The following is a 72,089-nucleotide window of genomic DNA, read 5'->3' as shown; positions in this document are numbered from 1 at the left end:
TGTAACCTCACTTTTGAGAAAATGGCCTTTGGATGTTTTGGTACCTAGTGAAGAGTTCTTCTTTGTCTACACCCATTCAGCATCATTCACACCCTCTTAAACCTTAGCCCCACCCATCTCTTTAAGGGTTGATCCGAGTGTTCTGTCATAACAACAGCAGTCAAGCACCCAATCTAACTGGCTAAAGTTGGCTAGCTTGCTAGCTACTTCCAGACACAAACGAGAGAACAGCTCACTGACCATTTTATTCGCCCTAGCAGAGCTGGTAAGGCCGTTTTTATGTTTTCCAGAGCGTTGGTGACTGCAACTTTGCACTGTAAAAAAAATAATCCTGTTCATTTACAGTAAAAGTCTGGAAGCAGGGTGCCAGAAATAGACTAAATGTATATAAATAATCTGTATAAAAACTGTGATTTACTTTCAATCAAATAAAGTATATTACTGCAATTTGACAATATTTTACAATATGAACTCCTATTTTTACCTGGAATCCTCTTTTTTTTGCTGGCATTGGTTGTGAAAATAAAGTATTGGCCAGTTAAAAAAACCTAAAGAACTCCTTAATTGATGACAAAATATAGCTAGAACACAGATTATAATCATATTATAAAAACGACTCTCAATTCAACTGAAATCAGTTGTGAAAATAGAGAATAGGTCAGCTAAAAAACAGACAACTCCTTAATTGATGACAAAATAAAGCTAGAAAACAGATAATTATCATAATATTACAAAAACCTACTCTCAATGGAACTATTATTGGTTGTGAAAATAAAGGATTATCCAGAAAAACAAACAAAATAAGACATTAAACAGGGATTTCCTTATATATATATTTTTTTTACAAGATTTATCATGTATATTAAGTTATTCGATACAAGTTCAGACCTGTGAGTGCAGTGGCATGGCAGAGAGGTTTAGGGGTAGAAAGGGAGGGATGGGAGGGGTGTGTTAAGATTTCTGGAGCTATACTCTTGATAGTTACGGATAGAAAATTCAATTAAAGCATTTTCTTTATTTTTTTTATAGCAGTATTTTGACATTTTGGTAAAACAATGTAATTAAGTTATTATTATGTCGTCCTAACCCACAACAATATGGGGGGGTGGGGTATGTCGATCCTAGTGCAAAAACATTTTCTTGAACTCAAACTAAACATATACTATGTCAAACATTCACTTAAAAGCAACTTACAACATGCTAATGTAAAAACATGAAGTTCTAACATTTGTCAAGTGTTTTTATCATCTGCCTGCTTCCTGACTGTGTGCTGCAGTCGGTGGATTTAAGTGCCTGTATGTGTGCGTACGCAAGGCTACTCATAGTTTGCAATCTTTGAGATCAGATAAATAACTTTTGGATTGATTGCATGCTGCTTTCTTGAGTTCTTCTCCACTTTGGACCCCTTATCTGGGTGGATCTTGAATAGGCACCTGGGTTGGATGAAATAATTCAATTCTTCAGATCCAATAACTTGATTTGTTGTCTAACAAAAATTCACCTGCAAAAATCAATGTATCTAATTTAAGGGGCTACATGTAGGATGTTTGCGATGTAATATTAGAAAATGTCTATGATACAGTTCAAGTAACAGTGGAACAAAAATGTTTCAATGTCTTTTCACCAGAAAGTATATTGGGTGCATAGAAAGTGTATCCTGAAATGCTACATTTCTCTTGGCCAATAAGGGATTGGTGTGGTTCTGTTTTGAAATTGAAAGTTGTAGTTAACAGGAAGGCATCCTAGATGACAACACCAGACTAGAGTTAGTTATAACGTGCGCAAAAGAAAGTAATGTCTATTGCAAATGGTGCGCAATATAACGTTACACGCCACTTTCCCAAGTGCTGCAAAGAAATCCTGGAAGAACTATACAGTCAGTCCACTTCAAATGAAATTGTAGTGGGCAATAAGGGATGAATTCATACCTCTGCAGGAACTCCAATGATGCTGCCAGGTCAGAGGGTTAATTTATGTTAAAGCAATAATACACCACAAACATCATCACCAGGGCATCGTTGAAGGTAAGAATGCCATTCAGGACGATCTGGTCCACAGAAACCATGACGTTTTCAGCAGTCAGAGGAGAACTCCCTATGGCAATGACAGACAAGGGGTGAAATGTTCTACCACTGTTTATCTTCCATGCAAACTCTTCCTCTCTTTACCCATCTCTCTCATTACCTCCTGCAACCTCACCCACTTCATCTCCCTCTTTTGTTCCTGCTCCATCCCTCTCCCTCAAAACTCCCATTCTATCACCCTCACACACATCCACACAGGTCTGACACATTGATACCCAAGCAGGAACAAAAGCTGCATTCTTGTATTATTGTGGAACCACTTAAATTGTACATTAGAACACTAAATATTATTAAACAAGTATGTAAATGCTATTTAAATAGTAATAAGTAGTGATGGGTAGAATAAAAGAAAACAAGCTCTGACGTCCAGTTCAGTTTTCAAAGAGCTACCGATTCAATGCATTAAACCAGAAGCTTGTTGTCAACGTTACAACACCACATGTCTAATGTCGTTCGAAGCTTCGGACCTCACACAGCAAGCTGACAGGAGTCGGACTCCTCTCCTCCTATTCATCAGTATAGCTTCAATTAAGTCTCCTTTTTGTTTCCTTGGAGTGGATATTGGTTTACTGTTTATTTTATTTCCCTTAATGGGCAGAGAGATAAGTCGCCGTGTTTATTTGGAAATTAAACACCTTGTTTATTTAATTTTTAAAACACTTTAAAATGGCTCTTAGTTCTTCATGTCTCGTTCATTTCCCACTCGTCCTGCTTTATTGTTATGCAGGACCAGTCACAATGCTTTTAATACAGGATTACAAATAGCATTTCGGTACAAATAAAATAAGCTATTAGTTTAAATTAGAATATATTTAATGTATTTAAATGCTATGTCCAATCCTGCATTATAAGCATACGAGAGTAAATAAAAAAAATGTATTTTTTAACACACTTAAATATAATGATTACTATTAATACTATTCAGTGTAAAACCTCTGTGGTTCCAAAATAATACACTTTAGGAAAACCGCTGATTTCGCTTGGGTATGTAAAGTGAAAACGTAGAAAATGTCTTGCCACAAACAACGATGCATGGTGTGCTTGGCAGCTTAATTTCCGATGGAAGACAAGTTTCATCAACGTTGAGGAACATCTTGTTCTCTTCTTCATTGAAGAAGTTAAGTAACAGAAAAACAGACCCAGGTAGGTTGGCTTCTGGCAGTTTCTATCTCTGACAGTGTCTTGGCAATCTTGCTCCTCTACTCACGAGGGAGAGATTTGAAGTAGGACACAATTCTCACACATTTGCTAGCCATTGCTTTCTCATGCTCTTCATTGAGATCAACACCAGTAAGTTCTCTAAAATGAGTCTTGATGCCAGGGGTCTTGTGTAGATATGGCCATTATTTGGCAATGTCAGAGGTCTCCATACGACACATAATGTCTTTCCTCTGGGAGTAGAAGGTTTTCTTTGCAAATACAATATTTTCTTTGCAATAGTCTTGTTGTCTTTGCTTCTGTTTTTATACATCTTCTTGTGTATTTTTCTGTGTTTCTGTAGTTTCATTGGCTGGTAGCTGTCCTGGTCGCCAGTTGATACAGTCATAAGAATCTAGGCATATCCTCTTGGATGGTGGATCCTCAGACTCTCTTGACTGTCTTCTTAGGGAAAGGGTAGTGTTCCCTCGCTTCAAGTTATCAACTTGGCTCTGCAGCTGCTTAGTCAGGGAGTCGTGTCCACTACCAACAATTTCACCTTCGATAACATCTTGGAATGCCTTAGGATAAGTCAGCACCATTTTTCTGGCTACTTCACTCAAGTGCTTCTTTCCTGGTATTGGACAAACAGTCCAAGGATTTCACCAACAATCAGGCAAATAATTTCATGCTACTCTCTCTTCCAGTTGGGTGCTCCTGGATCTCCAGCTTTCTTGTAACCTCAGATGGCATTCGATTCCAAGGAATCGAATGGAGCCGGTGCATGCGCTTGAACTTGAGCTAGCCGGTGGTGAGCTTGTGCTTTCAGTGTTGTATCTACCACCTGTGAAAGTACACAGGAAACACATTTGGGGTTCTCTTAAATCCGCATTTTACTCCCTGACACCACATACATTATCATCACTGAGTTTCTAATCCAAACTTAACTCCCATTGTAACATATACATCTTGCTATCAATTGTCTGCTTGTTAAATAATATGATTATTATGACATAAAACATTTGATAAAAGCCATAAAACTACATTTGACACACCAGGAATAGGAAGGCTACACTAGGCTTAATCAGTCTGAGAAACTGAGCCTAGATGAGACCCTTCCAATATCTGTGTAGACTGAAATCATTGGTAGTATAATGAGTAGGTGAAGTGTTTCCAATACCAATTTAGGCCAATTGCACATTAATAAATTGATGACAGCGTGTATGCCCTCTGTTTCATGTCTCAGTTAGCCCACAAAAGCCAGCATGGATAGAATGCAAGAATTGACTCATTATTTAAAATCATATGAGAAAAAAAATATTTCATTTTATTTGGAATGCTAAGTCAGACAAAATTAAACGTGCCTATTTATACAATGAATATATGTTTGGGGGGTAAAAATGATTAAAGCTTTAAACCTCACTAAAACCCTAGACAAGTCAAAAACACACATATCACCCTCGTCACACCCTGACCTAACCAAAATAATAAAGAAAACAAAGATAACTAAGGTCAGGGCGTGACAGCTGGTTACAATTTCAGTTTTATCCTCCAGAAAAGATTGAACAAATATTACAACAATCATTATCAGTATAATCAAATATACTGAATAATAATTAAAAAAACATTATTTATGGATTAAAAAATAAATGGTATTATATTTTTAAATGATATTATTAATAGAAGTCGTATAGTGGATATTTTTCGATTAGAAAAGTTTAAAAAATGATGTAGAACATCACTGCACAACTGAAAAATATATGGCACATGGAAACCAAACAAGGGTTGTCTATGGTGATAGGTGGGATGGGCTGAGAGTGGCAGAGGGGTGGGATTAAAGAGCTTATGTTTGGTCATTTATTATTGTTATGTGACTGTTTTATATAAAAGTACCATGTATGTAAAATGTGCATGCAAAATGTGTTTGCAAAATGTATGTGTAAAATGTAGCAAAAAAGCTGTAAGAAAAACTAAAAGATATTTGACCTCCGAAGGGGGGGTTAAGTAAAAAAATGACTAATATTTGTCATATTTGAATAATTCTCATGTGCCAACTTATCGCCACAGTATGTGCCACGGTGTAATGTGCAGTCCTGTAGATCTGAAATAATTGGATGGTCAAACCAGAAAAGCAAGGCGAAACAATTCAGCCATTCTTGAAAATCAGGACAAGAATCCCGCAAAGAAACATTGTTTTTATAGTTTAATGTTGTTTTTTTGTTGCATTCAGTCAGCATTTAGAATTAAGAGTGGAGGCTGTTATAGCAGCAAAGGGGGGACACGCTCCATATTAATGCCCATGATTTTGGAAGGAGATATTCAACGAGCAGGTGTCCACATACTGTTGGTCATGTAGCGGATATATTTTTTACACATATTTAACCCCTTATTTTTGTTAGCACAAAACTACCTCCATCCTTCCTTTAATTTGTCTGGTTTACCTTTAGATGAGTCCAGTGACACGTGTGGGGGTCATAGAGCAACACCAACGTGTTCGTGAGAGTCTCCCCTTTCTACAGTGGGGTCATATTCATTTGTAGCCCAAACGGTACAGCCAGAAATGGGCAGATTGGCGGTATCGACTTCAGACAAGTCCCCAGACACTTGTGGGCGTCGTAGAGCAAACGCCATCGTGTTCGTGAGAGTCTCCCCTCTGTTCGGATGCTACAGACGTTTACATAATAAGACAGATTTTTGGGATGCCTCCTGGTCTAACAAACAACGCTTTAGGCTTTAGGCTTTAGGCCCAGGACCGAGTTTGGGAAACCCTGCTCTCTAATCACATAAGAAGACATTTAGAGTTCCAGAAGGCTAACCTCAAAAGTAGCCATGGATGTGTTACTTATTTTAAGGTTGAGTAAATACTGGTATATAAGTATTAGAGAAGTCTTATTGAATTGTGTTTGGTTGTCAACACAATAAAATATCAACATTTGAAGGAGATGTATCTTTTGTGCCACTAATTTACTGTAGTCTTAGTCTAATTCCAGTTTGTTTACAAATTATTAATTGATATGTGCGATTCGCATCTCTATCTCAACCATTATTCAAAGTTAAAGAATAGTACTAAATCAAATCAAACTATTAAGCTATTAAGTGCATTTAATGTTTGATTTGATTTAGTCCTATTCTTTAACTTTTTTGGTTGAGATTGAGACATTAATCCAACATATACAATATTTATTTGTAGACAAACTAGAATTAAAGCCAGACTAAATTAGTGGCACAGAAAGAACTACCCAAGCAAAAGATACATCTACTTCATATTTTTATATTTGGTTATGTTGACAACCAAACACAATTCGATATTCAGTTTTTCTCCATCTCAACCAAAAATCTAAATTAAGGAATAGGATTAAATCTAATCTAATTGAACTTTAAATGCGCTTATAAATAAAGTTATATTTGATTTAGTTATATTATTTATCTTTGATTATTGGTTGAGCTGGAGATGTGAATCCAATATATTAATGATTAACTTAAAGATTCAATTTAAATCAACCAAAACTTGGAACCCTGTATTGTCTATGTTTACTTGAACCATGGGTGGCCTTAAAACAGTAGCTTTTGATGACTTTGCAAATACTATATAGGAGTAAATAGTATCATTGATGATATATGAGTGATAAAGAATGGTTACATTTAATTTGCTCTGTCACACCCTTTGGAATGATTTCGGTAGGTACAGTGAATCTATTTCATTATTAAGAGATCTCTCAAAAATAATTGTCATGATAGCACATTGGTAGAAAGTAGTCAGTGACAAATATCAAATCTGGGCTTAGTTAAAACCCTAGATGGGAGACCAAATTAATATATTTGGATAGATCAACTCTCCAGTAGGAGATGCTGCCCAGCCTATTTATATATATTTTTATGATAGTGGATATAATGTTGAATATCTGACATTGTTTCAAAGGTACAAATTCAACATATTTTAAACAAGGTTTGTCTATGTTGAAAATGGTTTACAATGATGACATAATCCTGTGGTTGAACATCCACAACAATTTATGTTGAATATTTTCTTTCAAATCCAGTGTATTTCCCATGTAGATTCCACATCCCAATATGCTGACAAACTACATTGAAACAACATAGCTAGCAGCATAGCACCCTGCATACCACCCTGCATCCCACTGCTGGCTTGCTTCTGAAGCTAAGCAGGGTTGGTCCTGGTCAGATCCTGGATGGGTGACCAGATGCTGCTGGAGGTGGTGTTGGAGGGCCAGTAGGAGGCACTCTTTCCTCTGGTCTAATTGTTTTTATCCCAATGCCCCAGTGCAGTGATTGGGGACACTGCCCTGTGTAGGGTGCTGTCTTTCAGATGGGACGTTAAATGGGTGTCCTGAGGTCATTAAAGATCCCATGGCGCTTATCGTAAGAGTAGGGGTGTTAACCCCAGTGTCCTGGCTAAATTCCCAATCTGGCCCTCAAACCATCACGGTCATAGTCTCACTTTATTTAGATAGTCCCTGATGAACATCCTCATCAGTTGATACATATTTGAATGTAAAGTAGATCGTCTGTAGACCATCAACTAATCTCAACTTGTGTTTCACTTGCTTTGGATAGCAGTAAATACACACAGTGTATGTATGTGTGTGTGTGTGTAAGATTGAAGGGAGAAAGAGGTTGGATTATGGTCCCCTATTGTGTTCATTAGAAAGTCAGTGGGGGGAAAGTGACATTCTCCATGGCAACAATCACACACAATAATATAGCGATGAAATGAATTACTTTGGGTTTTATGTTCATTTAATAGATGTTTCCTCTGCCTCCCAAGCCCCATGAGTCACACATTGTATTTTATAGGATAACATGTACAACAATCTTTACAATAGCAAATGACTAATTATAAGGAGCTGCCCATCAATGCCTGCACTTCCTGTCAATATTGTCCATTACTCACCCACTCAATTATTAATACCTGATGGATTTCTCCTTGGCATGAAAATGCTTGAGGGAGAACACTCTACTGAAACAGCTTGGAATTAATAATTGTGATGTTATTATGTTCTATTCTGGGCTGCATATGTGTGACAAATACTGGACAATTACAGGACTAGAGCAATTCCAGGAATTGATTCCAAACTTTAGTGTTAGCATTTCCTAGAGCTATCCCCATACGGAAACAAAGTCATTGTATCAAGGCACAAGGCGAGACCCAGATGCAGACACAGGATGCAGATGGCTGGAGTCTTACAATGTTTAATAATCCAAAGGGCTAGGCAAGAGAATGGTTGTGGACAGGCAAAAAGGTCAAAACCAGATCAGAGTCCATGAGGTACAGAGCTGCAGACACAGAGACAGGAAACACAGGGCTAAATACACTGGGGAAAATAAGCGACACCTGGAGGGGGTGGAGACAATCACTGGAACAGGTGAAAAAGATCAGGGTGTGACAGTACCATACAAATGTAAAATTGCAGTGCATGATTGGTTAGTGTTTCAGTCCCAACAATGTATTTATTTACATTATCAGATTTTAGTGGGATATGATTATATATTATTTTTGTCTGTTTTTCCTCTATCTTATGTAATGAAAAGCTATGCCTATAGAGCCAGGTGTGGGAATTTTTTAAAACCAAATGTCTTCGTTCTCACAACACAATGCGCAGACTGAAGGCCATCAATGTAGGTGGAGGAAGCATTTGACACGCACATTGAAAGCCATTTCTTACATAGCCTTGGGAGAGAGGAAAGGGCCATATAATCATGGTGCTAATTTCTATTTCCCGTTACCTGTCTTGTGTATGGAGAAATAATGTAGAATGTTGTGAGAGTCTTGCGGGGTCAGCCAGCTGCACAACTAGTTTGCATACCAGAACATCAAACTAAAGACGGAAGCCTTCCAGCACATGGCAAGTGAACAAACCACAATAGGGCTTAGATGTGAGGCCCAGTTCCCTTTCTTCATGACAGTTTTAAAGAATAAGGGATGAATACAAAGTACTTCACCACAAAAAACACAAACACTCAGGGCTGCACTTTCTACTCAGCTACAAGCCCCTTGGCCAACCAAACCTATGCCACAGCAAATCCAGGAGAACGTTCAGAGACAGACCAGGTCCTGAGCCTAATGTATAATAATATACAGTGCCTTGCGAAAGTATTTGGCCCCCTTGAACTTTGCGACCTTTTGCCACATTTCAGGCTTCAAACATAAAGATATAAAACTGTATTTTTTTGTGAAGAATCAACAACAAGTGGGACACAATCATGAAGTGGAACGACATTTATTGGATATTTCAAACTTTTTAACAAATCAAAAACTGAAAAATTGGGCGTGCAAAATTATTCAGCCCCTTTACTTTCAGTGCAGCAAACTCTCTCCAGAAGTTCAGTGAGGATCTCTGAATGATCCAATGTTGACCTAAATGACTAATGATGATAAATACAATCCACCTGTGTGTAATCAAGTCTCCGTATAAATGCACCTGCACTGTGATAGTCTCAGAGGTCCGTCAAAAGCGCAGAGAGCATCATGAAGAACAAGGAACACACCAGGCAGGTCCGAGATACTGTTGTGAAGAAGTTTAAAGCCGGATTTGGATACAAAAAGATTTCCCAAGCTTTAAACATCCCAAGGAGCACTGTGCAAGCGATAATATTGAAATGGAAGGAGTATCAGACCACTGCAAATCTACCAAGACCTGGCCGTCCCTCTAAACTTTCAGCTCATACAAGGAGAAGACTGATCAGAGATGCAGCCAAGAGGCCCATGATCACTCTGGATGAACTGCAGAGATCTACAGCTGAGGTGGGAGACTCTGTCCATAGGACAACAATCAGTCGTATATTGCACAAATCTGGCCTTTATGGAAGAGTGGCAAGAAGAAAGCCATTTCTTAAAGATATCCATAAAAAGTGTCGTTTAAAGTTTGCCACAAGCCACCTGGGAGACACACCAAACATGTGGAAGAAGGTGCTCTGGTCAGATGAAACCAAAATTGAACTTTTTGGCAACAATGCAAAACGTTATGTTTGGCGTAAAAGCAACACAGCTGAACACACCATCCCCACTGTCAAACATGGTGGTGGCAGCATCATGGTTTGGGCCTGCTTTTCTTCAGCAGGGACAGGGAAGATGGTTAAAATTGATGGGAAGATGGATGGAGCCAAATACAGGACCATTCTGGAAGAAAACCTGATGGAGTCTGCAAAAGACCTGAGACTGGGACGGAGATTTGTCTTCCAACAAGACAATGATCCAAAACATAAAGCAAAATCTACAATGGAATGGTTCAAAAATAAACATATCCAGGTGTTAGAATGGCCAAGTCAAAGTCCAGACCTGAATCCAATCGAGAATCTGTGGAAAGAACTGAAAACTGCTGTTCACAAATGCTCTCCATCCAACCTCACTGAGCTCGAGCTGTTTTGCAAGGAGGAATGGGAAAAAATGTCAGTCTCTCGATGTGCAAAACTGATAGAGACATACCCCAAGCGACTTACAGCTGTAATCGCAGCAAAAGGTGGTGCTACAAAGTATTAACTTAAGGGGGCTGAATAATTTTGCACACACAATTTTTCAGTTTTTGATTTGTTAAAAAAGTTTGAAATATCCAATAAATGTCGTTCCACTTCATGATTGTGTCTCACTTGTTGTTGATTCTTCACAAAAAAATACAGTTTTATATATTTATGTTTGAAGCCTGAAATGTGGCAAAAGGTCGCAAAGTTCAAGGGGGGCGAATACTTTCGCAAGGCACTGTATATATGCCATTTAGCAGACGAAAGCAACATACTGTCACACGTGCATACATTTTAAGTAGGGGTGGTCCCGGGAATTGAACCCACTACTTCTTGCCGTGGATCATCACTGGAGGCTTCTTGCCGTGGATCATCACTGGAGGCTTCCGTTCCCTCGTAACGATGGGCCCCTTTATTTGCTGCCTCCGCCTTCCTCGATGCTTCCACCTGCTCCCACGGCAGGTGATCCTTTCCGGCCAGGATCTCCTCCCATGTCCATGATCCTTTGCCGTCCAGGATGTCCTCCCATGTCCAGTCCTGTCACGGCCGTCGTCGGAATGAGACCAAGGTGCAGTGTGGTGAGCGTACATTTTCTTTTATTTGTTAAAATGTTGCCAACACAAGAAATTACAAAAACGACTGTGCCGCTTACAAAGGTTATAGTGCCCCTAACAAAGACAACTTCCCACAATGACAAAAGGGGAAAAGGCTGCCTAAGTATGATTCACAATCATAGACAACGATAGACAGCTGTCCCTGATTGAGAACCATACCCGGACAAAACATAGAAACACAAAAAACATAGAAATCAGAACATAGAATGCCCACCCAAATCACCCCCTGACCAAACCAAATAGAGACATAAAAAGGCTCTCTAAGGTCAGGGCGTGATAGTATGCTGTTAGAGATAAAGTCATGCGGTGGTTTTAATTGAGTTAATTGCTTCTGCATTGTCATTTCTAGCTAATAATCAGATATGTGACTGCTAGCTACCTTTCTATGTGTCATGCCCCAGGTCTAGGGTGAAGGGGGGCTAGAAGTTGGAGAATTTAGCATTTTTCAAACATTTCAGTCATTATGCCTAATTCTACATAAAATAAATATGTAGATTATGTCTGCATAGGTTATCTAAGCATATCTCTTTACCTGTTCAATTGTCCTTGAACGTTATGGCAAAATGGGAAGCAGGTAGCCTAGCGCTTAAGTGTATTGGGCCAGTAATTGGAAGGTCGCTGGTTGGAATCCCCAAACCAACTAGGTGACATTTCTGTCAATGTGCCCTTGAGAAAGGCAGTTAACCCTAGCTGCTCTGGATAAGAGTGTCATGACTGGCCTGTTCGGGTCAGGTTATCATGGATCACAGTCCTACAGAGACGTCTCTTACTCCCACCAGAGAGGGAGAGTTATAGAGGATTGTTGGGCGGGGTTAATGAACGTCACGCTCATTGTAAATCTTAAGGCAGCAGACACAATCCTTTGTCCTCTCAGTGTGGAGTGTTGAAATGTTTATGTGGGCCCTATGGAGAATCTACCTCAGAACAGTGACATGCAATACACGTCGTTCCCACAGTGACCGTACGTACATATCCCTACCAGAAGCCATGGATTACAGGCAACATCGGCATCGAGCTAAAGGCTAGAGCTGCGGCTTTCAAGGAGCAGGAGATTAATCCAGAGGAAATCCCGCTAAGACCTCCGACGAACTATCAAATAGGCAAAGCATCAATACAAGATTGAATCCTACTACACCGGCACTGACGCTTGTCGGATGTGGCAGGGCTTGAAAACTATTACGGACTACAAAGGGAAACCCAGACGCGAGCTGACCAGTGACGCGAGTCTACCAGACGGGCTAAATGCTTTTTATGCTCGCTTTGAGGCAAGCAACACTGAAGCATACACGAGAGCACCAGCTGTTCTGGATGGCTGTGCGATAACGCTCTCGGTAGCCGATGTGAACAAAACCTTTAAACAGGTCAACATTCACAAGGCCGCAGGGCCAGACAGAATACCAGGATGAGTATTCCGAGCATGCGCTGACCAACTGGCAAGTGTCGTCTCTGACATTTTCAACCTGTCCCTGACAAAGTCTGTATTACCAACATGTTTCAAGCAGACCACCATAGTCCCTGTGCCCAAGAACCTCAAGGTAACCTGCCTAAATTACTTCCGACCCATAGCACGCACGTCTGAAGAGCCATGAAGAGCTTTGAAATACTGGTCATGGCTCACATCAACATCGTCATCCCAAAAACCCTAGACACACTCCAATTTGCATACCGCCCCAACAGATCCACAGATGATGCAATCTCTATTGCACTCTACACTTGGATGAAAGGAACACCTGTGTGAGAATGTTATTCATTGACTACAGCTCAGCGTTCAACACCATGGTGCCCACAAAGCTCATCACTAAACTAACGACCCTGGGACTAAACACCTCCCTCTGCAACTGGATCCTGGACTTCCTGACGGGATGCACCCCAGGTGGTAAGGGTAAGTAACAACACAACAACCACGCTGATCCTTGCCAGGGGGCCCTTAGGGGTGCGTGCTCAGTCCCCTCCTGTACTCCCTGTTCACCCACGACTGCATGGCCAAGCACGACTCCAACACCATCATTAAGTTTGCAGACGACACAACAGTGGTCACCAACAATAATGAGACAGCCTATAGGGAGGAGATCAGAGACCTAGCAGTGTGGTGCCAGGAAAACAACCTCTATCTCAATGTGATCAAGCTAAAGGAGATTATTCTCACCAATGGGGCTGTAGTGGAGCAGGTTCAGACTTCAAGTTCCTTGCTCCCCCCCTTCAGATACTCAAAAAGTGATACAGCTGCACCATCGAGAGCATGGTTGCATCACCGCCTGGTATTGCAACTGCTCGGCCTCCAACCACAAGGCACTACAGAGAGTAGTGTGTACTGCCCAGTACATCACTGGGGCCAAGCTTCCTGCCATCTAGGACCTCTATGCCAGGCGTTGCCCTAAAATTGCCAAAGAGTCCAGCCACTTTAGTCAGACATAGACTATTCTCTCTGCTTCCACACAGCAAGTGGTACTGGAGTGCCAAGTCAAAGTCCAAAAGGCTCCTTAACAGCTTCTACACCCAAGCCATAAGACTCCTGAACAGCTAATCAAATGGCTACCAGGACTATTTGCATTGTCCCACCCTCCCCCACTGCTTCTACTCTCTGTTTATTATCTATGCAGTCACTTTACCTCTACCTACATGTACACATTAACTCAATTACCTTGACTAACTCCTGCTCCCGCATATTGACTCTGTACCAGTACCCTTGTATATAGCCTCACTAGTGTTATTTTACTGTTGCTCTTTAATTATTTGTTATTTTTCTATTTTGTTATTTTTTATTGATTTGAGTAAATACACTTTTTTCTCCACAATTTCATGGTATCAAATTGGTAGTAGTTACAGTCTTGTCTCATTGCTGCAACTCCTGTACCGACTCGGGAGAGGCAAAGGTTGAGAGCCATGCGTCCTCCGAAACACAACCCAACCAAGCCGCACTGCTTCTTGACACAATACCAATCCAACCCAGAAGCCAGCCGCACCAATGTGTCGGAGGAAACACAGTACACCTGGTCAGCGTGCACTGTGCCCGGCACACCACAAGAGTCGCTAGTGCGCGATGATTCAAGGATATCCCTGCCGGACAAACCCTCCCTAACCCGGACAATGCTGGGCCAATTGTGCACCGCCCCGTGGGCCTCCCGGTCGCGGCAGGCTGCAACAGACCCAGACTCAGAATCTCTGGTGGCACAGCTAGCACTACGATGCAGTTCCTTAGACCACTGCGCCACCCGGGAGGCCCTAGTAAGTACTTTCGGAACACTTATTTTTCTTTAAACTGCATTGTTTGTTAAGGGCTTGTAAGTAAGCATTTCACTGTAAGGTCAACACCTGTTTAATTTGGCGCATGTGACAAATAAAATTGGATTTGATTTGATTTTGAAACAACACTCATCACAACGCATAGGTTATAGAGAAAAAATAAAACAATTATCACAACACATGTTATATAGAAAATAACACAATTATCACAACACATACAATACCAGTCAAAAGTTTGGACACACCTACTCATTCAAGGGTTATTCTTCTATGTTGTAGAATAATAGTGAAGACATCAAAACTATGAAATAACACATTTGGTATCATGTAGTAACCAAAAAAGTGTTAAACAAATCAAAATACATATTATTCAAAGGAACCACCCTTTGCATTGATGACAGCTTTGCACACTCTTGGCATTATCTCAACCAGCTTCACCTGGAATGCTTTTCCAACGGTCTTGAAGGAGTTCCCACTTATGCTGAGCACTTGTTGGCTGCTTTTCCTTCACTCTTGGGTCCAACTCATCCTAAAGCATCTCAATTGGGTTGAGGTTGGATGATTGTAGAGGCCAGGTCATCTGATGCAGCACTCCATCGCTCTCCTTCTTGGTCAAATAGCCTTTAAACAGCCTGGATGTGTGTTGGGTTATTGCCCTGTTGAAAAGCAAATGATAGTCCCACTTAGTGCAAACCAGATTGGATGCCGCATCGCTGCGGAGTGCTGTGGTAGCCATGCTGGTTAAGTGTTCCTTGAATTCTAAATCAATCACAGACAGTATTACCAGCAAAGCACCCCCACACCATCATAACTCCTCCTCCATGCTTCACGTGGGAACCACACATGCAGAGATCATCCATTCAGCTACTCTGTGTCTCACAAAGACACACCGGTTGGAACCAAAAATCTCAAATTTGGACTCCAAAATTAGACTCCACCAGTCTAATATCCATTGCTCGTGTTTCTTGGACCAAGCAAATCTCTTATTATTATTGGTGTCCTTTAGTCATGGTTTCTTTGTAACAATTCGACCATGAAGGCCTGATTCATGCTGTCTCCTCTGAATAGTTGATGTTGAGATGTGTCTGTTACTTGAACTCTGTGAAGCATTTATTTGAGCTGCAGTTACTGAGGCTGGAAACTCTAATGAACTTATCCTTTGCAGTAGAGGTAACTCGGGGTCTTCCTTTCCTGTGGCGGTCCTCATTAGAGCCAATTTCATCATAGCGCTTTATGGTTTTTGCGACTGCACTTCATGTCTTGAAGTAATGATGGACTGTCATTTCTCTTTTCTTATTTGAGCTGTTCTTGACATAATATGAACTTGATATTTTACCAAATCGGGCTATCTTCTGTATACCACCCCTACCTTGTCACAACACAACTGATTAGCTCAAACGTATTAAGAAGGAAAGAAATTCCACAACTTAACTTTTAACAAGGCACACCTGTTAATTGAAATGCACTCCAGGTGCATGAAGCCTCATGAAGCTGGTTGAGAGAATGCCAAGAGTGTGCAAAGCTGTCATCGAGGCAAAGGGTGGCTATTTGAAGAATCTCAAATATAAAATATATTTTGATTTGTTTTACACCTTTTAGGTTACTACATGATTACATATGTCTTCTTTCATAGTTTTGATGTATTCACTATTATTCTACAGTGTAGAAAATAGTTCAAATAAAGAAAAACCCTTGAATGAGTAGTTGTGTCCAAACTTTTTACTGGTACTGTAGATTATAGAGCAAATAACACAATTATCACAACACATAGGTTATAAAGCAAACAGTGCTATAATCACAACACATAGGTTATAACGAAAACAGCTCTAAAATCACAACGCATAGGTTATAACGAAAACAGCTCTATATTCACAACACATTTTTTTATGGCTTAGCTTCACCAATGATTTTACCCACGCAGCGCTACCGAACACGATGTGTGGAGATGACCTCTGGTATTGGGGATTGTCTTTAGATGTCTGTAACAGGGTCATGTTCTGACATTTCTGTTTTCTCATGGAGGATCACAGGATGACATTGATCAGTCAATCAAAGGAGGATGTTCTCTCGCTCTCTGTTGTCCGAGTGTGATATACCACATACAAATCTGTACACAGGTAGGCATGCACAGACATAGAGACAAAATACACAGAAGAATAGAGAACACAGAGACACGCATACACACCCCTCTCTGTGTCAATTATTCATCAGACAGACGCTAAGCCAATGATGACGCAACTCTAATACTGGGACAAACAGAGAGGGGAAAAAATGGAGATGGACGATTCTAGAAGGTGAGGGAATAAAAGGCAGATGTTTACAGCGGAAACAGAACACACCTATCGTTTTCTATCTCTCTTCGCCTGTAACATCAAGGTGCTCGGGGAGGTTTATCCTGGATGCACCAAAGGGAATAGAGCCGTTTGTGATTAACCTTGTCTGTCGGTCTTTCGCTCCCTCCTGCTGCACCTTTTACTCTATTTCAATGTGCTGGAGATCTTTTTTTTTTCCAGGGGTCCTAACACCATTTCTCCTATGGCAAACTCTAGGAGATTTTCCACTGAGGTGCTTATAAGTTAGGGTCAGTCACTTAGCCTTGAGTTCCACCTTAAGAATTTTGCCTGGAGTCCCCCCACTATTCTCCCTTGTAAGTGGTTCCTACCAAGGTGCACAGAGTAAAAATATGCTAGGCAGGACACAAGATGGTGTGTGCAGTATCGTCAGTGGAGGAGGAGAGAGAGTGTAGAGAGTGACACACACAGCGTTTGATTCGATTTTAGGTGCCCATCACAGGACTCGCAGAAGGTATGTTCCTAAGTTAATTTGATCAAGCTATGTAGCTTATTGATACCTTCTTGATGAATACATAAAATAGTACTGTTTTGGTGTTTTACTGTACTACTAACCACCTAGCAATTGTATAAAGTTGGTTTTAGTGAGCCAGCTAGATAGGTTCCCAATATCCCAACCTAATAATCAATCAAGTTAGAGTAGCTTGTCTAACTATCATAGCTGGCGTGTCTGCTGGCAAGGTTGCTAGACTTTAGATAAGCGTTCCTTTCAATCTTTCACCCAGATTTGTGGATACAGACAGCTCAAGAGGCATGCTTAGATAGGCAGAAAAATACTTGGTTTAAATGTAATCTGGCACCTTTTGATAATATGATGATACAGTATTTACCTGTATTGATGATGTGTGTTATGATCCCATGTACTACCTGTAATTTGGATGTTAAGTCCCATTTTAGGAGGACTTTGAGTGATTCTGGACCAGTTCCGACTGGCAATTTGGTATACAAAGGGCTCTGTGAAAGTCGCAGGGTCCAGTGCCTCATAGTGCCAGAAATCCCCATCTGTCTGCTTTCTGCTACCACTCTGTCAGTGGAGCTGACTTGAGGTGTCAGATTTCACACCCCACATTTGCATTGGGAGTGACATGTCACATTTTCTGGCCTATCCAGACAAAGAATCGATTCCATCTGCCTCTGAGTGATGGAACCTAGCCTGGGAGACTGCACATTACAGGGGACAGTCTAGCGAATCCAGCAATCATGGATTCTCGCTTTAATATTCTCAGACGGATTTAGAGCTCTCAACATTAAAAAAGAGTTAATGATTTTGTAGAATTTAAACATGACAACTTTCTCTAGCTCACAGAGGGCTGCTTGGTAGAAAATGCTCTGTCGTCAGTTACATGAAATGGGACCAAATTTGTAATGCCACTAAATATTATCATATATATTTTACATTAATAAGAAAGGTGTAATCTTATAGCAAGTTGTTTCTAATTTGATTGTTACTATATGTAGTGATTAGGGACACTGCCCTGTGTAGGGTGCCGTCTTTCGGATGGGACGTTAAACGGGTGTCCTGACTCTCTGAGGTCATTAAAAATCCCATGGCACTTATTGCAAGAGTAGGGGTGTTAACCCCGGTGTCCTGGTTAAATTTCCAATCTGGCCCTCAAACCATCACGGTCACCTAATAATCCCCAGTTTACAATTGGCTCATTCATCCCCCTCCTCTCCCATGTAACTATTCCACAGGTCGTTGCTGCAAATGAGAACGTGTTCTCAGTCAACTTACCTGGTAAAATAACGGATAAATAAGATAAATAAAATTTAGACAGCATTTCAGTAGCCCTATTCCCGCACTTTTGTTCAAATAGAAGAAAAAAATTATATGATGTTTTATAATTTCATAATATTGTACTGTATAATTCAGCTTGTTTCCTCAAAAGTGACTACTCAGCGATTCTGACCTTTAGTTCCTTTGTTTTGTCTTTGTTTATATGGTCAGGGCGTGAGTTGGGGTGGGCAGTCAATGTTTGTTTTTCTATGTTGGTTTTTGTGTTCGGCCTAGTATGGTTCTCAATCAGAGGCAGGTGTCATTAGTTGTCTCTGATTGAGAATCATACTTAGGTAGCCTTTTTCCACCTGGGTTTTGTGGGTGTTTATTTCCTGTCTTTGTGTTATGTGTGTATGTCACCAGACAGGACTGTTTCGTTTGTTCATTTTGTTATTTTTGTATTGATTCAGTGTTCAGTGCTTCCTTTAATTAAAATTATGAACACTTACCACGCTGCGCTTTGGTCCTCACCTTCTTCCACCGACGACCACCGTTACAAATATATTTTCTTACAGAAGGTTTACTTCCAGACCTTTCTAGAACTATACATTGTTATATGGCATTGTTGAATACTCGTTTCTGATTGGCTTGAAGGGCATTCAAGAGTGTGCATTATTTCCCTATAATGCGCATTATATCAGCACGTTAGAATTCAATGGCTATAGTTCATTCTTAAATGTTCTATGTTTGAGCTACTTTTGAAATCAAAAGTCGAATTGAAAACAATATTGGCATTGCTGAATTTAAAAAATATATATTTTATTAAATTTTTATTTCACCTTTATTTAACCAGGTTGGCCAGTTGAGAGCAAGCTCTCAATTACATGTGCGACCTGGCCAAGATAAAGCAAAGCAGTGCGACAAAAACAACAACACAGAGTTACACATAAGCAGACAAATCTATATACAGTGTGTGCAAATGTAGAAGAGTTGGGAGGTAAGGCAATAAATAGGCCATAGATGCAAAATAATTACAATTTAGCATTAACACTGGAGTGATAGATGTGCAGATGATGATGTGCAAGTAGAGATACTGGGGTGCAAAATAGCAAGAGGATAAATAACAATATTGGGTGAGGTAGTTGGGTGTGCTATTTACAGATTGGCTGTGTACAGGTACAGTGATCGGGTAAGCTGCTCTGACATCTACTACAGGCCCAATGCTCAGACTCTCCATCCAGCAGTAGACTGACAATGACAGAGTCATCAGCAAACTTGATGATGTGTCTGTTTTCATATCTGCTACGACAGTCATCAGTGTATAGTATCTACATCTTTTCTGCTAGTATGTGAGGCTGGATGGTATTGAAGGGCGCCGATTAGTCGATGAATGGAAGCGTTGCTTGGATTTTTGGTCCCTCCAGGTACTTGTAGAGGAAGTTGAGTCGGGTTAGAGTTGCGTCCTCCACCCCTCGCTTGGCCCTGTAAGCAAACTGCAGGGTGTCCAGGGAATTCTCAACCTGACACTGTACATCCTTCTTGATTCGTTTCTCAAGTGATTTCATCACCAAGGATGTCAGTGCCGCTGGCCTAAAATTATTCAGCACCTTGGGGGATTAGCTTTTTGTCACAGAAAAACAGTAGCGTGCTTCCAGAGTTTTGGCACCTTCTGCAGCTCGAGTGACAGCATGATCATGTGATGAAAAATGCAACTGAGTTGTTTTGCACATGACTTAAGTATCTGTCCACCAATGTTGTCTCGTCCTGGGCTCTTTTTAACTTTGGTCTGTATGAATAGGCTGGTGACACTCTGGACCCTAAATTCCATCTTGGGAGTAGCAATTGTCCTCATATGCATGTCAGTCATTTATCTACTAAAATTCTATTAGTCAATTCTGTGATAAAAAAAAACCATTTAGCTCATCAGCTAGTCCTTTGTTTGAGTTAAAACAATCAACCGGTATCATCTTGTTTCCCTTGTCTTGTAGCCCAACCATAGTTATCATTCCATTCTAGGCAGCCCTAAGATTACTGCTACTGGCCAGCATTGTCATCGTGGTGCAACAGGCACAGCTCTGTGACATTCAGTAAGCAAGTGGTGAGGAGAGCTAACAGTATCCTAGACTGTCCTGATAACCCCTTCTTTGATGATTTTGCGATTCTGCCCTCATGTAGTCTTTTTAGACTTCCCAAACTCAATAGCAACTGATAGAATAACTATTTTATCCCACAGGCCATACACATTCTAAATCTGCACATGAAATTAAATCATGTTTATTTATTGCTGCCCTTTTGCACAATGACTGCTCCGTTTTATTGATCTGTATGGTTGTCACTGTTTTTTAAAAATGGTTTAACTCTGACTGCCTCACAAATTTCCCAATTGGGACAATAAAGATAACTTAACCGACAACAAAGATAACTTAACTTAACTGAACAGCTTTATCCTGCAATCTGGAGCCATAATCACTATGCTTAATTCTATGTCAAAATGATGTATTTTCTTCTGCATATCCAAGCATACCTCTTGAGCTCTCTGTATCCTCCTGACTGTATCCTCCTGACATAACAACAGCTCAGATCTGTAGACGGACGTAAAGGCTGTTGTGCACGGATAGAGACCTGGCTAGAGCTACACGTGACCGTAAACCTTGGGAGTGGCGAGGTAGAACGACTAAAGGGCTCCCGAATCAATAAACTCAAAGGCTGCCATGTAACTTCAAATACACATTGACTGCTGCTGTGACAAGGAAAATGAAGGGGGCTGTGCCAGGGGATTGGATGGCCCAGAAATGTCACTTCACAGAGCTTACAGGTTACAGTCCCACCTACTTTATTTAACTCGGCAAGTCAGTTAAGAAAAAAAAATATTTACAATGACAGCCTTCTCCAGCCAAACCTGGCACAATTGTGCACTGCCCTATGGGACTCCCAATCACAGCCAAATGTCATACAGCCTGGATTTGAACCAGGTACTGAGATGCAGTGCCTTAGACCACAGCGTCACTCGGGAGCCCTATGCAAGCAGAGAGTAAAGAGCAACTATGTGTGTTTGTGTGGTTGTGACAGCAACACTGCCAGTGTGTTGTATGTGCGTGACAAGCCCAAAAAAAACACAAACGCTCTTGAATTTGGGATAAATGTGTTGAGTGGACTGTGGACCACATCATCACACTGCACCCGAGTTTCTCTATGGTGTGGAGTTGCGTGCGTGAGCTGTGCCTCTTTGGCTAGCTGTTTGTTCCACAGAGTATCTCTTCCTGTCTCCTGCTGCTGGTGGATGAGTGGGCAGATGGCTGCCTGTACCACTCTGACCATGCTAGAGGGTTCATCACTGAAGGTCCCATATTCAGCTCACATGGCCCAGAAAGTGCCTGTTCCCTTTGGCTCTCTGTGGAGAACATTAACAGAAAATTGGTGTTCTTGTGAAAAACGTTGAGAGCATCCGAACGGTTTGGCCAACAAAACTAATGTGGCCACCCTATAGAAAGGGGAGACTCTCACTTATTTTTGATCTACGACCCACACAAGTTTCACAGGACTCGTCTAAAGGTAACCCAAACACATGAATGGTTAAAACTATAATTGTCATATCGTGGACAGCCAGTCCTTGCACTCTGTTTATGAATTTGAGAGTGGTTACATTTCTCCAGCACCATCCATCAGCTTTTTAGTGAAATAGGGGCGAGTAGAATGCTTTCTTATTGTTTCTTCTGCTGATTGCTGCTTTAAATAACGGGCTGCATATTGGCCCATGGTTGTTTTATACAGCAGGATATGTAAGTGTACTCTGTGTGCTTTTGCTTCCCTTGTAGACAAAATTACATTTAAAATCCTTATTAATGCCTTGATTAGAGCTAATTAATGCTGATTCTCTTTGTAATCCTGTTGTCATGTAGGCATGGATCAAGAGAGATCAGCAGAACGTATAATCAAGGAATTCATAAATCACAACATAAACAAATTACAGTGGGCTATAAACGAAAAGGGAAAACAAGAAGGAAAGGAGAGGAGATACAATAAGAGGAGAGAAGATAAGAGGAGAGGAAGGAGAGGGGAAGAAAGAGGAGAGGGAGAGGAGAGGAAAGAAGAGGAGAGGAGAGGAGAGGGAGAGGAGAGGAAAGAAGATGAGAGGAGAGGGAGAGGAAGGACAGGAGGAAATGAGACATGAGGCATAACATAACATAACATACGGTGGAAGAGTGGAGATTATGGAGAAAAAAAGGAGGAGAGGAGATTTCTAGAACACATCAGGGAACGCTGGTATAATAAGGTTGGAGACCTGGCCCAAATTTAAAGAGGACTGAGATTAGAGAGGATTGTGCTGTTTGTGATTAAATTAACAGGATGTGGGTTATTTATAATTCACAGTGCCTTTTCCTTCTTTCCCTGGCAGTCATGGACTTGTATACGTTAATATCTCAGCACTCAGTATTGGGGACAAATGGTGCCAAGTTGCAAATCTACTCTCCAACCACCTCTCAGAAGGGATTAAGTTGGCCAGCCTTGATTATGCTACCTCCGGGCTAAGCATTAGCATGATCACAGTGTTGCCTTTGCAGCCAATCGGTACAGAAGCACTGACTCACCTCAGATGACAAGAACATCTGTGAAAGCGCCAGATACTTCAAATGAGTCTTGACTGATAGCATTGTGGAACATTGTATTAACTTAGATCTGAAAATGATGAAAAGAGTGGACAGGGAAGAAAAACATAAATGCCAATCAAACGGTCGATATTAAGTCCTGTTACTAATGCACAAGCCCTGGGCTTGAAGGCACAGTTACACCAATAGGAGCACAACCTACACTGCCAAAATAAGCGACTGCGTGATTTGGGGCTGAGAGAGCTCTACTCCAGTGGCTGCCTGTTTGAATCTACTACTCAGGTTACATGGTGCATGCTACATACAAGCCCGCCTGCGCAGCTGGCCGTCGTGCCCAGTGAGGATTACAGTAAGCTCCACGAAGAGCCTCCGTTTATTATCGCTCCGACTGAACCTTCCCTGCTTCAGCTACCATACACACAGCCAACTCTCATATGGACCTGCTGGAGAGAGGAGGGAGGCATGGAGATGAGGAGAGAGAATCTGGGTGAGTGCTACAGCTTTGAAAGGGATTGGAGAGATACAGTATTGAAAAGAGCAATCTGTGTGTTGGTAATTGAGTTGAGAAAACAGAGAGTCTATGGGGGACAATGAGGGAATGCTCAGCCTCTCTGAAAAAGCTGGCTTATTGATATGCATACAATTATGGCAGATTTATTAATTGGGCTTTAAGGTACAAGATGGCGCCAAAAAACATGGTCGCCCTGTTCCTAGCTCCTAACCAACTTTGCAGTATTTTGTTGTTGTTGTGTTATTTCTTGAATGATTCAATTTTTTTGCATTATTACCTACAGCCGAAAATAACTTGGGGATATTAGCCCTTGTGTTGTCTTAAGGGTCAAAAATGACCTGCCACTATGTTTAACAGCAGAGAAAACACCCTAAATGATATTTTTTCAACTTCAAATGTTATGACTTTTCCTAAAGTGACCCCAACATTAGAAAAAGTGAAACGTCCCCTGGTCATCTTCCATAACATCATTGATGTGTCCTCATACAATGTCTTTGTGATATGTAACAAGATCAACCCTTCCTGGATGCCTGATAAGCGGAACAAGAGGAGGATGTTTCTGGAGCAGCTGGGAAAGGCACTTGTAACCCCACACATTCAAAGAAAGGAGCGCCTTCCCTGCACATCAGCCTCTGCAGCGCTTGTGAAAGCTGTTCAGGGGGCTGAATCTTGTCCTGATCCACCTGAGGCTGCAGCTGGGGCAGGCAAGAGGAGATGCCAATTCTGCCCCCAAAGTAGGACTGTAAAACAAATACTATGTGCTGCACATGTGACAAATACATCTGTAAAGTCCATGTACACACACTTACATACTGTCCTACATGTGCTAATTAGAGTTGAATGATTTATGTTCTTCACGCTTTTGTTTTGTATCTATTATCTTGTTTTATTCTTACTTATTGTTGTTGTTTAAACACCTTGTGGGTGGAGGCAATAGTTACAAAAATGGGAGAAGACTGGTATTTTGTAGTTGAATTCCTCATTGTACAGTATATAATAATATATCACTATGGTGGCAAAAAAAGTTGAAGACTTATTGTTTCCCTTCAATAAAATGCATTCAAAACTACTTTCTGCACATTTCTGCTACTTTCTTAGGCTATACAAGTGCTGCCTCTTGCTAAAAAGTGCTATTTCTTGTCTTTAGCAATAATAATAATAAACCTCTATTTTAGTAAAGAAAACAATTATGACAGGTTGTTTCTTCATGAAACATAGATTTGGGACTTAAAATTAAATTAAGCTGCTTTATTTTAGGGGTTTAGTGAAGGCGGGTCATTATCCATAGGACAAGGGGAGTATACAGAATGTTACAACTACACAAGGGTTAGATTGGCAGTCACTCACCAGCATTTCAATCAGAAATACAACTTTCCTGAATCGGATCCTTTGTTCGTACCCGCCGAGGTATTTCCACTCATCCCAGGGGCTGCTCCAAGACGCCGCCAACAGAGAAAAGGAATAAGGAGTGGGATTTTAGTCCGACTCAGGAAGCATGCATACCATCTACCACTTCCAAGTATATTACTTGCTAATGCTCAGTCCCTGGACAATAAAGTAGATGAGCTCAGGGTGAGGATCTCCTGCCAGAAAGACATCAGGGATTGTAACATACTCTGTTTCACGGAATCGTCATCAAATATCGCGAGGACAGAAAGAAAGAACTCTCCGGGGAAAAGAAAGGAGGAGGTATATGTTTCATGACTAACTATCCATGGTGTGATTGTGGTAACGTACAGGAAATAAAGTAATTTTGTTCTCCGACCGCATTACCTCCCGAGAGAATTCTCTTCGGTCATCGTCACAGCCGTGTATGTTCTCCCTCAAGCCCACACCATGACAGTTCTAAATGAGCTACACTGGACTTTGTGAACACTGAAAACTGTATATATCCCTTCTGGAAGGTTTTCCCATTTCCACAGAGGAACTCTGGAGCTCTGTCAGAGTGACCATCGGGTTATTGGTCACCTCCCTGACCAAGGCCCTTTTCCTCCGATTGCTCAGTTTTGCCTTGCGGCCAGCTCTAGGAAGAGTCTTTGTGGTTCCAAACTTCCTCCATTTAAGAACCTTCTCCAGATCTGTGCCTCGACACAATTATGTCTCTGTGCTCTCTGGACAATCCCTTCAACTTCATGGCTTGGTTCTTGTTCTGACATGCACTGTCAACTGTGGGACCTTATATTGACAGGTATGCCTTTCCAAATCATGTCCAATCAATTGAATTTGTCGCAGGTGGACTCCAATCAAGTTGTAAAAACATCTCAAGGTAGATCAATGGAAACAAGATGCACCTGAGTTCAATTTCACGTCTCATAGCAAAGGATCTTAATACTTGTGCAAATGAGGTATTTCATTTTTTTTATTTTGAAAATGGTAGAATGGTCGTTTTGGGATAGTGTGTATAGATTAATGAGAATGAATGAGAATTGTTTTTATTTAATCCATTTTAAAATAAGGCTGTAACACAGAGAGAGTTTTGCTGCTGAACACAGGGCTGATAAGCTTAAAACAGATGTTGGCTGAGCTATAAACGGAATTACAGAGAAGAGAACTTCAATAGATTTATCTAATTATTGCTAATGATGTTTTGATAATTTTGGAGGAACTGAGGTTGGTGGCCCAATGGACAAACCATGATAGTAGCCATGATTTGACATTCAGACCAGGCAGCTGCTGTGTGTCAGATCAAGAGCTCTGAGTGATGTGATGTGCAGAGCCGGCTCTAGCCTTTTGGGTACCCTAAGCGAGATTTAGTTTGCTAAGCAGGCAACATTTGCTGGTGGTCCCCCTCTTGATGGAGGTGAGAAACATGTAGGTTTTAAAGTACATTTCCTGCAATTCTACACATTTTACCATGGGGTGTAGATAAAATGTTGCAGTTTTAAAGAAAGTTTTTTTCTGCAGTTCACTTATGCCTGGAGTGAGTTCTGGTGATTTCCACACATGTATAGATAGGTAGAGAGAGAGAGAGAGAGAGAGAGAGAGAGAGAGAGATCCCTGTGAAATACCGACCAGATCCGAAATCATATTTGAAGATGAAAACATCCTGATGGAAATTAACATCCTCTATAAATATATCCTCTATAAATCACATTTGATACGCATGGCAGTTGGTTTCAAACAGAGATGCCTCCCTGGTCACCATAGCATATTTTCTAACTACAGTATGTTTGCATATAATGACATTAAATTCTAAAAATGATGCTGGTATTTTTTTGTCCATTATTTAATTATACATTCAATTATATTCTTTGCTCAAAATATGAATACTTAATTAATAGTAGCATTAATTCATAAATAGCATTGTGCAGGGTTCTATATGCAAGCATTTTGGTTCAGTGAAGAAGAACCTCTTGGGTTCTATATATAACTTTTAGGGGTTCCATATATGAAGCAAGCGATAGAACCCTTTTTGGTTCTATAAGAGTTTAGCCTATTTTATGAGGTTTCCACTGGAGATATGGGATCAGCAATGTTGCGATTTCACTGTCATTCACAACGGATGTAAAACACAATTTTTCTGTGTGAGATGACAAAAGAAAAACTTTGTAAGGACAATCAGAAATTGTCTAGGCTACTATCAGACATCCCCAAATGGGAACTTTAATAACCCTACATTTGCACACATCAGTCCTGGTAATTTTATGCGTGCTCAAGCAAAATATATGTATAAAAAAACATGAACAAACAAAGGGCAAACATTCACACAATGAATGCACACGAATTAGCGGGAGACAGAGAGTGCATTCTAGAGAGAGAAGCGCTTTGTCGCCCAACAGTCCTTCCTTCTTGTGTTGACATTTTAAATAGGGATGAAAATAATAAGCAGTAGTGTAGATCTTAACTAAGTTATATGAACACAACATGTGTTTGTCCCATGTTTCATGAGTTGAAATTGAAGATCACTGAAATGTTCCATTATTTAATTAGGCAAGTCAGTTAAGAACAAATTCTTATTTACAATAACGGCCTACCGGGGAACACCTGCCTTGTTCAGGGGCAGAACCACCGATTTTTTTTTTTACCTTGTCAATCCAGCAACCTTTCGGTTACTGGCCCAACGCTCTAAGCACTAGGCTACCTGCTACCTTACATCCCTGTTAGTGAGCATTTCTCATTGCCAAGATAATCCACCCACCTGACAGGTGTGGTATATCAAGAAGCTGATTAAACAGCATGATCATTACACAGGTACACCTTGAGCTAGGGACAATAAAAAGGCCACTTTAAAATGTGCACAAAGGGCCTCCCAGGTGGCGCAGTGGTTAAGGGCGCTGTACTGCAGCGCCAGCTGTGCCATCAGAGTCCCTGGGTTCGTGCCCAGGCTCTGTCGTAACCGGCCGCGACCGGGAGGTCCGTGGGGCGACGCACAATTGGCCTAGCGTCGTCCGGGTTAGGGAGGGATTGGTCGGTAGGGATCTCCTTGTCTCATCGCGCTCCAGCGACTCCTGTGGCGGCCGGGTGCAGTGCGCGCTAACCAAGGTTGCCAGGTGCACAGTGTAGCCTCCGACACATTGGTGCGGCTGGCTTCCGGGTTGGACGCGCGCTGTGTTAAGAAGCAGTACGGCTGGTTGGGTTGTGTATCGGAAGACGCATGACATTCAGCCTTCGTCTGAAGGCGCCCCGTACGGGAGTTGTAGCAATGAGACAAGATAGTAGCTACTACAACAATTGGATACCACGAAATTGGGGAGAAAAAGGGGTAAAATTCAAAAAAAATAAAATAAAAATGTGCACAACACAATGCCACAGATGCAAAATAAATGTAGAAATCCATGTTATTCAATTATTGCACCCACACTGCTCGCCTGCGCCAACGAGCATCTGCGTTGCCAAGGGCTAAAATAGAACTCCTTTCTATTTCTGACGCAGATCGCGCTGCAAGTCCTGCCTCTCCCATCTCCTCATTGGTTTATAGAAGCAGGTACCCAAGTGCAATCTCCTCATTGGTTATACCCACGTGGGTGATTGAAAGACAAAATGTTGTGCCGGTTGTCATGGTAACACTATGAAAGTGTAGATGCCAATCACCATATAAGTTAAAAAATGAAAAAGCCTGGAAGGAGGAGAAGTGACTAGAAATGATTTGGTTAGCCGTTTTAGAGGACCTTGTGCATTTCAGGTAAAATAACAACTCAATGTTTATATCCCAGGACAAATTAGCTAGCAACAGCAAGCTAGCTAAATAGGACAAATTAGCTAGTAAGTGCAAGCTAACTAGCTAAATTGCCATACATGTTTAATGCTTTTCGACCTGTCCCCAAAAGAATGTCATTGGTTTAGAGTTTTTTTTTATTTTATTTTAACCTGCGTGTCGTGATTGCATTTGGTGTAGGGGGACAAAATAAATTTATGCACGATAGCGCACGATAGCACACGCGCGCAGCCGGTTTGGGTTCCGTGTAAGAGTATATGGCCATTTAAGGCCAGATTGTTCTTCCAGATGTTCAAACATTCATAATTATCACAGTGGTTGTAGAGGGTGCAACAGGTCAGTCAGTACCTCAGGAGTAAATGTCAGTTGGCTTTTCATACCCCTGCATTCAGAGGTCGAGACAGCGGGTGCGGTAGAGAGAGAGAGTCGAAAACAGCCAACCAGGCAGGATATAACCCCACCCACTTTGCCAAAGCACAGCCCCCACACCACTAGAGGGATATCAACAGGCCACCAACTTACTGCCCTGAGACAAGGCTGAGTATAGCCCACGAAGACATCCTCCACAGCACGAGCCTGAGGGGGTGCCAAACTGGACAGGAAGATCATGTCTGTGACTCAACCCACTCAAGTGATGTCCTATGGACGGCATGGAAGAGCCCTAGTAAGCCAGTGACTGAGCCCCCGTAATAGGGTCAGAGGCAGAGAATCCCAGTGGAGAGAGGAGAGCCAACCAGGCAGAGACAGCAAGGGCAGTTCGTCACTCCAGTCCCTTGCGTTCACCTTTGCACCCCTGGGCCAGACTACACTCAATCATAGGATCTACTGAAGAGATGAGTCTTCAGTAAAGACTTAAAAATTGAGACAGAGTCTGCGTCTCTCACATGGATAGGCAGATCCTTCCATAAAAATGGAGCTCTATAGGAGAAAGCCCTGCCTCCAGCTGTCTGCTTAGAAATTCTAGGGGCAATAAGGTGGCCTGCGTCTGTGACCGTAGCATACATCTAGGTACAGTTGAAGTCAAGTTTACATACACTTAGGTTGGAGTCATTAAAACTTGTTTTTCAACCACTCCACAAATGTCTTGTTAACAAACTATAGTTTTGGCAAGTCAGTTAGGACATCTACTTTCTGCATGACACAAGTAATTTTTCCAACAATTGTTTACAGGCAGATTATTTCACCTATAATTCACTGTATCACAATTCCAGTGGGTCAGAAGTTTACATACACTAAGCTGACTGAGCCTTTAAACAGCTTGGAAAATTCCAGAAAATGATGTAATGGCTTTAGAAGCTTCTGATAGGCTAATTGACATAATTTGAGTCAATTGGAGGTGTACCTGTGGATATATTTCAAGGCCTACTTTCAAACTCAGTGCCTCTTTGCTTGACATCATGGGAAAATCAAAAGAAATCAGCCAAGACATCAGGAAAGAAATTGTAGACCTCCACAAGTCTGGTTCATCAATGGGAGCAATTTCCAAATGCCTGAAGGTACCACGTTCATCTGTTAAAGCAACAGTATGCAAGTATAAACACCATGGGACCACGCAGCCGTCATACCGCTCAGGAAGGAGACTTTGGTGCGAAAAGTGTAAATCAATCCCAGAACCACAGCAAAGGACCTTGTTAAAGATGCTGGAGGAAACCGGTACAAAGTATCTGTATCCACAGTAAAAATAGTCCTATATCAACATAACCTGAAAGGCCGCTCAGCAAGGAAGAATCCACTGCTCCAAAACTGCCATAAAAAAGACAGACTACGGTTTGCAACTTCACATGGGGACAAAGATCATACTTTTTGGAGAAATGTCCTCTGGTCTGATGAAACAAAAATAGAACTGTTTGGCCATAATGACAATTGTTATGTTTGGAGGAAAAAGGGGGATGCTTGCAAGCCGAAGAACACCATCCCAACCATAAAGCACGGGGGTGGCAGCATTATGTTGTGGGGGTGCTTTACTGCAGGAGGGACTGGTGCACTTCACAGAATAGATGGCATCATGAGGGAGGAAAAATATTTGGATATATTGAAGCAACATCTCAAGACATCAGTCAGGAAGTTAAAGCTTTGTCGCAAATGGGTCTTTCAAATGGACATTGACCCCAAGAATACTTCCAGAGTTGTGGCAAAATGGCTTAAGGACAACAAAGTCAAGGTACTGGAGTGGCCATCACAAAGCCCTGGCCTCAATCCCATAGAAGATTTGTGGCAGAACTGAAATTGTGTGCAAGCAAGGGCCCCAACAAAGTTGACTCAGTTACACCAGCTCTGTCAGGAGGAATGGGCCAACATTCTTTGTGGGAAGCTTGTGGAAGGCTACACGACACGCTTGACCCAAGTTAAACAATTTAAAGGCAATGCTACCAAATTCTAATTGAGTGTATGTAATCTTTTGACCCACTGGGAATGTGATGAAAGAAATAAAAGCTGAAATAAATCATTCTCTCTGCTGTTATTCTGACATTTCACATTCTTAAAATAAAGTGGTGATCCTAACTGACCTTAGACAGGGAATGTTTACAATGACTAAATGTCAGGATTTGTGGAAAAACTGAGTTTAAATGTATTTGTAGGTGTATGTAAACTTTCGACTTCAACTGTATGCATGGCCGGATCAAATCAGAGAAATAGATAGGATCTGTTATTAGCATGTTTTAATTACTCTTATAAAATGGTAGACTTTCAGGTACTCAACAAGAAGGTCTGATTTCATTACTACTAAAACAGGATCCAGGTTGTAAGTATAAAGATCCTGTCCATTTAAAAAACTGGATGCCTCTTACAGTTCAACGTTGTGATGTGAATATCCTGGCGAAATGCATAGCACATAGAAGTTAAAAGGTTTTACCAGATATTGTTCATACTGATCATACAGGTGTTTTACATGGACAATATATTGGAGATAATATACAACCATTACTTGAAACAATTGAACAGCATGAAACATCAAAGATACCAGGCCTGGTCTTCATATCAGATTGTGAAAAGGTGTTTGATAAAGTTGACTAGAATTTATATATAAATGCCTGGATAACTTTAATTTTGGTGAATCTCTTAAACAATGGGTGTCACGTATACTCCCTCTCCAGCCTCTAGGTCATCAGGCTGCTGATTATCCCGCACACCTGTCACCATCGTCTCGCACACTTGTCAATATATGCCGATGACTCAAGTTTTTTTCTTATGTCCGCAATCTGGATCACTGCAAAGTCTCATTGTAGATCTTGATCACTTTTCTAGCCTCTCTGGACTAAAACCTGATTATGACATGTGTAACATATTACGTATTGGATTGTTAAAAGACAGTGTTTACACTACCTTGTAGTTTAGCAACAAAATGGGCGGATGGTGAAGTAGACATACTTGGTATTCACATCTCAAAAAATATAAATTAACTTACCACAATCAATTTCAATAGAAAGTTTGCAAAAATAGATAATATTCTGCAACCATGGAGAGGTAAATCACATTAAATCACATTAACTCTTTGGTCCTATCACAGTTTACTTATTTACTAATGGCACTGACAACTCAGACAACTCATTTTTTTAATCATTTGAGATTTTTTTAAATTTTTTTATTTGGAACGCTAAGCCAGACAAAATTAAGCGGGCCTATTTATATAATGAAAATGAGTTTGGGGGCTAAAATTATTAAAAATTAAAGTTTTAAACCTCTAACTAAAAGCTTTACTGATAAATTATACTTAAACCCAAAATGTTTCTCCAGTAGATTATTATGAAAGGCTCATCCTTTGTTAAAAAATTGCCTTTTTGCCTTTATACAGATGACAAATTCTCATTTCCAACTAATTAAAAATTACATTTTGTTTAAAGTATCGCCCTTTCTTAAACAAGCCATACAAAGCTGGGTGCAATTTTAGTTTTATCCTCCAGAAAAGATGGAACAAATATTACAACAAATGTTATGGTTATTAATAAAAATGCATTCATTATGGAAAAAAATGTTTAAAATGTATTTATTTATGTATCATTTATTAATGATATTATGAATAGAAACAGAGGAGTTATGTTACATCTGCAGCTATCGAGAATATGCGGGATTGTCTGCTCAATCCAAACTTAAAATCAACTGATTGCACCATTACCACAAAAATGGAGGAAAAGGGAAATTGTTTGCCTGTCAAATTTTAAAGATACAAATTGGCTGAAAGATATTTCTCACATAGACAAATATACCAGTTTTTGAGTAAAAACATGTTGACAGCTGCTCCATGCAGGTTGCAAAATAAATGGGAAGAGATGTTCAATATACCGATTCCATGGCACATGGTATATGAACTGATACAAAAAAACAACACTTGATTTAACACTTGGAGTTTTTCCAATTTAAATGATTATATACAATTCTTGCCACCAACAGAATGCTATTGAAATGGGGCATACAACAATCTCAGCTCTGCAGATGTTGCTGCGAAGAGGCAGAATCACTAGATCATTTATTCTGGCATTGCCCGTTTGTAGCTTGTTTCTGGTCACAGATTCAGGAATGGTTAAAAAATCACAACATTCACTTAAAATTAACTTTACAAATAGCAGTGTTGGGCAATTTGGAAAGCCATAGTCGGTCAATAAATAATAGAATAATACTCAGAGGAAAGTTTTCATCTTTAGCTCACAATCTGTGGATACTATATAATTAGAGAGGTTCAAAATGTATGTAAAACATCACAGCACAACTGAAAAACATATGGTCTATGGTGATAGGTGGGATGGGCTGAGAGTGGTGGAGGGGTGGGATTTTATATTTTATGTTTGGTAATGCATTATTGTTTTGTGACTGCTTTACATATATTTCTGCGCTCCCGAGTGGCGCAATGATCTAAGGCACCGATTCTCAGTGCAAGAGGTGCCACTACAGTCCTTGGTTCAAATCCAGGTTGTATAACATTTGGCTGTGATTGGGAGTCGCCTAGGGCGGTGCACAATTGGCCTTAACTGACTTGCCTTGTACATCCAGCAGAAAAGCTGTAAAAAAAAAAAGAAGACATTTGTCCTCTGAAGAAGGGTGGTGGTGGATGGGTTAATAACAAAATGAATAACACTTTCCGATTTTACATAAATAACACACAAGCGTGCTAACTCTTCCTGCTTACTGTTCTTAACCGCTCTTACGACCTTCCCAGTCTATCCCTCAGGATCGGTTGGTCTTTTCTATTCATCAACCCCTGATGTGACTTGCTACTCCCTCCTCTTCTCTGCCACATCCACTGTCTGTCTCTAAATCAACTCAGATGCAGAATTAATGAGGTCAGGAAATGTCAATGCTGCTCATTAGGTCTTCCACACATCATCCCCTCCTGATTCCACCACACAGACACCTTGTACTCCCGCCGAAACAAAAGACAGAGACACACACAGCCTTTAGGAACAAGTCCTTAGACGTCACCTCTTTGAAAACCACCGTCTGCTGATTCTCTTATATGAGTTCCTGACAGCGAAAAGGTCAAAGGTGTCAAAAGGCGTGCCGACCCCCCTCTCTCTCCTCCACCAGCTGCATTGACCTGTATATAATCGGTCACTGATCAATCATGTCCCTGTGATATAACTACCCCTCTCCTATCTACGTCATCAACTCACACTCAGCAGCTGTGTGTAGAGTGATTCGGCTTGGTGAAGAGCCAGAATGATTTCGCAATTTGCATCGATAAACCTGTCCTCTGGGAGGTTCACACAGTTGACTTTCCAGTTGCTGCTACAGGATGGTCGTCCGGACTTATTGTCCTTTATTGGTTGAAATGAAGCGCAGTGTAGTATTCAAACAGGTGTTATCGAAGCCTGTTGGGTCTTTGTTGTGTGCTCTCCTGGTCAACCATGGTAACTCACTGTAACTGTTAAGTACACTGTGTTCCTCTCCCCACACCTCTTAGGAGTGGAAGATCTGTGAAGTGCCTCTCATCTGCCCATGGATCATTTTGACCACTTGATCGCTTCAGACAGTAGTTTGTACTGTAGAAGGATGTAACACAAACTCAGACAAGATATTTTTCGTTTGAGGGGCCATTTGTCTGTAATAAAGTTCAGTTGATAACTTATCACCTTTATTTTTAGATTGGCATCCAGTCCTACCAATTTGGTCAGTCCTGAAGACACTCTTATGCTTTGTTCGCTCTCTGATGAATAAACTAGCAAAACACCATTCTTATGAAATAACCAATTGTATACTTCCCACAGGACACAGGCGTCAATTCAATGTATATTCCCGCTTTGGTTCAACATAGTTTTACTGAAATGAAGAGGAAACAATATTGATTAAACCAGTGTTTCCCCAGTAAGTTTGTTGTCACCAGTCGCAAGTGGTTACAGGCACAAAAAATATATATATTTCACAGAAAGGAGATATAAGGAAACAGATAGCTAGGCCTTTCATTCTCTCCTACATTGTGTTTATCAGAGCAGTGGAATTATTTTCCAATGACAAGGAAAGAGAAAATACATTTTTCTATCTCAAGGTGTGAATGAACACTTCTAGGATTGTATTTTTACCCTTATTTTCCCAGGTAAATTGACTGAGAACACATTTTCATTTACAGCAACAACCTGGGGAATAGTTACAGGGGAGAGGAATGAGCCAATTGTAAACTGGGAAAGATAAGGTGACAATGAGGATATGAGGGCCAGATTGGGAATTTAGCCAGGACACCAGGGTTAACACCCCTACTCTTACAATAAGTACCATGGGATCTTTAGTGACCACAAAGTCAGGACACCCGTTTAACGTCCCATCCAAAAGACAGCACCCTAAACAGGGCAATGTCCCCAAACACTGCCCTGGGATATACACTGCTCAAAAAAATAAAGGGAACACTTAAACAACACAATGTAACTCCAAGTCAATCACACTTCTGTGAAATCAAACTGTTCACTTAAGAAGCAACACTAATTGACAATACATTTCACATGCTGTTATGCAAATGGTATAGACAACAGGTGGAAATTATAGGCAATTAGCAAGACACCCCCAATAAAGGAGTGGTTCTGCAGGTGGGGACCACAGACCACTTCTCAGTTCCTATGCTTCCTGGCTGATGTTTTGGTCACTTTTGAATGCTGGCGGTGCTTTCACTCTAGTGGTAGCATGAGACGGAGTCTACAACACACACAAGTGGCTCAGGTAGTGCAGCTCATCCAGGATGGAACATCAATGCGAGCTGTGGCAAGAAGGTTTGCTGTGTCTGTCAGCGTAGTGTCCAGAGCATGGAGGCGCTACCAGGAGACAGGCCAGTACATAAGGAGACGTGGAGGAGGCCATAGGAGGGAAACAACCCAGCAGCAGGACCGCTACCTCAGCCTTTGTGCAAGGAGGAGCACTGCCCTGCAAAATGACCTCCAGCAGGCCACAAATGTGCATGTGTCTGCTCAAACGGTCAGAAACAGACTCCATGAGGGTGGTATGAGGGCCCGACGTCCACAGGTGGGGGTTGTGCTTACAGTCCAACACTGTGCAGGACGTTTGGCATTTGCCAGAGAACACCAAGATTGGCAAATTCGCCACTGGCGCCCTGTGCTCTTCACAGATGAAAGCAGGTTCACACTGAGCACGTGACAGACGTGACAGAGTCTGGAGACGCCGTGAAGAACGTTCTGCTGCCTGCAACATCCTCCAGCATGACCGGTTTGGCGGTGGGTCAGTCATGGTGTGGGGTGGCATTTCTTTGGGGGGCCGCACAGCCCTCCATGTGCTCGCCAAAGGTAGCCTGACTGCCATTAGGTACCGAGATGAGATCCTCAGACCATATGAGACCATATGCTGGTGCGGTTGGCCCTGGGTCCTCCTAATGCAAGACAATGCTAGACCTCGTGTGTCAGCAGTTCCTGCAAGAGGAAGGCATTGATGCTATGGACTGGCCCGCCCGTTCCCCAGACCTGAATCCAATTGAGCACATCTGGGACATCATGTCTCGCTCCATCCACCAACGCCACATTGCACCACAGACTGTCCAGGAGTTGGCGGATGCTTTAGTCCAGGTCTGGGAGGAGATCCCTCAGGAGACCATCCGCCACCTCATCAGGAGCATGCCCAGGCGTTGTAAGGAGGTCATACAGGCACCTGGAGGCCACACACACTACTGAGCCTCATTTTTGTTTTAAGGACATTACATCAAAGTTGGATCAGCCTGTAGTGTGGTTTTCCACTTCAATTTTGAGTGTGACTCCAAATCCAGACCTCCATGGGTTGATAAATTTGATTTCCATTGATAATTTTTGTGTGATTTTGTTGTCAGCAGATTCAACTATGTAAAGAAAAAAGTATTTAATAAGAATATTTCATTCATTCAGATCTAGGATGTGTTATTTTAGTGTTCCCTTTATTTTTTTGGAGCAGTGTATTTTAGACCAGAGGATACCTCCTACTGGGAGCCTCCTACTGGCCATCCAACACCACCTGGTCTCCCATCGAGGGACCAACCCTGCTTAGCTTCAGAAGCAAGCCAGCAGTGGGATGCAGGGTGGTATGCTGCTGGCTAACTGTTGCCATGTGAACCACAAACATAACGGTGTATGTGAGTGTGTACATGTAGCATCTGTTGTATGTCTGCGTATAAATGATTGCCACTATTAAGCATTTATCAATATGAAATTACATGTAATTTATGGGTCGATAAGATAAGATGTGCACACTGATAAGTAGTGCTCAGGCATAAATTATAGGAATACGGCTGTTGTTTGCGGTGGATGAAGCTTACGAAGCGTGTAGCCTAGCACTTTGTCTTCCACAGGGGCCTTCCTTCCACTGTTCTCTCTCCATAGTACCTCTCTATTGCTGAGATAAACAGCCAGACAGGTTGGACAATCAGAACGGATTGTTGTTAGATTACCCAGCAGGCTTCTATAAAACCCTCTGATAAGGGGTACCTTTCCATTCCCCATCCAGAGAGATTCATAGCATCCATTTCCCCCACCAATACAGTTAAAAATGTCTGTGTTCACTCTGTCACTGGTGTGTTACTGAGAGTTGGGGTGAGAAATGGCTGTCTTGGAGAGACAGAACAAAATACTATTTCACACACTTAACTGTTCTAGAGTTTACAGTGTAAGCATATGTAGCTATGGCTTTTTATGCACGTCAAAATGGTAGTTCTGATTTTAATAGTCAAACTCCAATGAGCTGGATGACACAATATAGAGAAAGCTTGTCTGTGTGTGTTGATGCTTTTGGTGACTGAAGTGATCAGATTGATTATGATTGGTTCTATAATTAAGCAATAACGCACAAAGGGGTGTGGTAACTGGCCAATATAACACGGGCTGAGGGCTGTTCTTATGCACAACGCATCAGGGAGTGACTGGGCACAGCCCTTAGCCGTGGTATATTGGCCATATAGCACAAATCCCGAAGTGCCTTATTGCTATTATAAACTGCTTACCAACATAATTAGAACAGTAAAAATACTTGTTTTGTCATACCAGTGGTATGTCACACCCAATCAGCATTCAGGGCTCAAACCATCCAGTTTATGAGGCACATAGCTACTCCTAAAATGGTAACAGCCTATTTCAGACATCAGTTTTGACTGCTCATGTCAGTTCTAGTCCTTTATTACCTACAGAGACATAATTCTAATAGATTTTCCACCCAAAGCCTTCTTTTCAATGAACACAAACTATAATATCCTAGCTGAATTAAGTGGCTAGATAACATTTTGCCATCATTTTCTGTGAGCCAGGTGGCTGTATATGTCAACAATTAACATTACATAAAACCTCATATGCATACTCGTGTCAATTCCCACTTAATGACTGAATGTCTTCGACATAGATATAGAAGAGTATGATGGAAAGGTCTAGCTGGCTATTGTACCGATTGTAAAAATCAAGAATAAAGCAAAGATCGATCAACAAGATCTCTGCTCTACCTTGATACCGCCCATTAGTCAAGGTCTTGTAAAATATTACATTTTGAGTATAAAAAGACTCACATATACATTTCTAATTGGGCTGAAGTGACTTGGAGAATAGAAATCTATGACATGGTAAATAAATTACCAGTTGAACAAGGATGTCCAAGTAGCCTTCAAAGTCATAGATCCTGCTATGAGGAATATCCCATTTCAAGGTCAGCTATTCCTAGAATATTTAGATAGCCCTTCATTGAGTTACCAGATAAAAAAAACTAAATACATATTTTTTTAAATCATGTTTTACAAACAAAATGTTCTTTATTATCCCCAAGACAAAATTATGACTTGTCGGATACTCTTTGCAATCCACTATGCATGCACTCTCTTTTTACAGAACATTGTCAGTTAGGACAGAGCCGAAATGACAACTCATAAACTCTGTACCACAACATAGGGACTTGGGGGGGTGTTCAGAGTATATTACAGACACACTAATGATCACACAACCTGAAGTAACACCTAATTTTTTAGCTTTGAAAGGTGCTAGCCCTGTCCACTCTCATCCAAACAAAAGAGAACCTAAATTCATACATGATGAGACCCCCAAATCCTTTCCAAACACATACATGTGTGCTGACAGAAAACATGGTCAGACTGATGTTATTTTCAGATTGTTGATCAGCAGTTGTTGTTATTGAACCACTGAAATGGTACTGGTTGTTTAGGACACGTAAAGAAATGTCAGTAGAGATACACATGTACAACTTGCACAAGCACACATACACAGAGCCAGTAAGATGGGCCAGCAGTAGTGATATACTAGATTTCTCCTCCATTTTACAAATGAGAGATTATTTGTGTCTGATGACATCTTGCAGAAGGGAACCCTAACATGAAACTAGGCAATAAATAAGACATGGAGGGGTAATATATACCTTGGAGGGGTAAAGCAATCCCTTTCCTTGACTGACAGTGAGCATAATCATTATCCACATTATTGCTCCTAATCTGAATCATATAAAATCCTGCTGGACCCTTGAAGAGGAGGAAGCTGATCACTTCCGAGGCTGGGCAGCGATGTAGAGAGCCATCAGGCAGTAGAGGGTCCCACCGATGGTCAGGGCCATGGTAGTCCTGTACAGCATCTTGTCCATCAGGCCTCCCTTCAGGTGCACCGGGATACCATCAGACTTCTGCAATGTAGACAGTACAAAGAGAATGAGATATTTGAAAGGAATTCCCAACTCGAAATCCTGAGACATGTCATTGTTTATTTAAGTCCAAACTTTTTTATCACTGCTCACAACTTCTCTGCAGGGACAGAGAAGGAGTGTATAACTTTCTAGCAGTAGGATTTTAACTTTATCAGTGCAAGTACATTTTGGCAGTGACATTTCATGGTTAACAAAGTAAATTACCACAGGAGTGTATTGTCGTTGTATCTTCGAACCAAACAAACCAAGGTCAAGTAGGGAAAACTGCCACATAAGCTTAACAATTTTTAATTAAAACCCCAATGACCCTAGGAAGCCGATAATATATAAAACAGGGTCTAGGTCAAACAAAGGTTAGAGAAGTTTGTCTGTACCTGGAAGAATTTCTGTAGGTCAGGGACTTTGTTGTGTCCCAGGTACTCCACCATGTTCCCTGCCTCTGACACATATTTGGTGGGTGTGGCAAAGATCATTGGGGGAGCCTCCGTGGGCACTGTTATCCTCAATCCCTGGAGAGGCAACACAACTTTAGATTGAATACCACATGACCCAAACATCCAAAAACACGTAGACAATATAGCTACTATCACACCATGTAATATGCATTCAAATAATAGTTACTCAGACATAGTCCACAAAACCCAGTTGTAGTGGTGGAAGAAGTTTGTCATACTTGAGTAAAAGTAAAGATACCGTAATAGAAAATGACACCAGTAAAATGAAATTCACCCAGTAAAATACTACTTGAGTAAAAGTCTACAAGTATTTGGTTTTAAATTTACTTAAGTATAAAACATAACTGTAAATTCTACAATGTACAATGTATCAAAAGTAAAAGTATAAATAATTAAATTCATTAAATTAAAGCAAAGCAGATGGACACATTTTCTCATTTTTAATTTATGATAGCCAGGGGCAAGCTACAACTCAAGAGATAATTTACAAACTAAACATGTGTTTAGTGAGTAAACCAGATCAGAGGCAGTAGGGATGACCAGGGATGCCCTCTTGATAAGTGTGTGAATTAGACCATGTTCCTGTCCCTGCTAAGCATTCAAAATGTAACTAGTACTTTAGGTGTCTGGGATAATGTGTAGTAAAAAGTACATCATTTTATTTTGCAACGTAGTGAAGAAAAATTAAAAGTTGTCAAAAAATAATAGTAAAGTACAGATACCCCCCAAAACGACTTTGGTACTTTTAAAGTATTTATTACTGAAGTACTTTATTCCAATGCCAAGCTTGTGTATAACGTTAATAAGTGAATGTAAACCCACTGACTGATAAACGTCAACATGTATCAGGACGTGTGGGTGGGGCTAACGTTAACTTTATAGACTATAGTTATGTTTAGTAGTTCATCTACCGCTGATAATCTAGATTCTAGAACGTCTCTGCAACAAAAACGCTGCTAGTAAACTAACGTTACAGTGTTAACGTTAACCGCAACAGCTTGCTAGATAAAGCTGTGTTAGCAAAGAGCCTAGTTAGTTATCTTTATCAGTCGAGTCGCCTTAACCAACCACAACAAGCTACCCGGTTAATTGTTATAAAACAATATAATTGTTTGTTGTTGCCATGTTGTGTAAATCCATACATAGCTACGTGTGTTTGCGTTGCCAAATTGAAACCGTGGAAATTGGCTAACATGCTAAAGTCAGGTGGTCAACAACGTGACGGTCACTCCTGCACTTCTACATCTTTGGCTGCCTGCTAGACATGCTTTCAGTTCTCACCTGAGGGTTGTAAGCACTCGGTGCTGATTGGATAAGTCTTTGTGTAACTGCATTTAACTTGTAGTACATTTTACTTGGCTAACTAAACAAAAATAACATACACGAAAAAGGTCGAATCACGGACTTCTCCTCGTTGGTCACTCGGAAGAAGGACCCCGAAATTACGATACAGGTTGGCTGGCTCAATTGTGCCTGATTAGAGGGTGCGTTCGAAAATTCACTATGGCTATCTACTCCGATTTCAGAGTCCTCTCGTCTGAGTGTGCAAGATCGCAGAATAACCGATGAATTTACGAACACGCCAAAAACCGCTGAATCTGACACGTGTCAGTAAACGTAGGCAAAACAAGTAATTATGTTGTTGCCAGCAGCACAGTTAAAGCCACTAACGCTGTAGATAACAAGTACAATGGCCAGAGTGAGGTTCTCTCATTTGTGTCTGGGAGTAGCTAGAAAGCTGGCCAACTTTAGCCAGTTAGCTAGCTTGACTGCTTTTGTGAGATCAGAACGCTCGGATCAACCCTACTCTTCAGCCAGAGCTGAATGCTCTGAGAGCAAAACGTTCTGAATTTACAAAAGACACACAGCCCACTCTGACACACTGGAGGCAATTACGAACGCACCCATAACAAATTACATATAGAACCTCTAAATTACATATAGAACCTCGATATGTAATTTGTTATGGGTGCGTTAGTAATTGCCTCCAGTGTGTCAGAGTGGGCTGTGCGTTCTTCCTCTTCTTCTATGGTATAATGGCAGGCCACAAACAAACCATTAATGTGCGTTCTGCCACCTGTTGTGCTGGAGTGTGCGATCAATCATGGTTTGCCTAATTCTGTACTACTAAGATTAATAAACAAGTACATCCCTACTAACTTCTAACAACCCCCCCAACTCCATCCAACCTCTTCAAACTTTCCCTCTATCATGATGAGACAATCCATCCTTAGGATTATTCAGCTTTAAAAAAAACATGTAGACAGTAATTTGTTACCCCTAAAACTGTAACTGTTACTATGTTCAACCTGGTATTTCTGCTTTCCACATTCTGAGTCGTGATGGTAACCTTTCCAATTAAAGCTATGAAGTAAAGTTTACTTACTATCAAAGTGTCCTTTGACACAACACATTTCTGGAAGCAAGATTTCTGAACAGGCTTCGAAACCATGGCACGACTATTAGAAGCACTAATGATTATATCTGGGCCTCTCTAACCCCATTCTCTGAACATTTTCTTTAAAGGGAAACTACATATTTTTTTCAACTTCATCATCCCCAGCACCACAACATGAACATATGTAAAAATGGTGTGTTTATGTTTTGTAGTAAAAAAAGATAGAGGAAGATATGTGTTTCCAATGACATTGGTGTTCATCGTGCTTTTTGTTGTTGTTGTAATTTTACACATTTTTTTCTCTCCCAAATTTCATGATATCCAATTGCTGGTTACGATCTTGTCTCATTGCTGCAACTCCGCAATTGGCTCAGGAGAGGCGAAGGTCGAGACATCCTCTGAAACATGACCGGCCAAGCTGTGCTGCTTCTTAATACAATGCTCGCTTAACCCTGATGGAAACACCGTTCAACTGAAGACAAAAGTCAACTTGCAGGCACCCGGCCCACCACAAGGAGTCGCTAGAGCACGATGAGCCAAGGAAAGCCCCCCAGCCAAACCTTCCCCTAACCTGGACAGCGGTGGGCTAATTGTGCATTGCCCTATGGGGCTCCCGGCCATGGCCGGCTGTGATACAGTCTGTAGTGGAGCCACAGCGTTGCGATGCAGTGCTTTAGACCGCAGCACCACTCATGCGGGCTGCAGTGTGTGATTTTGACCAATTGGGAGTGGGCATTACCTACTGATTGTCTACGATGTCATTGGAAACACTTACAGTGGGGCAAAAAAGTATTTAGTCAGCCACCAATTGTGCAAGTTCTCCCACTTAAAAAGATGAGAGAGGCCTGTAATAGGTATACTTCAACTATGACAGACAACATGAGAAGAAAAAAATCCAGAAAATCACATTGTAGGATTTTTTATGCAGTTGGATCTCTCCTAAATTGTCATGCTTGTGTACTAGCACGGTAACTTGAAGAGAAGTAGCCCATGTAGAAGGACAAAGGAAGGACGTGCATACGGTGTAGAATAGGAGATATCCGAGGATATCTGTGTTTAAAGATGAAACATTGTCAGTGAGTGGGAATGTGGATGGGCAATGGAAGGTTTATGCCCTATTGGGACAGGGAACCGTGACAAATGATGTGGAAATAGGAAGACAACTGTGAGTAATTCTCATAACGTGTGTTGTCAACGACAGTGATATTTGAAGCGTGACACTGGTATAAGACATTAGGTCTCCCGTATTCTCCAGGATGTAAATTGGTAGATGCTTCAGTAGGGTTTTTATTAATAGAAGGTATCAGGTCCCGTGACCAAATTATTAGGCACCTGTACCTTAACTACTCTCCGGGAAGTAGGTATCACTACCTGAAAAAAAGTTACAATTGGCATGTATTAGAGGTGTGGGTGAGGAAATCTAAACACCTTGGACACCGTCGGGAGGAGCTGAATAATAACTATTGAAATCAAATCAAATTGTATTTGTCACATGCGCCGAATACAACAGACTTTACAGTGAAATACTTACTTACAAGCCCTTAACCAACAATGCAGTTTTAAGAAGAATACACAAAAAAAAGTTTGAAATAAAAATACAAAATAATTAAAGAGAAGCAGTAAAATAACAATAGCGAGGATCTATACAGGGGGTACCGGTAGAGAGTCAATTTGCGGGGGCACCGGTGTCGAGGTAATTGAGGTCATTTGTACAGGCAGGTGGAGTTATTAAAGTGACTATGCATAGATAATAACAGAGAGTAGCAGCAGCGTAGAAGAGGGTCGTTGGGGAGGCAATGAATATAGTCCGGGTTGCCATTTGATTAGCTGTTCAGGAGTCTTATGGCTTGGGGTTAGGAGATGTTTAGAAGCCTCTTGGACCTAGACTTGGCGCTCCGGTACCGCTTGCCGTGCAGTAGCAGAGAGAAGCAGAGATGGTCTTTTCACAATCCCCAAGTCCAAAACAGGCTATGGGAGGCGCACAGTACTACATAGAGTCATGACTACATGGAACTCTATTCAACATCAGGTAACTGGTGCAAGCAGTAGAATCAGATTTTAAAAAAGAAACATCTTAAGGAGCAGCGAGGACTGTGAAGAGACACACACACGGATTCGAACCACGGTGTCTGTATTGCCTTAGACAGCTGCGCCACTCGGGAGCTGTACTGTTGATGTACTGTTTTATCTTTTGTTTCATTTGTAATGTAAATTTGTTTGCACCCCAGGAAAATTAGCTGCTGCATTGACAGCAGCTAATGGGGATCCCTAATAAATACAAATACAAATGAGTTTGTGAGTTTTACTTTACTTACCTCTTTCTTTTATTTTCCTATTACTTTACACTACAGACCATTCAGGTCCTTGATCCTCATCTTCCTGATCCATTTTATCACAACTATTAGACATATTGATCAGATTCCAGCACAGCTGTTGCTTCTCCAACCATCTCTCCATATCCTCCATCGCCGCATCCTCACTTCTCACCGCCATCACCGTGTGACCAATCTACAAGTGGTGCATCCCTGAGCGCCTTTCGACTTCGCAGCCTACCTGTCTGAGCTGATGTTCATATGGCAAGGTTAAACCACGAACCGGAGCGGTTAGCTGAAGAGAGGGCTCAGATACTTTAGTAGACCTGCAAGCTTGCCTTCTCCAACTACAAGACATTCCAGGTGTTCCCTTTTGGGTAGGAATAAGATAGATATAGTGTAGTCATAATTCAATCAAGTAATGAATAAATCTTATTTAGGTAGAAAGCTACTACAGCATGATTATACTCACTGGCTCTGTCATTGACTATAGAGAATATAATACCCAAAATTATTGGAACCATTGCCCATATTTTATCATCAGACGTTGCATGTATCAGCCAATGGTTGTGTGCCTCATCATTGACTGTGCAGTCGGGTGCCAGATTGCTATAACATGTGGGATGCGTTCCCCTGCTCAGACGTTGCACACATCAACCAATGGTTGCGTGCCATGTCATCGACTTTGTCATTGACTAACAGAATTTAATAACATATGATGTGTTTAGCTAATACGTAAAATACATATCCAGGCGTTGTATGATCTGGCAGGCATTAGCAATGCCTGGGCAGAGGAACGTGCCATGATGTTATCTTCTTAGGGATAGGGGGCAGTATTAGGAAGTTTGGATGAATGAGGTGTCCAAAGTAAACTGCCTGTTACTCAGTTCCAGAAGCTAGGATATGCATATAATTAGTAGTATTGGATAGAAAACACTCTAAGGTTTCCAAAACTGTTAAAATAATGTCTGTGAGTATAACAGAACTGATATAGCAGGCGAAAACCCGAGGAGAATACATCCTGAATTTTTTGGGGGGAGGTGACACCATTTAAAATGCCTGTCTATGGGGAAATCAATTCCCAGAGCTTCCAGCAGATGTCAACAGTCTTTAGAAAGAGTTTCAGGCTTGTTTTTTGAAAAATGAGCTAGAATATGTCGTTTTTCTAAGTGGCTCCCATTTTGGCTGTAGTGTTGTGGTGCGCGTCGGTGAGGGTGCGCACTTCGTTATTTATCTCCGGTAATAATGCTTTTGTACGTGGGGCGCTGTCCTCAGATGCCTGGTGTGCTTTCGCCGTAAAGCCTTTTTGAAATCTGGCAAAGCGGCTGGATTTCCCCGGAGTCAGCTGAACTTGTGGATACCATTTTTATGTCTCTGCGTCCAGTATGAAGTTAGGAGGTAGTTTCACAAGCCAATGCTAACAGCTGTTACCGTAGAGCTCCTTTCATAGAAGTCCAGTCATTGTGCTAACGCTAGTTAGCAGAGTGTCAAAAATACATTATTTAAACATCAATCACCCATAATTTTCTCCTTGAACAATGTTTTGTTATTTGGTATTAAAGTAATATATTAATTAAATGGGTTCCATTGAAGTGAATGACAATGTAATTTGCATTAAGAATTATGAATAAGAGACTAACATGTGTGTTACCCCACTCTATGATATTATAAAGTAAACTCAAACGTGTACATGTATGTAAGCCTAAATGTAGTCAGACAAAAGTACAGATTAGACAGATTAGCTTTATTTATATACAACCATATAACCATTATATATGTAAACAACATAAGCTCTATACAAAATAGCTGGTTTCATTAAAAAAATAAGGGAAAAAACAATAAACATTTTGGAGATATGGCTTGCATAAACAACCATTTTTTCAAAAGATATCCTATGCACTGTTTCAATTGTACATTCTATTGAAGCGGCAATATGCTAAAGGTGCCCACAGAAGGTGTTTCGATGTGACAAAGTACTGTAGAGTATCCAGAAGTTGCAGGTCCTACCTGAAATATCGCTATTTATCAAGTCTTGTAACAACTGTGGGGCCACTTTTGCCCCCCACTACATCCACCGTGAGCACAGAAATATGTCCTACAAGGGTTTACAGTAGTGGAAATATTCTTCAGTTATTCTCAAATACTAAATTCAGAAATACAACATTTGTTCCAACTAAACAAAAATCACATTGCCTTACCTTACCTGATCCTCAACACAACAGCGACTTTTCCAGAAGCGTTCATTTCACAAGGGATCAAACACATAAGTGGTCCACATTTTCTTGTCACACACTTTGCATTCACAGTTTTAGTCCAATGTCAAAATACATATTGTGATGACAACAGAGATACTTATGTAATATGTTCCCAGTCCAAATATCAAGATTGCACTGAGTTTGGGTGTGGAATATTTGTACATTTCATTGAGTAGAGCAATGTCAGTGACAGGGTGTCAGAAATACATTAAATATGTCACTCAATGGTCTCAATAAAGATCTCCTCAATGTGTTTTTATTGCCTGATTTGTCTTGTAATCCCACTTTGATTGAGAGAGAGAGAGAGAGAGAGAGAGAGAGAGAGAGAGAGAGAGAGAGAGAGAGAGAGAGAGAGAGAGAGAGAGAGAGAGAGAGAGAGAGAGAGAGAGAGAGAGAGAGAGAGAGACAAACAGACGAGAGGAGGAAGAAAGTATGGTTAGAGAAAATCTAGCTATTGTGGTCTATATGTGGCTTGGATTTTTTATGGTGTCAGAGTCTCAGTCCCCCCTGCAGCAGTTAGAATCCCTGATGAATCTTGTGGAAATATTCACTTAAATGGAGTGGAATCCAGGGAGCTCTGAACGATGTGGATTTCTGTCAGGGAAAAGTAGGCTGGTCAGATATATAAATCCTCGTTGCCGTGGTGCAATGTGACTTCCTGTGAGTTTTTTAATGAGAGCAGAGATAATTAAATGTTGGTGTGAATGTTGACAAGAGAAAGTGAATTATTCCCATAGATGAAGAGGGTCTTGTTGCTGACAGAGATAAGGATACGTGTTGCTGCCAGTTCCCTTCAGGTTCAAAACTCATTGTGTGCTCGCACTCTCAAAGCAAATACTTAAGTTGTTTCCTCTTGAATATCAGGCTCTTTGGTGTGATTGCACCTCATTCTGTGTGTTGGTTTTGACCAACTCTTCTCCTGGAGACATTTGCCATAAGATTATTGCAATACCTCTGAACAGCACCCTTATTCCTATCCCTTCATGCTAAGTCACATTTTTTCAAAGGTTAACCAAGTCTACTAGTCAAGGCTTTTCTCTTTCAAGTGCCTGATTCCCAAAAGATACGGTCTGAAAAAACGAGTTCAATCAATGTTATATATTTTTTTCTCCCCAATTGGTAGTTACAGTTTTGTCCCATGGCTGCAACTCCGTATGGACTCAGGAGAGGTGAAGGTCGAGAGCCATGCGTCCTCCGAAACACAATCCCGCCAAGCTGCACTGCTTCTTGACATACTGCTCCCTTAACCCGGAAGCCAGCCACACCAATGTGTCGGAGGAAACATAGTACAGCTGGTGACTGAGGTCAGCATGCATACGGACAGCCCAGCCCACAGGGAGTCGCTGGAGCATGATGGGATGTGGACATCCCAAACCCTCCCCTAACCCGGACGACGTGGGGCCAATTGTGCACCGCCACATGGGTCTCCTGGTCACGGCCAGCTGCGACACAGCCCGGGATCGAACCCGGAACTGTAGTGATGCCTCTAGTACTGCGGTGCAGTACCTTAGACTGCTGCGCCATTCGGGAGGCCCGAGTTTAATCAATCTTATCCCATCAATATTCAACATATTCAACACAGTTAAAGTTTTGTGACTGCTGTGTTTGGAAAAGCAGCCAAATTAAAGCAGGGCAGATCAGAGAGAGCAGATGGGGCTGTCTACAGCCAGTGGAAACCATTACACTGAGGACAAAGCAAAGGAACACCAAATCTGTATAAACAGAACCAGCATCACTAGTACAATTAGACTGGTATTCCCAGCTGTGAATAACAATCACATCAAATAGAGCAGGGTTTCCCAAACTCGGTCCTGGGCCCCCCTTGGGTGCACATTTTGTTTTTTGCCCTAGCACTATACATCTGATTTCAAATCATCAAAGCTTGATGAGGAGTTGCTTCTTTGAATCAGCTGTGTGGTCCTAGGGCAAAAACCAAAACGGGACCGAATTTGAGAAACCCTGAAATAGGACACACAATAAGACTCATATACATTCGTCACTGACTTGATGAACTGTCCAATGCTCCCACTATATAAAGTGCTTACGGAAGATATAAAACTGCTTTGGTTCAAATTACAGATTCTGTTAGCAAATACTTAAACCAAGTGCTAGGAGCAAACACAGCTATCGACAATCTGAGAGACGAGAGATGGTGCTTGTTAGCGATAACAGGTAGTATACCCTGGAGCAGGCTGATGTGAAGAGAACACATGAGGATCTGATTCCCAATTCCCCACCATAGAAATGAATGAAGGCATGATGAAAGCTTTTCAGATTCAATCGAATTCACTCTGGCAGGAAAGGAGGCGGAATGCATCACACCAGCCACTCAAACATGGCGTCGACAGTATGTCGAGGAGAAGCAGGTGGGCCAGACAACAACATTGAGAGGAGTGCCTACCAAGGCTGTGGTGGTTTTGACATACAGTACTGATGAGGATGGTGGGATGGGCATGCCGAGTGCCTTTGTTGTGACAGGCAGAGGCTACACCAGCCACAAATGGTTACACTCCTCCAGTCAGTAGACTCGCAGCGCTCCCGAGGCTGAGGCATGCACGCCCTCTCCTCACTTACACTGCACAGTGTCAGCCGAACCACCCGTCTCTCCATGACACACTCTCGCTCTGTGGCTCGGTGTTCCACATTACAGACCTACCTACACAGCTGAGCTGACAGACCCACACAATATTGTACTCTTTCTTGTTAAACCCCTCCCCCTTGGTTTCTCCGACAAATACATTTCATAGCCATTTTGCATTGCTTGGTTTTCAGGGGGGAATAGGTAATAGGTTTAGAATGCGGCCATGTTTGAGTTGTAAATAGGCTCGTTCAAATTGCTCTTTATATCTGTCAGGTTTGTGTACGCAAGATAAAAGCAGAAAGGTGAGCGTTGCAGTGAAAGATTAAAGGGAACATACAGTGTACACTGTACTGATACACTTTGGTTCTTTGAAATGCATTGTTGTTCACTCACTGGCCGACGGAATACTAGAAATAAATGATCTAAGGAAGAGAAGCGAAATTATACCTTCCCATCTCCCACACTGTGACACTGTCAGAGAGTGGGATTGAAAATTACATTAAAACTCAAATCCCTTTTGTTGCATGTCCCCATATGAGAAGAGAAGAATGCCAGCCAGCAGTGTAATCCACAGTACGTGAAGGCCTCCTTCTGGTCTGACATGATCCAGATGCCCTCTGCCCCAAAAACCACTGTCACCATGGCAGCCGTGGAAACTGTCCTAGTTCCCATCCCATACTTCTTACTTGGACTTTACTGTTGAAGATTGAAGGCTGTGCTGTCTGCAAACCTCAAAATCCACAACCCCAGCAACTGACGTTCAAAGATGAGGGATACATCAACAAAATACGTGTGAGACAATGAAAGAGGCCACGTTTCAGATAAATACACAGTTCTAGTGTGGATGGAGGTCTCTGAAGAGGTGTCGGGGAGTAGCGAGGGGTGCCTCCCCCCCCCCCCCCCCCATTAACGTCAGTGGTCCCTCAGTTGAGAAACTCTGCGGACAGGCTCCGCGTGCAGCGGGCCGAGCGGAACTTGAGCTCATGGTAGCACTGCACAAAGCTGTGGTAGATGAAGGTGATGGGCAGTGCCAGGAGCACGATGCCGCTCACCACGCACAGGCCACCCAGCACTCGCCCAGGCACGGTGATGGGGTACATGTCTCCATAGCCCACAGTGGTCATGGAGATAATAACCCACCAGCAGGCGGCAGGGATGCTGGCGTAGTCCTCGTTGGGCGACTCCAAGTCCAGGCCATGCTCCAGCAGCTGGGCTAGAGCACTGAATATGGCCATGGGCACGCAGATGAACAGCAGCAGCATCACCATCTCCCGGTAGCAGCGCCTCAGTGTCAACCCTAGAGTCTGCAGGCCCAGGAAGTGACGGGCCAGCTTGATCACCCAGAAAATGCGCATCATGCGCAGGACACGCAGGGTGACACCCGCCCGCTGCAGCTGCGAGTTCTCGCCTGTCAGCATCGTCATGGAGATGGAGATGTAGTAGGGCGTGATGGCTAGTAGGTCGATGATGTTGAGGGGCCGTTTGACAAACTCACACTTGTCCCGCGACACGATGAAGCGCACGATGCACTCGGCGGTGAACCAGCTGATACACACAGCCTCGATGATCCTGTGGGAGGGAGAACCAGGCAGAGTTAACGCAAGAAGGAGAGAAGGGGATTCCACTACAGGTCTACACACTATATCTACAAGCAATGGGCTGCAGACATTACAGACTTAAGAGAAAAAGTAGCTATGGCTATCGAACCCATTTTGGTTCCAGTTAGAACATTTTCACTGAATGGCTCCTTAAAGGGTTTATTGGGGGTTGGGGTCTATTCATTGGGTGAAAAGGTTTTGGAACCAAAAAAAGGGTTATCCTACAGGGACAGATGGAAAACTCTTTATGAACCCTTTTTGTCTTAGAATGTAGGAGCAGTGGGAGAGTGACGTTCTATTGAAGAATGGAGCTGTCAATCCCTTATACAACACTGTTTTACTGTATCGATAGTGGGTCGTGATTGACCAGCAACTCATAGCAGGCTTCTGTCTCACCACATTGATAACTCATAAAGCTTCACTCTCAAACAGCTGGTAGGCTATATTATTGGAGCCTTATTATGACTTATGGACACTATATGCAATATAGACACTTTCACAACGTAATCCTGTTGTAATTTAATTCCAGAACATGCAGAAGATATTCTGCCTTAAGATCAGGTTGTAATTTACAGTATTATAGTTTTTTCTACATGCAATGATTTAATATCTTCACCATGCTCTAAGAAATATTCAATGTCTGCTTTTTTTTACCCATCTACCAAAAGTTGCCCTTCTTTGCGAGGCATTGGAAAACCTTTCTAGTCTTTGTGGTTGAATCTGTGTTTGAAGTTCACTGCTCGACTGAGGGACCTTACAGATAATTGTATGTGTGGGGTACAGCAATGAGGTAGTCATTCAAAAATCATGTTAAACACTTTTAAGTGCATGTAACTGACTTGTTAAGCTCATTTGTACTCCTGAACTTATTTAGTCTCGCCACAACAAAAGAGTTGAATAGTTATTGACTCAAGACATTTCAGATGTTCATTTAGTATTCATTTGTAAAATGTTCCAAAAATATAATTTCACATTGACATCATGGGGTATTGTGTGTAGGCCAGTGACACAAAGTCTCAATTTAATTTATTTTAAATTCAGGCTGTAACACAACAAAATGAGGACAAAGTCAAGGGGTGTGAATACTTTCTGAAGGCACTGTAACAGCAACAAATGACAAATGAAACTGGCATGCACGTTTTCGACATTAATTTGATTCCGAGACCATTCCTGGGCCATGAGGGCTTTGAGGGGACTTTAAGGAATACGGACAGAGGTATTGCAGCTCCAGGGAAAGAGGATGGTAGAAGCATACTGATCAGGGATTTTGGAGGCTTCTTTTCCCTCAATTCTACCATGAATTAAAGGCAAGTTAGACCTGGTTGAGACTGAGCCCTGAGCATGCCTATTAAGTTTAGAGAGGGGGAGGACAGGTTGACACAAAGGTTCCGTGTAAAGGTAGGGCTGTAAACGAGGGATTTGCGGTCAGCCATTCAAAAGACAGTTACAGTGTAGTCTATCAAAAATATGGTGTTCTCAAATGCTGATATGAATGAATTCGGATATCTCATACAATATGACATCTCGTTTATGATGACCTTTCTCAATGAAATGCAATATTGATTCATATGTTATTCATATTTCTCCAGCTATAAATTATACACTGAATAATCTCACACAATTGTTTTGGGGTGATGTAGAGGGGTCACTGTCGCTATCATCAATTAGTCATTTGTTCCCAACCTGCTATACATAAAGCAGTCTTGCCTTGGGTCAATGATATGCTGACAAATATTGTCACGACTTCCACCGAAGGTGGCTCCTCTCCCTGTTCGGGCGGCGCTCGGCGGTCGTCGTCGCCGGTCTACTAGCTGCCACCAATCCTTTTTCCTTTTCTTTTGGTTATGTCTGTTTTGTGTTTCACCTAGTTTCATTTTGGTTAATTAGGGGGGGTATTTATCTCGACTTATTTATTTCGATTTATTTCCTTTGGGTTTTTGTGCGGGATTGTTTTCGTTTGACTCTCAGTTAGTTTTGGGTTGCGGTTTCTTTAGTTCATTTTTAACAGGTGGTTTTTCCCTGGACTGTGTCTGAGTGGGGTTTTGTGGCTACTGTTGTAGTCCGGTGTCCTGTTATTTTGAGCTTGTTTAAATAAAACGCCCTTTTCCTTCGGAACTTGTTTCTCCTGGCGCCTGACTCCACACCCACATCTCCTTGGTGAGATCTGACAAATATTTAATTTTGACCAAATATAAACTTTTGTCATTTGCATTCAGGTGAGGGCATGGTGCAAGGGCTCAGCATGTCCAAAGTGGTTTAATACATAATTTGCCCATTTCAAAGGGAAGTAAATCAGATACAACCATAACCTCCCACCATTTACTTAGAACAACACCTACCTGCATTACCTACAATTGTACTCACACACACACACACACACACACACACACACACACACACACACACACACACACACACACACACTGATACTGTTGGGTGCCTTTCAGGTACCAATACCTTGAGAGCGGTCCGCGTGGCAGTCATGGATACAAGACAGACACACAGGTTAAAGAGCAGAGTGACAGCAGACAAGAAAGGGATGACAAACAGCTCTGTAGACAAATGGACAGAAGTATTGGCTGACACAGTCATATGTATTGATAAATGGCTCCATTTGATTGATGTATGTTCAAATCTCCTTCAAAACATCAAAATTATTTTTAAAAAAAGTAGACATGAAACCGACAGTGTATTACACCAAGAAACAGCAATACATTGTTGTTATCATCTGTCTCCTCGATGGTCTCCTATGACAATAGTAGGCCTACTCTCCCAGAAATCAGCACCTTGGACAGGTACTGTTCAAAATGGACAGGTCCTGAATATTGTAGTAGGCTACCACTAAAGTTCGCACCTTGGCCAGGTACTGTAGGTCTAGTGTAGAATGCCACAAAGAAAACAGCACCTTGGACTGGTACTGTAGGTCTAGTGTAGAATGCCACAAAGAAAACAGCACCTTGGACTGGTACTGTCGGATGCCACTAAAATCAGCACCTAGGACAGTTAGCGATACATACTGAACGCGCGTATCCAAAAATTGAGCAAAAAACAGTAACAACTCATGATACATTTCCTGCCTTAATCTAACTGTATTACTGTAAACATGTATTGTCTGTTACAAGAGAGGCAATGCTCCTACTTGTGAAGTCCTTCAGCCTCTTTTGCGTTAAAGACTATGTTGTGTTAGTGCTGAAAGATAAAATGCAGAACAATTGAGAACAAAAATGACAATAGTGCAAGGGACAGTGGTGCTTATGGCAATGAACATTTGGTTTGAACACCTTTAAGCTAACATATTTGAATGACAATTGGCCGACATAGAAAATGTAGACTTTGAACACATGAAATGTGTTGTTCACTTGGTAAGATCAGACCAGAAGCTACCTTGACATTTAACTTTGTTAAACACTCAGCGCCTCCTCTGTCCTCTTCCCCACCGGGACAGCTGTAGTCAGGACTGGTGTAGTAGGTCTATTACACCCCTTAGATTTCGAGGTTGTATCATATGCATAATACAACAATACAAACTTCTAAATTAGCATGAGTTCTAAAAGACACAGAAATGCAGAGCCGGCTCTAGCCTTTTGGGGGCCCTAAGCAAGATTTGGTTGTGAGGCCCCCCTTTATGGCCCCCTCTTGATGGCGGAGAGAGAAATAATTTCCTGCAAAGCTACAGATTTTGACATGGTGTGTATTTATTGTTATTATTTGTTAAAGCACATTTTCTGCAATTCTACTAATTTTGCCATGACTTATACCATATCAATGATATCTAAGTGAGAATGATTTAAAAAATCAGTGAGGGCCCCCTTAAGGTCAGGGCCACTGGGAATGTATTCAGCCATGATTAGATAACTGGCTAAACTAATTTACCAATCTAGAAATTGTTAGCTGACATGGATAATTGAGTGACTGTCAGTGACTTATAAAACAATAAAAAAAACTGCTGATGCATGACCAAATTTCGAAGTTACACCTTGTGTATTCAACTATTCTAACTGTCAACAGTAAGTTGAGACCCCAACTGAGTTTTTTGGGGGTTCGGAGGCCCCTGGCCGCTAAGCGACGGCTTATGCCTGGAGCCGGTCCTGCAAATGTGTATGGGTAAAATGTACTTCACAGCAGCATAAATAACACGTTGTGCATCTCTTGAGGTCCTTTACTGATAAGAAGGGCATAGAAGCATGTACGACATTTCAGACAATCAAATAACGGGGATATATACAAAATATATAAAAAGATAGGATATATATACCCGGATGGATGCTCTAAAGAGTCTGGATTGTACCTGTGCTCCACCACACTGTTGTTCTCAGCGGTTTTCCAATCTGGCAAAGTACTTGCACAAAGCATCACCATGGACACTATAACAAATATAACGGACACTGAAGCTAAGATTTGTGCTGCGACTGATGAAGTCGGTTCATCAAAAGTCCTTCTCATTCTCTCCAGCCACTTTGAATCCTCTCTCTCTGTGACCACTCGAGTCACCAAATTCTCCCCCCTCATTTCTTTGTCGAGTTTATCTTCCTCTTCGGAGAAATGAATATATGAGTCGGACATCCTATCATCCAGTCTTCGCTGGCAGCAAAACTCCAAGTGTGAGCTCTCCAGCCCCCAGTAAATCATCTCGTTGTAGAATGACAGCTCGCACATCTGCGGGACGAATCGTAGCTTCCCGTACTTCACGTACAGCATGATGAAACAAAAAGCCTCGGAGTGCCTATCAAAGAAAAACTCGTTCCGTTCCCGATCATAGTCATCGCATACTTCCAGTACTTCTTTCTCCGAGGCGCATTTGTGCAAACGGCTCACTCTACTCAGAGGGAAATCTTTTATCACCTCCTTAGAGAACGCATATTTTGTGCCACCCACATTAAGGATACAGATGCTCTTCCCAAACTTCATCTTTCAGCTGTTGACAGGTGTTTGTAGAGTACTGAAAAAGGCACCCTGCTCGTTTTATACAGCGCCAAAAGGCACCAGTTTCTTATAAAACCATCATGCTTTATTCCTCTCCAAATCCAATATTGGAGTCAATACGTCCCTATTGCGTTTGGCCGTTATTACAAGCTTTTTCGTCATTTTCCTTGTTCTGAGAGAGATATATCTGGACGACTGGAGTCGTGTCGTGAGGACTATGCAACAGAGCGCGCTACTCTATCCTTGCGCGACATCGTACTGGTGTTCTGAGCGCCTGTTGTTCCGCTCTACTCAGTGTCCAAACTAGTCCTCCGGGTGCAGATCCCAGTAGTGATGTCACACACGCGCACGCGCGCACGCGCACACACACGCACACACACTTTAAAACACACGATATATTGCAAACGATCGCGTTTTACAATCGATGGGAGCCACCCTCCTCTACACAAGCAGGATATATATTTATTTGACATTTTATGAGTTGATCGATAGTATTCCGTTTACACTGTAAAATTATTAATAATATAGGCCTAATCACAGTAGTCCATGAGCCCATATGTGCTTTTTGACAAAAGTACTTCTCATTAAATTGGCATATGGTAACTTAAGTATTTAATCAATATGCAGCACCACGTTTATTACAATGTTTCGGGTAATTCATCTTCTGAGGGCCACATCAAAAAATCTGTGGTCAGGGATGATTGCTCTCCTCTTCAGAAACCTGAGATACACTATGTGGACACCCTTTCAAATGAGTGGATTTGGCTATTTCAGCCACACTGGTAGCTGACGTGTATAAATTCGAGCACACAGCCATGCCCTCCATAGGTCAGTAGAATGGCAGTACTGAAGAGCTTAGTGACTTTCAACGTGGCAACGTCATAGGAGGCCACCTTTCCAACAAGTCAGTTTGTCAAATATCTGCCCTGATAGGGCTGCCCGGTCAACTGTAAGTGCTGTTATTGTGAATTGAAAATGTCTAGGAGCAATGATGGCTCAGCCACAAAGTGGTAAGCCGCACAAGCTCACAGAACGGTACCACCAAGTGCTGAAGCGCGTAGCCCATAAAAATAATCTGTTCACGTTTGCAACACTCACTAGAGTTCCAAACTGCCTCTGGAAGCAACATCAGCACAATAACTGTTCGTAGGGAACTTAATTAAAGGCCGAGCAGCCGCACACAAGCCTAAGATCACCATGTGCAATGCCACTCGGCTGGAATGGGGTAAAGCTCGTCGCCATTGGACTCTGGAGCATTGGAAACGCGTTCTCTGGAGTGACGAATCACACTTCACCATCTGTCAGTCTGACGGACAAATCTGGGTTTGGCGGATGCCAGGAAAACGCTACCTGGCCCAATGCATATTGGCAACTGTAAAGTTTGGTGAAGGAGGAATAATGACCTGGGGCTGTTTTTCATGGTTCGGGCTAGGCCCCTTAATTCCAGTGAAAGGAAATTTTAGCGCTACAGCATACAATTACATTCTAGACAATTCTATGCTTCCAACATTGTGGCAACAGTTTGAGAAAGGCCCTTTCCTGTTACAGCATAACAATGCCCCCGTACACAAAGCGAGATCCATACAGAAATGGTTTGTCGAGATTGGTATGGAAAAACTTGACTCGCCTGCACAGAGTCCTGACCTCAACCCATCGAATACCTTTGGGATGAATTGGAACACTGACTGCGAGCCAGGCCTAATCGCCGAAAATCAGTGCCCAATCTCACTAATGCTCTTGTGGCTAAATGGAAGCAGGTCCCCGCAGCAATGTTCCAATATCTAGGGGAAAGCCTTTCCAGAAGAGTGGGGGCTGTTATAGCAAAGGGGTGGGGGGGGCAACTCCATATTAATATCCTTGATTTTGGAATGAGATGTTCGATGAGCAGGTGTCCACATACTTTTGGTGAGAGGAGTGGGGGTTGTTATAGCAAAGAGGGGGGGGGGGGCAACTCCATATTCATGCCCATGATTTTGTAATGAGATGTTCGACGAGCAGGTGTCCACATACTTTTGGTGATGTAGTGTATTTGTCTTTAACAGAATCACAGCTAGAGGGGGCATGTTGCCACAGTTCAGGAGACCTCCAGGAAAAATATAGTGGATGTGACAGATTTGTAGGCATTCGCGAACTACAAAGCTACAGAATGCTTGGAGATTCAGCACCATTGTGAATAGCGACGAATCGGCACCCGTTCCTGAGAGAATCTTATTTAATGGTCGTAGGTATTGTCAAGTAGAGAAAATCAAACCTCTATCAAATAAAAAGATGGCGGAGCCGCAAATGTGCTTCTGTGCAAGGGTGTTTATTTACATAGTGAATCCGGAAGAAAAACAACAGTACTGCCATCAAAAGTATACATTATGAGACAGCTGAAAACAATGCTGCCCCATCAACAGCTCAATCCAAAATGGTTCCCCCTTTGTACTGAAAGAGAGGCTCCTTGTGTAGGGGGAGCCCCTCCCATTAGAACATACCAAACACTAATTAATTAAGCAACATTGCACCTTTGCGATCCGTTTCTCATGATACAATATAACAATATGACACATTTACAAAATCCCATCCCTACTGACATGATGTCTTCCAATATGCCCATTCACATGAACGAGCCATCGAGGAACATTTATTGGTTGACGTGAATAACCAAATTGATGAATTATCGGAGGGGGTGAATTACTTCATGAATGTGACTTAAAGTAGAAGTTATGGCACAAGTTATTGAAGTGTGTGTTTATGTAAAACTGTTGTTTATGACACACTACTGTTCAAAAGTTTGGGGTCACTTAGAAATGTCCTCGTTTTTTTTAAAGAAAAGCACATTTTTTGTCCATTAAAATAACATCAAATTGATCAGAAATACATTGTAGACCTTGTTAATGTTGTAAATGACCATTTATTTTTTTTACCTTTATTTAACTAGGCAAGTCAGTTAAGAACAAATTCTTATTTTCAATGACAGTGGGTTAACTGCCTGTTCAGGGGCAGAACGACAGATTTGTACCTTGTCAGCTCGGGGGTTTGAACTTGCAAACTTCTGGTTACTAGTCCAACTCTCTAACCACTAGGCTACCCTGCCGCCCCGTAGCTAGAAACGGCAGATTTTTTAAATGGAATATTTACATAGGCGTACAGAGGCCCATTATCAGCAACCATCACTCCTGTGCTCCAATTGCATGTTGTGTTAGCTAATCAAAGTTTATCATTTTAAAAGGTTAATTGATCATTAGAAAACCCTTTTGCAATTATGTTAGCACAGTGGAAAACTGTTGTCCTGATTAAAGAAGCAATACAACTGGCATTCTTTTGACTAGTTGAGTATCTGGAGCATCAGCATTTGTGGGTTCGGAAAAAGAAGCTCAAAATGGCTCGAAACAAAGAACTTTCTTTTGAAACTCATCAGTCTATTCTTGTTCTGAGAAATGAAGGCTATTCCATGTGAGAAATTGCCAAGAAACTGAAGATCTCGCACAATGCTGTGTCCTACTCCCTTCACAGAACAGAGCAAACTGGCTCTAACCGGAATAGAAAGAGGAGTGGGAGGCCCCGGTGCATAACTGAGCAAGAGGCCAAGTACATTAGATTGTCTAGTTTGAGAAACAGTCCTCAACTGGCAGCTTCATTAAATAATTCCCGCAAAACACCAATCTCAACGTCAACAGTGAAGAGGCGACTCCGGGATACTGTCCTCTGTGTTATTTTTCCCATCTTAATCTTTTATTTTTATTAGCCAGTCTGAGATATGGCTTTTTCTTTGCAACTCTGCCTAGAAGGCCAGCATCGCGGAGTTGCCTCTTCACTGTTGATGTTGAGACTGGTGTTTTGCGGGTACTATTTAATGAAGCTGTTTCAGGCTGGGTAATAAATGTTGTTTCAGGCTGGGTGAAAGGTAAACTGGGATCGGTTAAATCTGTGAAGGTTTCGAAAAGTGGAATTGTTTGGATTTTTTGTGCGTCCTCCTCCCAGAGGCAGTGGGCACTGAGCAGCATGCGTCTCGGGGCTCAACCTATGTTGTGCTTTGCTCTCAGGAGCAGAGCACCACTCATAGGAGTGACCAGTGGGGTAACGTTGAGTGTAGAGGTGGATCAAATTAAAAAGATTATTCCTGGTATTTGTGACGCCCATCGTTTGGTGAGACGTAGACCCAGTGGCAACGGCAAGACGTGTTGAGCTTTGACACTGAGTTTCTACCTGATAAGGTTAGGTTATATTTGTTATTCTGTGAGGACCTATGTTCCGATCCTGCTACGGTGCATAAGGTGCCAAGGATTCGGACATGTTGCAGCAGTGTGTAGAAGGGAGATCCCACAATGTGAAAAATGTGCAGGAGGGCATTGTCAGAGGGAGTGTAAAGTTGGGATAGAGGAAGCACTGTGTCACGGGCGTCGTAAGAAGCGGACCAAGGTGCAGTGTGGTGAGCATACATATTCCTCCTTATTAGAATGTCGCCAACAAAAACAATAAACAATACAAAATGAATGTGAAGCTTAAGAAGCTGGCTAAGGGGCACTGTGGTCTGAGAGTAGTGGGACAGAAACCGGAGATAGTAGGCTGTCATGCCCAAGAAGGGGGCCCCCTGAGAGGCTGAGGTCGGTTCCGGGATGTGGAGGACAGTTTCAATGTTCAACATGAGTGGGGCAATGCCTTTGGCCGACAGGCAGAACCCCACAAACTCGATGGCTGGAGCTGCAAAGGTGCACTTTCCACTGTTCAGGGTCAGGTTGTGCTGCAGTAGAGCACTGACTACTCTGTGGAGTTGATGGTCATGGATGTGGAAGTCAGGACCGTGGACCACGATGTTGTCCGGATAGACTGCCACTCCTGGTATTCCAGCGAGGATGGTGCTCATCACCTGGGATCGGGGCAGAGCTAAGTCCAAAAGGCATGCATGTGTATCTGAATACACCAGCATGTGTGACAAAGGTTGTGAGGTCTCTGGGTGGAGGCTGGGTGGAGGGGCACCAGAAAAGAACTCTGACGTAGGTTGAGCTTCGTGAAGCCATGCAATTGTGCGATCGGCTCCTCAGCTGTAGGCTAGGGGTACTTATCTGGGATAACAGCTTTGTTCACAGCATGGAGATCTACACAGGTCCGGATTCCACTCAACTTTTTGGTTGCGATGAACAAGTTTGAAGTCCAGGCGGCATCTTTGACTGGCTCAATGATACCTGCCTCCAACTGTGACTGGAGATCTTTTGTGACGTCATCACACAGTGCAAAGGGAATGCACAGCCCAGTCCATCAAACATAGCTGGCCAGTTCTGTTGCCATGTTCCGGAAACTTGGTGGATAGCTGACCCACTCCTGTATTGTCTTGGCTGTGTGCTTAGGGTCGTGGTCCTGTTGGAAGGTGAACCTTCGCCCCAGTCTGAGGTACTTTGCTCTGTTCATCTTTGCCTCGATTCTGACTAGTCTTCCAAACCCTGCCGCTGAAAAACATCCCCACAGCATGATGCTGCCACCACCATGCTTCACCGTAGGGATGGTGCCAGGTTTCTGTTGGGAAAATTATGATTAAATGACTGAACAAATCATTTTAAATGGAACTGTAACTAAGTAAACTTATACTCTGTTTTATTATATCTGATTAACATTATGAGTTCATAAGAAGGGATTGTGTGACACGGATAAGGAGTAATTAAAGTTAATGAACACCATTCCAACTAGGCAGAAACGAATGGTTTGTGGATTAAGTAAGCAGATAAGGTAGTTAACCTATGGTTGAACCGACGAAACTGAGCTCTGGGGTTTTTAGATAAGGTAGTGAGTGCATTCCTAGGTTTTCTGTTAATTAGAACTGTCAGCTAAGTGGTGATCGATAATGTTGGGGGGTCAAAAGTTAATTCAGTTATGTTGTGTGACCTGTGAGTGTGTTAGTAAGTTAGAATGAACTATTAACCTCACTTTGTCCCGGTCGAGAGGAGGGGATTCTGTTAAGCAATGAAATGACGTCATGTTATTGTATATAAACTGTTGCTCGTGGTAAAGTGGCAGCGCGCTCCGAGAATAAATTCTGTTACCTATTATTGAAATAGCTGGTCTAGGTCTATTTTATGCAAACAATAATCTTACAAATTCTCATAAAATAGATTAAGGGTTTTCAATTAATTAAAACACATTGGCATAATTAAATTACAGTAACAGTTTCCTCCAGGTGTGACGCTTGGTATTCAGACCAAAAAGCTCAATCTCCAAGTGGACTTGTCATGTGCCATTTACTGAGGAGGGGCTTCCGTCTGGTCACTTACCATAAAGGCCTGATTGGTGGAGTGCTGCAGAGATGGTTGTCCTTCTGGAAGGTTTTCCCATCTTCACAGAGGAACTCTAGTGTACTGTCAGAGTGACCATCGGGTTCTTGTTCACCTCCCTGACCATGACCCCTCTCCCCTGAATGCTCAGTTTGACCTGGCAGCCAGCTCTAGGAAGAGTCTTGGTAGTTCCAAACTTCTTCCATTTAAGAATGATGGAAGCCACTGTGTTCTTGGGGACCTTCAATGCTGCAGAAATGTTTTGGTACTCTTCCCCAGATCTGTGCCTCGACACAATCCTATTTTGGAGCTCCACGGACAATTCCCTCGACCTCATGGGTTGGTTTTTGCTCTGCCATGCACTGTCAACCGTGGGACCTTCTACAGTCAGGTGTGTGCCTTTCCAAATCATGTCCAATCAATTGAATTTACCACAGGTGGACTCCAATAATGTTGTAGAAACATCTCAAGGATGATCAATGGAAACTGGATGCAGCTGGGCTCAATTTCGAGTCTCATAGCAAAAGTCTGAATACTTATGTAAATAAGGTATTTTGGTTTCTGCATTCCAATTTCACTGTTTGCATGACCCATTGCAACTCTGTGCAGGCACCCTATTGGATAAAACAGACATCGAGGCTTCCGTCAGCGCCAACTGAAGGGGCGAGATGCCACCTTGGAGAGATTGTTTATTTTTCCCTTTACACCATTGTCGACCACCGTGTGTCAATGTGGAGAAGAGACACTTCATTGACCCCACATGTAAGAGACGCAACACTTTTGACACCCAGAAACATTATGGAACTTTAGGTTGACACAACTGTGCTTATTCACCCAGGTTTGCCTGAAACCCGGTCCACTCTGGGTTCAAGGGCTCTAGCAATCCGTAACATACCCCGAGGGTAAGTACCCACTTGGGGGTACTTCTTTCACAGCGAGCCTCACTCGGTTTAGACGGTAAGATGCGACCCAGTAACTTTCTGACACCCAGTGCTAGACTGCATGCATTAAAAATAGACATAGGAAAAAAGCGATATCATGCCACAGCACCTTGTAACCCACCTGGAAAATGGACAGAAAGCTCTGAAAAATGGACCCATTCTGGGGCAATTCGTAATTGAGTCTTGTTCTGAGGAATGAAACCAATCACCTATAGAACCCCTAACCACAATCGCCCAATTTAATATGTTCACCCTGGGGAGATTGATATACCCCTTGAACCCTGTGAACACCATGGAACACAGGGTAATAAAGGGGGCATTAAACATGGACAAGCTTCCAACACGCGTTGTGTTTCTGTGAGACTGTATAGCCTGCATGAAGCCCGGACCCCTTACGGGCACAGAGGGCTACGGCAATGGATGACGTTACTGCAAACAGGATACTACAACACGTGGGGGCACTGTCGTCACAGTAATATTTTTGTGGAGGTGCGAACAGGTGACTCATCCCCGTTTTCTCCACTCCCTCCAAATTCAGGAATTTGAAATAGGAATGGGGATGCCATAATGCTGCGGGAATGCTAGAAAGTTTATTTCACCAGAAGTTATGCATGCTAGCCGATGTTATCCATGATCAGGCTTTTAGTCTAAGCTAGGCTAGCTAGTCTCGTTGACTGCAGAGCTACCCAAGTAATTCCACCGTTAGGAAGCCAGAATTGCTAGCAGTAGTTTGCTCACCTTGTCAAGGTAGCTAACCTGGCTAGCATGCCATGCAGTGCTTGTTAGCTAGCCTGGTCTTGAAAGTTTATGTAGGACTGGATCACCAAGGTGGGACCCAGACCCCCATCGATAAGTCTGGGAAGAGAGGCAAGCGGTGCTTAACCAAGGCAGACTCGGGCGGTGGGGGGAGACCCACAGAACCTGGTTGACCTCTCTCTTTGATTAACCTTACATAATCGGTGACAGAGAGCACAGGAACCGAGAGACATTTGACTCGACCAACGACCCAATCCCTCTCTGCTTCCCTCAACTCAGGCTCAGCCGAGGTACGGTCACCCGAGAGAGGAAGTCACTTTTGGGAAACACCAAGCCCCCTAAAAAATGCTACACAATTGTCAAGAGAACCTGTGCTGCGGACTAGCACGGGAACAGTGCCAGCCGTCCCCTAGTCCCACACACAAACTGATTTGAGGACAGCCTGAGAATGCACCGAGTCAAGACATACAAGACAACAAACGTGAGTATTTTTGACTTCATTGGGGCATGGTCTCGAACTTGAAACCGGCTTGTTATCCGGCTTGTTATCCTCTAACTTTTCGGTCGCGTTTGCCATCTTAGTTTGTGCTATAGCCAGGCAAAGCAATCCAAAAAAATAACTAAATGTTTGTGATTAGGAACCTTATGAGAACCATATAAACTTCAGCACACAACATCCAGGGGGTGAGCACGCTCTACCACTAAGGGAAAGTTTAGTTTGCGCAATGTAAGACAGTTTAGTGCGATTCCCCATAGTATGTTGTAGACTGACTGAAAGGGAACTCAATGTTGCTTAGAAATTCTTGCGACACTCAGAAACCCTAACCTACCTACGCATTCTAGGCTAATCTACACAGCCAGACAGCACTGTGCTGTCAGTTGCCTTGGGGACAGACATCAACAAATAGAGGAAACCAACAGAGAGATGGATCTGCTGAAGCCTGAATGGAGGCCAACTCATGTGAGCAGCCTGGTTACTCTGACCTACTTCTGACTTGGTGACACACTCTTTCTGGGAAATGACATTGTCAGACTAAGGCCCTGCTCTCAAGTGTGGAATCTAATTTACTGTGAAATGGAAAGGGGGACAGGGGGGGAAAGATGGTCCTACAAAAATGTCCTGATGAAGTTGGTGAATGGTAAACTAGGGTACCAGTGAAGATTTCCTATGCTGAACAACTTGAAACAGCTGTTGATAAGTCATTAGCATTTTTTTTTTATGTCATTACATTAAGATGAACCCTTTCTCATGTCTTGGTGTCTTGACGAATTTGTCCAAAATCATGTGACATAAAACATTACTTTTCTGTCCTTGCATTTATGGCAGTGTAAGTTGTTGTCATATCATATTGTAAGCTTTAATCAGTTAAATTAGACCTTGAACTTGAACCCGGTATGAATCCTGGATCTAGCTGTCAGATAATCTTTTGTATAGATATCTGAGAAATGCAGTGTAACTACGTAGCATTTTGTTTCTCCTCATGTTACTGGGTGAAAACAGTTTTCATTGACGCACAAGTCCCCAAAAATGTATGGGATTGCAAAATCGAATGCTTCTGACAGAGAGTCACCTTACCTTGATACTTAAGATCTAAATCGGTACTGTCATTAACGTGGTTCTTCAATAATTATGCACAATACTTGTTGGATGCGCATTTGGTGTCGAGCTGTTTAATTATACCGTGATATTTTCACACTTCATCATCTGAATGACAGTCAAGTGAGGAAAAGCTGTTGTGATACTGCATGCGATGCAACAACAGTCCAAGTTCTGGCAAAAATGGGGTTTGCGAGGAATGTCATGAATTTTTTTGGTCTCATTCGTTACACCGGTGAAGACCGTTGTGCCTGGATCTAATATGCATAGCGAATTGATGATCATCTGTTGCTGTCTGCTTGATTTACAGAATGGTTAGATTTAACAGAAAAGCATCAAGGTAATGAGTTCATGTTTTTATCTAGTTTCGTGCCTCAGATTGGACTCGGACAAAAGTAACACTTTTCGTTTTTTTCCTAATTACTCAGAGATTGATAGAGTTAGAGAGACCATATTTAATGACAAACAACTTATGCTGTATACATTGAGTATACCAAACATTACGAACACCTTCCTAATATTGAGTTGCACCCCCTCCAAAGGCATGGATTCTACAAGGTGTTGATTGCTTCCCAGTTCTTGACACAAACCCGGTGCGCCTGGCACCTACTGTCATACCCTGTTCAAAGGCGCTGAAATATTTTGTCTTTCCCATTCACCCTCTGAATGGAACACATACACAATCCATGGCTACATTTTCTCAAGGTTTAAAAATCCTTCTTTGACCTGTCTCCTCCCCTTCATCTACACTGATTGAATTGGCTTTAACAAGTGACATCAATAACGGATCACAGCTTTCACCTGGATTCCCCTGGTCAGTCCATGTCAGGGAAAGAGCATGTGATCATAATGTTTTGTATACTCAGTGTATGTCCTCTACCATTAGCAGCTGTAATTACATTTCTAGGGTAAATTAGTGTAAATGAAATAGACTGAGAACAGAACTACCACAATGGTACTTTTGTACCTACTGGCAGTACGGAAGTAACACAGCCTTGGGACAGAAGTAACAGTTGGTGAGAAGTGCACAATACCTGTCTTATTTGTATGTTTCTGGTTTGGAATGCTCTTTATATTCAACAAATATACTATCAGCCATCATTTCATGTTTGTGTCGATTTGAATGATATTGCTATGGTTTTATGAAATTCATGAAAATGAATAATGCTTCAACATCGCAATGTTGCGCAAACAAAATATGTTGCCTTACAATATCAAAGGTGCACTAGGCAGAAATCGCTCTGCCATTTCCTGGTTGCTAAAATTCGAATAGTTTGCCTACTTTCAGTTTATATGACAAAACAAGCAAGTAGAGAGTCATTGCACCTAATCATTGCATCTAAACCGCTGTGAAATACATTTTCCATAACCAAAAATATTGTGTTTTCAGATATTTGAAGCTGGTGTACAAAACTGAAAATAAAAGATGCAAAAACATAATTTAAGAACAGGAAGCATAGAAATAGAGCACATTGAACAGACCTACAGACCTAGAATGACATGTCTATGTGAAATTGGTCAGGTTGCCCAAAAAGTTACATTTTGCAGCTATAATGGGACTAAAATGGATCAGCTATATTAACCATATTGTTTTAATCTCACTTGAATGGGAATGTAGTATGAGATGTTTTTCACCATTTTCAATTGCTTTTCAAGCTTAGCCCTACCAATCAGATGCGCTCCAGCTGTCCTTGTCATGCACTTCTTGTGTCTTGATAGAATACATTTTTTTATTCTCTTCACAAATGGCAAACTCATCATTTTCATGGCTTGTGTGACGATGTTGATTTATGACTATTCCTCACGAATGAATACACTGTCTAATCTGCCATTAAGCCCTATTTTAGAATAGCGCATTCTTTTTCCTCATGCATTTTGCCATTTCTTCCTAGATGCATTGTACAGCACCAGTAACGGTAAAATCACTGGGGAATTGACATAATTTGAGTCAATTGGCGGTGTGCCTGTGGATGTATTTCATGTCCTACCTTCAAACTCAGTGCCTATTTGCTTGACATCATGGGACAATCAAAAGAAATGAGTCAAGACCTCAGAAAAAAAATTGTAGACCTCCACAAATCTGGTTCATCCTTGGGAGCAATTTCCAAATGCCTGAAGGTACCACGTTCATCTGAACAAACAATAGTATGCAAGTATTAACACCATGGGACCACGCAGCCATCATACCGTTCAGGAAGGAGACGCATTCTGTCTCCTGGAGAAGAACGTACTTTGGTGCGATAAGTGTAAATCAATCCCAGAACAACAGCAAAGGACCTTATGAAGATGCTGGAGGAAACAGGTACAAAGTATCTATATCCACAGTAAAACGAGTCCTATAATCAACATAACCTGAAAGGCCGCTTAGCAAGGAAGAAGCCACTGCTCCACTGCTCCATAAAAAAAGCCAGACTGCTGTTTGCAACTGCACATGGGGACAAAGGTCGTACTTTTTGGAGAAATGTCCTCTGGTCTGGTGAAACAAAAATACAACTTTTTATGCCATAATGATCATCGTTGTGTTTGGAGGAAAAAGGAGGAGGCTTGCAAGGCTAGAAATAGCATGACGCACATAGAAAAGGAAGATACCTTCTAAACATTATAAACATTGGTAAATAACTAGACTCGGCTGCAATATCCTGTTGGTGTAACACTTTGCAATAAGGTTCCATTTGTAAAGGGTTTATAAAGGGGTTATAATTAAGTTTTTAACGATTATTTAATCATATATAAATGCATTATTACCATTCATAAACCGTTATATAGCATTGGTAAAATTGTGCAATAACTGGTCAGTGTTTGCCAAATAGTGAGCCAATATTTATCTCTAGTAATTGTTCCATTCTCTTAATGTTGGAGTATCATTTGATTTCCAGTATTTAAGTAATGTCTTATTCAATATGAGTGACGAAAATAGTATTGTCCAACCCATTTGGGTATCTCGCCACACCCTCATATACCATGTCTTGAAATATGCAGAAAGACGGACTAAAAGTAAAATGACATTGTACGACTTCTGACAGACATTTTTCTAACTTTGCCCATAACTTTAGGACTTTATAGCACTCCCAGACGGCATTAACTATTGAGTCATTTTTCATTTATATAAGACATGACTCTGCCGTTGTGCTGAAGAATTCGTGAATTTTGTCTCTTGTGTAATCAATTCTATACATTAGTTTATTCTGGATTAAGTGTACATTTTCGTTCATAATTGCAATGTTGTTTGTTATGTTCCAACACTCCCTGCATCTTGTGCCAATATCAGTTATTTTTATGTCTTGGTTCCAATAGTTTACATTTTTTCTACGGGATTGTCAATTGGATAGGCTCTCTGCAAGATTTTGTATATCTTACTGTCACGCCCTGACCTTAGATATCTCTGTTTTTCTATATATTTTGGTTAGGCCAGGGTGTGACTAGGGTGGGTACTCTAGTTTTTGTATGACTAGGGTTTTTGTATGTCTAGGGGGTTTTGTATGTCTATGTTGGCCTGATAATGTTCCCAATCAGAGACAGCTGTTTATCGTTGTCTCTGATTGGGGATCATATTTAGGTAGCCATGTTCCTCATTTGTGTTGTGGGATCTTGTCTATGTATAGTTGCCTGTCAGCACTAGTTGTATAGCGTTTCGTTTGGTCCATCTAGCGGCAGGTAGCCTAGTGGTTAGAGCGTTGGGCCAGTAACTGAAAGGTGGTTAGATCAAATTCCCAAGCTGACAAGGTAAAAATCTGTCCTTCTTCCCCTGAACAAAGCAGTTAACCCATTGTTCTTAAGCCATCATTGTAAATAAGAATTTGTTCTTAACTGACTTGCCTAGTTACATAAAACATTTGAATCTTCAATCTGTACCCATTGTTCCTCTTTAGTGCATTTACCAATATGTTATACATAAAAGCCTTTGGTGGCGAGTTGATACAATTCGAAGTCCGAAAGGTGAAAACCACCCTCCGACTTAGGACAATGTAAAACTTTCCTTATTCTCAGTTTTATTTGCACATATAAAGTCTTATGACCAAATATACTTTTTTTAAAAACTACGTCTTCGGTGGGGTAACTGGTATTTCCAAAAGCAAATATAAAAACTTGCCATTCTAAAAAGGTTTGTTCTACCTGTAAGATTTATGGGAAGATTGTTCCATTTAATTACATCTGCTTTCATTTTGTTAAGTAACGGGATAAAGTCTCTATATATTTTTGGGTTGTTGTCACTTATTAAGCACCCTAACTCTTTCATATTTTTTGTGGTCCACTTAAAGGATTGCTTTAAATCTGAGTTATTATTTTTCATATTGCCATTATTTCAGTTTTTCCACATTTATTTTATATCCTGATAAAAGTATTTTTAACAAGGAGGTCTGTCACGCCCTGACCTTAGAGATCCTTTTTATGTCTCTATTTTGGTTTGGTCAGGGCGTGAGTTGGGGTGGGCATTCTATGTTTTGTGTTTCTATGATTTTCTATGTTTTGGCAGGGTATGGTTCTCAATCAGGGACAGCTGTCTATCTTTGTCTCTGATTGGGAACCATACTTATTACCCTTTTTCCCACCTGTGTTTGTGGGAAGTTAACTTTGCTTGATGGCACATAGCCTTAAGCGTCACGTTTTGTTTATTGTTTTGTCGGCGTCATTTTGAATAAAGGAGAAAATGTACTCTCACCACGCTGCACCTTGGTCCAGTTCTTTTAACGGCCGTGACAAGGTCATTGTGTTTTCAATATTTGTGAAGTATATCAGGTGATCGTCGGGAAATAAGTTTAGTTTACACTCGTCTTTACCAATACTGATACCTGTTACGTTTGGGTCCTGTCTAATTATTTCTGAAAGCAGTTCAATTGGCAAAGCAAACAGGAGGGGGGGAGAGGGCATCCCTCTGTTGTGCCCCTTTCTAAAGCAAATTCATCAGGAAATATATTATTTGTGTATTTTTTTGCTTCAGGATATTCATATAATATTTGTATGAAATGTATTTTTTCAACTGGAAATTTGAAGGCTTCCAAAGTTTTGAATATGAACAGTCGAAAGCCTTTTCGGCTTCAACCATAATTTATTGATACATCTACATCTTGTTGTCTTGTGTGGTGTATTATAATCAAATCAAATGTTATTGGTTACATACACATATTTAGCAGATGTTATTGTCACATATACTCCCTCTCCGGCCTCTAGGTCTTCAGGCTGCTGATTATCCCACACACCTGTCACCATCATCAAGCGCACCAGTGCCTCATGACACTCACCTGGTCTCCATCACTTCTTTGATTATCTTCCCTATATCGGTCACTCCCCTTGGTTCTTTCCTCAGGTGTTATTGAATATGTTTCATGTTGTTGCGTTGTTTGTGTTTCGTGTTTGTTTTTTGTTTTATTTATTCACTTTTTATGGCTGCAGGGGCAGTATTGAGTAGCTTGGATGAAAAGGTGCCCATTGTAAACGGCCAGCTCCTCAGTCTCAGTTGCTATATTATCCATATTATTAGTATTGGATAGAAAACACTAAAGTTTCCAAAACTGTCAAAATATTGTCTGTGAGGATAACATAACTGATATTGCAGGCGAAACCCTGGGGAAAATCAAAACAGGAAGTGGCTTCTATTTTGAAAACTCCATGTTCCATAGCCTCCCTTTGCTGGATTTAAAGGGATATGAGCCAGATTCATTTTCCTATCGCTTCCTCAAGGTGTCAACAGTCTTCAGAGATAGTTTCAGGCTTTTGTTTTGAAAAATTAGCCAGAACGATAACTTCGCGTCAAGTGGTCACATGAGTTTTGATCGCGCAACAGAATTTGGATAGGTATTGCTTTTCCTTCTCCTACTGTGAAAGACATTTGCGGTTGATATAGTGGGGCAAAAAAAGTATTTAGTCAGCCACCAATTGTGCAAGTTCTCCCACTTAAAAATATGAGAGGCCTATAATTTATCATAGGTACACTTCAACCATGACAGACAAAATGAGAAAAAAAATCCAGAAAATCACATTGTAGGATTTTTAATGAATGTATTTGCAAATTATGGTGGAAAATAAGTATTTGGTCAATAACAAAAGTTT

At 41.6% G+C, this 72,089-nt stretch overlaps 2 protein-coding genes across 2 annotated transcripts; both read right to left on the bottom strand.

Annotated features, from left to right (window-relative positions):
* Positions 1-38,443: 38,443 nt before the first annotated feature.
* Positions 38,444-41,911, bottom strand: LOC139381439 (cytochrome c oxidase subunit 7A2-like, mitochondrial). The gene is made up of 3 exons (XM_071124956.1): positions 41,714-41,911; positions 40,352-40,486; positions 38,444-39,956 (listed from the first exon to the last, which is right to left on the bottom strand). The coding sequence occupies exons 1-3, from the start codon at positions 41,780-41,782 to the stop codon at positions 39,819-39,821; spliced, it is 342 nt and encodes a 113-aa protein (XP_070981057.1). The 5' UTR covers positions 41,783-41,911; the 3' UTR covers positions 38,444-39,818.
* Positions 41,912-50,901: 8,990 nt separating this feature from the next.
* LOC139381732 (voltage-gated potassium channel regulatory subunit KCNG3-like) lies at positions 50,902-56,721 on the bottom strand. The gene is made up of 2 exons (XM_071125462.1): positions 55,832-56,721; positions 50,902-51,547 (listed from the first exon to the last, which is right to left on the bottom strand). Exons 1-2 carry the CDS (start codon positions 56,482-56,484, stop codon positions 50,902-50,904), a joined length of 1,299 nt encoding a protein of 432 aa, XP_070981563.1. The 5' UTR covers positions 56,485-56,721.
* Between the last annotated feature and the right edge of the window lie 15,368 nt (positions 56,722-72,089).

This window comes from Oncorhynchus clarkii, chromosome 23, assembly GCF_045791955.1.
Source record: "Oncorhynchus clarkii lewisi isolate Uvic-CL-2024 chromosome 23, UVic_Ocla_1.0, whole genome shotgun sequence".
NCBI lineage: Eukaryota > Metazoa > Chordata > Actinopteri > Salmoniformes > Salmonidae > Oncorhynchus > Oncorhynchus clarkii.
Note: the sequence above shows the minus strand (reverse complement) of the source record. Positions and strands in the feature narration are given on the sequence as shown.

Excerpts from the sequence above, each read along its gene's own strand:
- LOC139381732 (XM_071125462.1), bottom strand. The coding sequence starts at position 56,484 with ATGAAGTTTGGGAAGAGCATCTGTATCCTTAATGTGGGTGGCACAAAA. Across the intron at positions 51,548-55,831 it reads TCTTTAGAGCATCCATCCGG|GATCATCGAGGCTGTGTGTA; the intron begins GTATATATATCC and ends TCCCTCCCACAG.
- LOC139381439 (XM_071124956.1), bottom strand. The coding sequence starts at position 41,782 with ATGTACTACAAGTTAAATGCAGTTACACAAAGACTTATCCAATCAGCA. Across the intron at positions 40,487-41,713 it reads CGAGTGCTTACAACCCTCAG|GGATTGAGGATAACAGTGCC; the intron begins GTGAGAACTGAA and ends TTGCCTCTCCAG. Across the intron at positions 39,957-40,351 it reads ACCTACAGAAATTCTTCCAG|AAGTCTGATGGTATCCCGGT; the intron begins GTACAGACAAAC and ends TCTACATTGCAG.